This window comes from Pleurodeles waltl, chromosome 9 (assembly GCF_031143425.1).
Source record: "Pleurodeles waltl isolate 20211129_DDA chromosome 9, aPleWal1.hap1.20221129, whole genome shotgun sequence".
In the NCBI taxonomy this organism is placed as follows: Eukaryota; Metazoa; Chordata; class Amphibia; order Caudata; family Salamandridae; genus Pleurodeles; species Pleurodeles waltl.
The window spans coordinates 1,132,394,316-1,132,466,404 of record NC_090448.1 but is presented as its reverse complement, the minus strand read 5'-3'; positions in this window follow the sequence as shown (position 1 = coordinate 1,132,466,404).

Here is a 72,089-nt window from a genome sequence, read left to right as displayed (position 1 = left end):
TCCCAGCCCAGGAAGACCCATTCAAAATGCAGATGTATGCAAGTGAGGCTGAGTACCCTGTGTTTGGGGTGTGTCTGAGTGAATGCATAAGGAGCTGTAAACTAAACCTAGCCAGACATGAATTGTAAGGCACAGAAAGATTTAAGTGCAGAGAAATGCTCACTTTCTAAAAGTGGCATTTCTAAAATAGTAATATTAAATCCAACTTCACCAGTCAGCAGGATTTTGTATTACTATTCTGCCCATACTAAATATGACCTTCCTACTCCTTTCAGATCAGCAGCTACCACTTCAACAATGTATGAGGGCAGCCCCACTGTTAGCCTATGAAGGGAGTAGGCCTCACAATAGTGTAAAAACTAATTTAGGAGTTTTACACAACCAGGACATATAAACTACACAGGTACATGTCCTGCCTTTTACCCACACAGCACCCTGCTCTACGGGTTACCTAGGGCACACATTAGGGGTGACTTATATGTAGAAAAAGGGGAGTTTTAGGCTTGGCAAGTACTTTTAAATGGCAAGTCGAAGTGGCAGTGAAACTGCACACACAGGCCTTGCATTGGCAGGCCTGAGACAAGGTTAAGGGGCTACTTAAGTGGGTGGCGCAATCAGTGCTGCAGGCCCACTAGTAGCATTTAATCTACAGGCCCTAGGCACATATAGTGCACTCTACTAGGGTCTTCCAAGTAAATCAAATAGCCAGTCATGGATAAACCAATCAAAGGTACAATTTACACAGCGACCACATGTACTTTAGCACTGGTTAGCAGTGGTACAGTGCCCAGAGTTCAAAAGCCAACAACAACAGGTCAGAAAAAATAGGAGGAAGGAGGCAAAAAGTTTGGGGATGACCCTGTCAAAAAGCCAGGTCCAACATGACCCCCCACCAGCCTAAAGCCAGGGGAGAACAATCACTATCCTGATGTACTTCCCTGTTTGAGGCGATAGAACAAGGACCCAGGCCCAAAACAGCAGGGTGTGCTCCAGTTCTTCGCCTTCCTTACTCCAATTGGATCCCTCTGTCCATACTCTCAGGGCCCACTAAGCCAACCCATGGGGAACCTTTCTCCTTACCTTCGGATACCATCTGTGCAGCACCTAACCTTACTTTGCTCACAGACGTATCCCAGGAGCAGGATAGTACCACCAGGACCAACACAGTGGTGTTGCCCACTCTAACCCCGGGGTGTGACTCTTGTCCACTCCCTAGGGATAACTCTGTCCACCTGGACAGCAAGCCACAGTGGCCACTGACAGATGTCAGGGATGAGAGCCGGGCCCCAGGCCTCTCAAAGCTCTCCAACCACTGTGGCCGTGGAGAGTGGGGGGCGGTAGCCCCAGGGGCTGGGTACCTTTTAACCACTCTCCCTTCCACCAGGTCAGGGATGACAGCCTGAACCTGGTCCTCCCCTCTGAGGCTCTGTACCCTCCCTCCTGGAGCGGTACCCCCAGAGTCCAACATGGTCAGGGTGCTTATAGAAGCAGCCCTGCACCATCCTCTCACCAGTGCCACTGGTCCTCCAACCTGGGGTCTGTACCTTCAGGTTGGACTAGGGTCCGGGGTGATGCTTCTCTCCCCCTGCCCTCCCTTCTGGGGTCCAGCACCCTCCAACTAGGAGTGGCCTCCTCAGAAGACAACATGGTAGGGGCACTGTTATCAGTAGCCCCTCCCTCCAGGTCAGGGGACACACCCTGATCCTGGTCTTCCAGCCCAGAGTCTGTACCCTCAGACTGGACCACTGCCTGGCAAACCAGGACTTTCTGGGGGGCACACCTACCCCTCCCCAGGTCAGAGTTTAACCCCTGAACCTGGTCATCCAACCCAGAGTCACCACCCTGAGGTTTAACAACTGCCTGGCACGCCAGGACTTCCTGGAGGGCACTCTCACCCCCCACAAGGGACACACCGTCCCCAAGGTCTACACAAGAGTCTGGCTGACGCAGGTCTCCTGACCTCTGCCCATCTGGCAGAGTCTGGATCTCCCCCAAACCAGAAACGGTTTCACCTGGGTCATTCCTGGGGGGCTCTGCTCTCAGAGCTGATCCCTGACTCTCCAGGACCTCCACTGGGGTCCGCAAACCCCTCTCAACCCTCTGTCTGGACTTCTGCACCCCCTCACTAGGAGTGGTACTGCCAGACACTAGAACTGGTGGGATGCTGGCTACAGTCACCCCCCCAAGTTCTTCTGACACTGCGGGCCTCCCTCAACAGGTGGGCCTACCGTACAGGCTAGGCTTCCCTCCTGGCATTCCCTCATGGAACCCTCTAGGACCTGGGACCTACCTGGGACACTACAATCCTCTCCCACCTCACTTGGTTGGGAAACACCTAGACCACTCCCTTCAGGAGCACCCCCAAATGCCTCTTCAGACACTCTGGTATTCACCCAGAAGTCTGCCTCCATTGTAAGCTCCCAGGGGTCAGAGAACTCACACTCCACCTGGTGTTGGCGTAGCTCTGGAAAATAAGGACCAGACATATGCTCTCCAGCAATTACATCACTCTGCCCTTCACATGTATTCACCACAGTACCCTTCACCCAACCATCCAGTGACTCAGCCTTGAGAAAGCACTCTACATCACCCTCCTGAGACTGGTGAGACAGTATCTGACTGTCCCTGACACTCAACCCATACTCTTCTGGGATGTCTCCACACTCTACATCCAGGACGTCCACCAGGGGGGAACCCTTTTCCCTGTCACTCTCTTCTAGAGCCAGTAAAGTCTCCCTCCCCCCAGTAGGAATATGACTCCCTGTGCTAGTTCCCCAATCCTTCTCAGGGACCCTGTGCATAACGGGAACTACCTCATACTCTTGAACCGTCTGGGGTGTGTCAACTCCCTTCTTCAAGTTGGGCACCACATCTCTGGGCTTGTGCACTTCTTCAGCAGCACTGGATGCAAGATTTTTGCTGCCACCATCTGAACTGGACTCAGCCCTTCCGGCTTCCAGTTTCAGCTCTTCACAGCTCAGCTCCTGAGACGCAATCCTTTCTTTTTCCAGGGCTAAGGCTCTTGCTGCCTCAGCCCTTTCAATAAAGACATCTAGCTCCTCTCTCCACCGCTCTGCCTCTAGGAGCCATTCATCTCTCACTGATTCTCTTTCCTCATCTGAGTAGTCCTCCTCCTCATCTGAGCACCTCCTCATCTGAGGAGTCCTCAGTCATTTGGTTTTTTTCTGCCTGTTCCTCTGCCCATCTTTCTTCCCCCCAGGCTATGTAGATATCTAGCAGTTCCATCTTAGCGGATCTCCTTGACATAGGAAGTCCCCATTTTGTGCAAAGCTCCCTTAGCTCAGCCTTGGTGAGGGATTCAGTAGGCACAACGTATGAAACACAGGAGGTACCCATTCCAATTCTGAGAAGGTATCACAGGCAAAACCGAAATCCAAAGTCAAAAATATCAATAATATATCCAGGAGGACATCAGAGAACCAAAAGCAAAATGATGAAAAATCAAGTTGACCTTCAACTGTGGGTAGGTAGTGAAATACTTAGCTACTGTATGTCACTGCACAAATACAAGTCCTATCCTCACCACTGATCACCAATGTTAGAAATTGTTTTTTTGGTTGGCAGTCAGGTTACCCTCTGTCCAAGCAAGAACCCTCACTCTAGTCAGGGTAAGTCACACACAATCCAAATTATCCTGTGCCCACCCTCTGGTAGCTTGGCACAAGCAGCCAGGCTTAACTTAGAAGACAATGTGTAAAGCATTTGTGCAATAAATCATACAATAACAGAATATGGCACCACAAAAATACACCACACAGTGTTTAGAAAAATAAATATAATTTATCTGGGTATTTGCAGGTCAAAACGATCAAAGATGCAATATGAGTTTGTAAAGATATCACTAAAAAGTGATATAAAGTGTCTTAAGTCTTTAAAAAGCAAACAAAGTCTCTTTCAAGCACAAAGTACCTGGTTTGGAGTGGCAAATCTCCCCAGAGGGCCGCAGAAGAGGAGATGCGTGGAAAAATGGTGTGTGCGTCGGTTACGCCCTTTCACACACGGATCTTGCATCGTTATTTTTCACGCGGGGAGACGTGCGTCATTTTCCGGCACGCGGACCGTCTCCTTCTATGGATCGCGGGATTACCAGATGTCCCAGGTTCTGTGTGTGGATTCCTCGGCTTGTTATCCAGCTGCACGTTGTTCTGGGAGGCTGTGCGTGGAATTTTCTTTCTCACAGCAGGTGTCGCGCCGATTTCCTCTCTGGAAGTCGGGCAGCGTTGTCCATGCAAGGCCGTGCGTCGAAGTTCCCGTCGCACCTCAGGCGTCTCGTCGAGCGGCGTCTTTCTGGATCGGCGTGCAGTGAATTTCTCACCGCAGAGCAAGCTGTGCGTCTAAATTTTAGGCGCAGAAGGAGTCCAGTTGAAGAAGAGAAGTCTTTTTGGTCCTGAGACTTCAGGGAACAGGAGGCAAGCTCTATCCAAATCCTTGGAGAGCACTTTTGCAGCCAGACAAGAGTTCAGAAAGCCAGCAGGCCAAGAGCAAGGCAGCAGTCCTTTGTAGAAAGCAGTCAGGTGAGTCCTTTAGACAGCCAGGCAGGTCTTCTTGGCAGGATGCAGATTCTGGTTCAGGTTTCTTCTCCAGCAAGTGTCTGAGGTGGTAGGGCAGAGGCCCTGTTTTACACTAAAATGTGCCTTTGAAGTGGAGGTGACTTCAAAGAGTGGCTAAGAAGTGCATCAGGTCCCCTTTCAGTTCAATCCTGTCTGCCAGGGTCCCAGTAGGGGGTGTGGCAGTCCTTTGTGTGAGGGCAGGCCCTCCACCCTCCCAGCCCAGGAAGACCCATTCAAAATGCAGATGTATGAAAGTGAGGCTGAGTACCCTGTGTTTGGGGTGTGTCTGAGTGAATGCACAAGGAGCTGTCAACTAAACCTTGCCAGACATGGATTGTAAGGCACGGAAAGATTTAAGTGCAGAGAAATGCTCACTTTCTAAAAGTGGCATTTCTAAAATAGTAATATTAAATCCAACTTCACCAGTCAGCAGGATTTTGTATTACTATTCTGGCCATACTAAATATGACCTTCCTACTTCTTTCAGATCAGCAGCTACCACTTCAACAATGTATGAAGGCAGCCCCACTGTTAGCCTAAGAAGGGAGTAGGCCTCACAATAGTGTAAAAACTAATATAGGAGTTTTACACTACCAGGACATATAAACTACACAGGTACATGTCCTGCCTTTTACCCACACAGCACTCTGCTCTAGAGGTTACCTAAGGCACACATTAGGGGTGACTTATATGTAGAAAAAGGAGAGTCTTAGGCTTGGCAAGTACTTTTAAATGCCAAGTCGAAGTGGCAGTGAAACTGCACACACAGGCCTTGCATTGGCAGGCCTGAGACAAGGTTAAGGGGCTACTTAAGTGGGAGGCACAATCAGTGCTGCAGGGCCCACTAGTAGCATTTAATCTACAGGCCCTAGGCACATATATTGCACTCTACTAGGGTCTTCCAAGTAAATCAAATAGCCAATCATAGATAAACCAATCAACAGTACAATTTACACAGAGAGCATATGCACTTTAGCACTGGTTAGCAGTGGTAAAGTGCCCAGAGTTCAAAAGCCAACCACAACAGGTCAAAAACAATAGGAGGAAGGAGGCAAAAAGTTTGGCGATGACCCTGTCAAAAAGCCAGATCCAACAGAGAGCAAACAACCCCCGAAATGTGACAGACATAAAAGCAAGATGTTGCAGGGTATAAAAGAGGTAAGCACTATCTCCCAGGAACTCACAACCAAAATCTGTAAAGAAATACTACCTAAAGTCTCCGAACACATAACAGGACAACTACCTTCTATTTCCACTCTAAAACATTTAATTGCATGAACTAAAAAAGCCACCAGTGATACTGCATCTTCCGATAGAATGTACCAAGATGTACATATAACTGAACATTCAACAATTACACAATAATGAGGAGCCTTTATCTTTACACGGCAACCTAATAATGAAACATTTATCCTAATAGTCTCTACAGCAGATAGATTAGTAAAACTAATGTCAAACGTGGATGATGGATGGGACCTTTAAAGTGTGCCCCAAACTATTCACTCAGATACACACCAGACATGGTGAATATCAAACACAAATATCCTTTTTGTATATGTCCTACCATCAAATAAGCAAAGCAACACTCACTACGACATCTTAAACTATATAAACATAAATCAAATAACTACTACCTCCAAAAACATAATCATAGACTTTGAGCAAGCCATGATTCAAACAGTTCTAAAAATTTACTCCCACACAGCCATACAATGCTGTTACTATAATTTCATTCAACGTATATGAAGACACCTCCAAAGATCTGTAGTGTACAGAATATTCTACAAACAGCCAATTTGCCTTTGAAATTAGAAAATTGATAGCACTGGCTTATGTCCCTGTTACAGAGGTAGCCAAATACTACAGTTTGCTAATAGAAAGTCCACTCCACCAAAAAAATGAAGAGAAAACTTACAGCTTGAGTACATTCTTGGGGGTCAGTGTTACTCTGTCAAAAATATGACAGATATCCCACCCGCCATATTGCGATCCCATTATATCCTATGTAGATTGTAATACGGCAGACAGAATATCCATTACATTTGTGATGGAGTATTTCATCCGCCAAGATCGTAATCAGTCCCATAGTCCCTTAATGGACTAATTCAAAGGCACTTTTCATTGGAAGAATCTATTTCTCCGAACACAGACGCCAGCCCAAATTCCAAATACCATAGTGGAATGTCTATGACAAGTCAAACTTATTTAATGACAATGTTAATGAAGACTGATATAATAAAATGATATATATATTTTTTCTTTAAACGCAACCGTCACCCACCAAGCAAACTCAATCCATCACATAAAATAATTACAACATATAAACCAAACAATTTCACATAACAATCGCATAATATTTATACAAACACCATAATTTCATATTTCCCACCCAAAGGAACATTAATAAATACAACTTACTGTTTTGTTGCTGCAGATTTTTATCTGTATCCACATAATAAAAAATAGAAATCCATCAAAAATGGGAAAACCTTTGTCCAAAAAGCCCCCCCCAAAAAATCGAAAATAAAACAAATCTAATAGGAATCCCTCAAACCAATCCAGACTATCTAGGTACCATAAAAAACCTGAAAAGGAGTTTGAAAAAACAAAAAACTTCAGGAAATGTAAAAAAAAAGCATTGGTTTATTATAGACACAATCATATGAAATACATTTTCAAAAAAACATTCACTAAACAAGTTTGTTGTCGGTCCCCTTTAGCACCTAAATTGTGCACCCTAATTTTAGCACTAGGACCGTAGCTTGTGCCTTTTTAAATGCATACATGTTTATTAATGTTATTATTTTTTAGCACAGCTTGTTGATCAGGTGCCTTATTCTGAGAAGGCATATTTGTTCATGTTGCACAATTTTATCAAGCCATTTTTATCTGTGCTCTGTTCAAGGCTGTCATTTACTGTACACTGTATTGTTACTAGAATTGCCACTCAACAAGTTACAGAGTCAACCCTCAGTTCTAGAAACATTATTACAACAGACCTGTACCCAGAACACAGCATGATGTTTTATATAAACACAATGTAGGCCTATGGAGGGTAGAGGGCATTCAAGCCATAGCCGTCTGAGGACATACACCATTTCATTGACAGCTTCACTGATCCTGGCCCTGTCTTTCCAGCCAGCCTGGAGGATTGCCAGTAGACAACAGGCAGACCTTTGCCTGTCTTTCAGGTATGGGGTATGGGTGCTTCACATAGCCTGAGATAGGCAAAAAGGTTAACACCACTATGCTGTCAGGGTTTAGACATTAGGGTGTGGGTAGGAATCACTAGATTTCATGATTAGACAGGAATGGTGGGGCTGTTTTTATACTTCACTCTAATAGTCACCTCGATATTTATGCCATGAAATTTTTGCATCACAATATTTTTTCCGATATTTTGTCCAAATACCCAGAGCCCACACTGTTTCCCCTGTAAAACTGAATTAAATAATGTAACAAATTTACCCTCAAGCTCAAGAAAGAAGATCTTATGGATTTTTACAAGGAGCCTACCCGTTTTCACAACCAACTAGGCATACCATAATTTCTTTGTCGATTTCAGTTCAAGAAGATCTGATTCTTGAACCCTTGACTTCCTAGGAACTTTAATCTTTTGAAGAAATTCTCTAATCCAGCTGGGATTATCGTCATTGTCTGATTGTTAGAGACTAATATAATGCTCAAACAAAATCTTCTGTGTGAGGCTCAAATCAGAAACTGACAGTTTAGACAATAGATCCTTAATATATTTCACAAAGGGGATTTTCACAAGTCTGTCAGTCTAAGGACCGCCAGACTCGCAGTGACGGTTGGACCGCTACACTCTAGGCTGTCCTACTGCCATATTACGAGCCTGGTGGTCAGACCGCCGTCACCGCTGAGAACATGGTCCCCGATGGGCTGACGGCAGTCGGGGTTGTGATCAGCCACGGCGGCGCTGAACTCAGCCCCCCACATGCAGATCACAACACCACTTACCACAAGCCTTTCCTTGGCGAGGACCCTGCCATGGAAGGTTTGGTGGTAAGCCAGTGTTGGGGGCCACAAGAGGGCCCCTGCCCAGCACTGTCAGGATGTTTGCTGACGGTGCTCATTCCAAGGGGGCTTAAGGGAGCCGAGGCCAGCACTGTAGCAATATTCCCACCAGTCAGCCCGGGAATGTTGCAGTACAATGTTTCTGCCAGTCAGCCTGGCGGGAACACTGTAATATGAGGGGGAGGGCGCCACCAGCATAACAGCTTATGTTTTTCTCCCTTAGCAACTCCTCAGTTTATAGCAGCCTTTAGGATTTTGTTTTGCCTCTTCCAAAACCTGCACCAATGATATTGTACACTCAACAGTCTCCTGAAGTAATGAAATCAAATTCTTTCTACTTTTTAAAATGTTTGCTTCTCCTCTCATTGTACCCTTTAAGGCCTACCAAATGATAAAGAGAAAGGCAGAATCTAAATTAACTTGGACACGTTCAATCAAAAAAAGACATGCTCATGTGACCCAGACGAGCTCCAAAAGGAACAATATAATAAAGTACCACCCTGTTCTAAAAAGGGGGCTTCAATCCCATCAAAGTCAATAGCAATCACTGCCTGACTTGAGAAACTAGTTGTTATAATTTGTGAACTCCTATCTCCTAAGGATTGAGAAATCAAAAAATCTACTCTAGATGTGGTGCAATGCTTAGCCTTATTGAAATGTCTAAGGATAACTGAGGCCAAAGTCTCAGGGGGATAGCAATAAATAATGCTATCTTAGGCATGGCTTGCTTCTTGTTCTTTCTTGATGCGTCTAACTCCAGTCTCTAATGAAAAATGAACACCACCTCCAATATTAATAGGCTCCAGGAATAGACAGCTAAGGAGTACAACTGCTAGAGGTTCTCTACCTGATCGGGTATAGGACCATAGTAGTTCACAACTTTACATACACTATTTCCAACCATCACACTATCTCAAAGTCATCTCCCTAGAGGATCTATAACAGAATTATTGATTTTATCTTGAAACTACACCTAAAAAAAACAGCCACTCTTCTACAGGTGACATTTGCAAAGGTGAGCAGAGAATGTGAAATCCAGTTAGGCAATGACATTCTGGGAGTGTTGGATTTAAGATGAATCCCTATCAAAATAATATGTCTGGATAAAAGGTAACTAACCACCTCAAAACAGCACAGAATGTATACCTATTATTTGCCCCATTGATGTTACAGGACATAACTCTAACTACACTCATGATAACTCTCTCTATCAACTAAGATGGATACGACTGTTAGAAACAATAAGTTGCTGTGTAGAAAATACTACCAGATTTCCGTATGTTCTTTCCTTGTGCAATCTCCAAACAACTCTCCACAAACCCCAATTTTCGTAACCCTCCTCAAACTGCTTCCGTCAAGGTGGTACCCACCCTCTCCCCATGGAAGTAGGCGACTCACCCTCCAATAAAGATAGTCAAAGAAATGCACCAAAATGTTCACACGTTATTGCAGGGGGCATCATAGCATCTTAAAGAAAAAGAGAAAGAAAAAAAGGGAAACCTCCCAGAAACAGAAGCACATGCACTGTGTATACTCCATGCATGGCTTAGGGCAAAAAGAAATCTTGAGCCCCCAGGTAATTTAGGCACTACAAATGCAATATAGCAATAGGCACATGCTCTGTAAAATAAAAAAATATGAACTGTCCACTAGTATAGTAAAATGGGGTATTGGTTGGGGGGTGAAACCCTAGTCATGCAGCAACCACAATCCTTGTCAGGGTGAAGTCACAATTGGATCCCAAAGTAACTTGTATTCAAACCTCTGGTAGCTTGGCACAGAGCAGTCAGGCTTAATGTATAAGCTATGTGTAAAGTATTTATACAGCACTTTAAACAGTGATAAGTAAAACCACAACACAAGAAAAATCCTAGATCAATTCAGAAAGATAGAGTAGAATGGAATAAATAAATTGACACCAAAACCATAAAAATCCAATCAGTTGAACCAGAGACATCATTTTTAAGGATTTAAATTAAAATCATGCCCAATGCCCAAAGCGCCACTTGTGGCTATCTGGTTGTGCAAGGCCGAGAGAAGGTCACAAGTTCAGGTCGACTGTGATGGAGAGCGTGTCGGACACAGGCACTAGGTTAGTCCAGCTGAAAGAGTTATTTTCTGAGTCCAGAGCTAAAAGTTCCGTTCATGGTGGAAAGAGCTGCGAGGAGCAAGGAGAGTGTCAAGGGGTGTCACTGACAGTCTTTCCTGTATAGCAAAGATTCTGTCTGAGTTTTGGATGGTCGGGGCTGGAGCTTCGGTGCGGTGGTCACCACAGCAGTTGATGCTGTCGCGCAAAGAGTTGGTTCATTGGAAGTTTGCGTTGGTGATGGCTGTTAACAGCAAGGTTTTGCCTCCGGCAGCCTGTTCACAGTTGCAAAGAGCCTAAACACCTCAGAGGGCCACCCCAAGGGTCCTGGGCCTGAGGTGCACCATTTCATGTAGGGGTCCAGAAAGTACTCCAGCAGATGCCAGTAGGGCTCATGCTGACTCAGTTGCAGTCCATTTGCAAGCCCGGGCAGTAGGTCTGCTGGCCAGTTGCAGGGAGCTTCTGGAGTGTCTTAAGTCCCTATAGCTCAGAATATAAGGTCAACTGGCTGACCCATGGAGTCACATCACCCTGGGATGAAAAGTGCAGGTCCAATCTTCCATTTCAGCAGGCAGGGTAGCAGAGTAGTAGAGTTTCGGGGTGGCATAATGTCACTCCTTCTAGCAGCAAAGCAGCACAGCAATGCTTCTTCTGTAGTTTCCACAGGCTCAGGAGTGTAATGCAGAGTTGGTGTTTGAAGTCTAATATGTATACTTGGTGCCTTCTTCAATTTCTAGCAGATTCCCTCTTAAGTACCCAGGCTTCCTGCTTCCCCTGTCCTGGCTCCAGACTAACTACAGAGAGTATGCAATCCTTTGTGTGAAGGAAGGATATAACCTATTCAGGTGTTAAGTTGGGCTGTTCCTAGTTCTGCCCTCCTATCCTGCTAATGATGGCCCATCCAAGCTCACCTAAGCTGTCTATTGTATCCTACTGTCTAGATGGAGTACACAAAGTTAAAATTGTATTTAATAAGTAGGACATGTGTACTTACGTTTTACATGTCCAGGTAGTGACAACTCCAAAGACCATTTTTCAATATTGTCAGACCTATCTCTCCATTTGATCACATTAGTGTACCTAATTATACTTATAAGTGGTAGCTTTGGATTTTGAGCACATGGACATATGCTGTTTACACTCAAATTATTTGTCTTTTAAAACCCTCTTTAATAATGAATCATATTTAAAGTTACAGTTCTGAAAATGCCACTTTTAGAAAGTTGGCATTCTTTGTCCGAACAATTTCCTTTTGTGCCTTCTCCCAGTGTTCTGGGTAACATGGCTGTGAATGGCTCTGCTGTTAGGGTTTGAGTATTGCTTCTAGGCAGTAACACGAAGGGGCTTAGGTGTAGACAGGGTGAGTCATCCTGTCAAAATGACTGGGAGATGCAATACCCTGGCCCAAAGTATTTACACTTCAAGGGTCTTTGCCTTCTACCCACACACAGGGATCTGATACTGGGTCTGCCAGTCTTTTGTCACCCCCAGACAGTTTGAGCTTGGAGCCTTCACAGTGGAAGGGGAAGGACTTTCCAACATCAAATGTTGGGGTAGGACAGGGAGTCTCACCACACAAAGGCTGGTACCAAAGCAAAAACATGGACTTCCAGAGCCACTCACCAGCAGCTTGAAGGACTGCCTTGATTCTGAGAAGGTAGACTTGCCTTCATCCCAGGCTAGCCAGAGTGACTCCTGTGGTGAGCTGGCTGACCTCCTGTGTGAGCTACAGGGACTCCCCAAGCCTCAGAGACATACTTGCAACTGCCCAGCTGATCTGCTGAACTGGGCCTGCCCCGAACTGCAACGGAACCTGCCTGAGCCCAGCTGGTGGCCTCCGTTTGGAGTGAGTCCTCACCCCAAGAACGTGTTCCACTGGGTCCGGAACCTTGGCTGGTATCAGAGTGTACTCCTCCCTACCTACCTGTTGGTTTCATCAAACCCGCAGCAGTGTAATGCTTCACGATGCAGCTTGACGCAGGACCTCACATTGCAGCTCCTTAATGGCACAGATCAGTGGCCTCATTGGAACCTACACAGAGTGACACAGCTTGACTTAGAACCTCTCAACACAGCCCCACCCAGTTTCTCATCAAAATCAACGCATTGTGACACAACTTGAAGCTAAACCTCGCTTCGCAGCCCTCGCAGCTCCTGATCAGGACCAATGCTGAGCAATGCAACTCGATGCACGATTTCATGTCACAGTACCACTCAGATCCTGATTGGAACTAACGCCAAGCGACACAAAGCCTTGCATGACATGAGGTACAACTCTCAGGTGAACTAACCTGGTCCCTCTATCAGGCCCTGCTCAATCCCTGTTGGCCTGAACTGGTGACTATGTCCTGATCCGGTGTGATCAGATAAATACAGTTGGTGCTCTGTGCTTTTGTGACTATTTTTACTAAAATCTTTAAAAGACAATATCTTGGCTTCTACTGATTGCTGTTATAGCTTCATTTTATTTATTCAAAGGCACTTTACTTCTAAGTTGGTTTGGGATTTTCTTCTGTTGTGTTTTTAATGTATTACTGTTTATGTGCTGCATAAATACTTTACACATTGCTTCTAAATTAATCCTGACTGTTTTTGAGTCAAGCCAGCAGAGTATTAAAGTTAATTTGGTGACTTTTCTGCTGACAAGGACTGTGGCTTCCACCCCTCTCAAACAATAACCCGATTTCTTGCAGTATTCATTGCATTTCTAGCATCTAACTTTGAACATTCTTCTGGACAAAAACAGCACACTCACCCAGAGTCATGCTGTGCTTATCCTTTAAAAGTGAAATAGCATTGAAATGTGACTTTGCATAATCCTGCAGTAGTTTTAATTTAAATCCACAAGAACTCAATATTAGAATGGTGCTAATGGCCAAACAAAGCAGTGAAAGACCTACAGTGGGAGCTTAAACCTCAACCCCTTCATTTAACCTCTGCAGAGTGAATAGCGATTTTGTTAAACAACTGCAGGATGCTGTGTTCTGCTCTCGAACTATTCACCATGGATTAACATTCTTGGAATGAGAAAACCCACATTTCTTGGAAAACATTTCACAATGGCATGATGACCATGTCCAATATCTTTTCAGAATTCAAGCTATGAAAAAGTATTCTAAGTGACGTGAATACAATGCACTTGCAAGGACTTTCATAATAAAGCAGCAAGGTCACAATTATGAATGCAGAACGAATCAAAAATATAGAAAGCTATCGATCACAATACACACTGTCAGACTCCAAAGGCTTTGTTGCTTCTGGGGACGTGGTTTTGACTTTGACATGTATATTTTCTGTTTTGCCAGAAGGATTATCCTATCTCCATTGTAATTATGTTTTGTTTTCTAACAATATAAGTTCTAAACTCTTGTGGTGGACTACCTAGATTGCGCTGGCGCTGATACCATTTTTAATTCCATTGCTTCTTGAGATGCAAAATTTACGACCAATGCAAAGACATTTACATCCATGAGTGATATTAAATGTCCTGGAAATGCTGGTGCAAGATTCCATTGATATTAAGAGTGGAAACTGAGATAAGGAATAAAGAATGAGCTTTTTTTGAGGGTATTGATACTCCACAACATGCTTCTATCTAACGAAATAGGGGCCAGATGTAGCAAAGGGTTTTACCCATTCTGTGTCTATGGGAAAATTCGTTGGTACATATGGCCCTAGATCATTAGGTCATTGCGGGTGGTTGAACTTATATGATTAGTTGTGAAGTTGGGAGCAGGAGAAATATCAAGAAAAATGGAGCAGGTCCCCAGACCCCGACCCTGTCATTCCTTGAATCACCTGGACCAGTCCTCCCTCCAATCAAGGCTGTTGCCCACCGGCTCCTGCACCTGAGTCTCCCGCCTCTGCTCCATCCTCACCAGCTTCACTCTCCCTCTCTAGCTCTTTTGCTCTTTACTCTCACTCTTTCCTTTTTTCACTATGTGCTGTCACTTTCACACTTTGCACATTGTGTACTCTTTGTCTGTTTTCTCTTTCTCTGCTTTATCTCTCTTACATTTTTCTTGTTTTGTAATGCATGCTAGAATTTGCACTCTTTGCCCACTTCTGTACTTTTACTCTTTTCCCTTGCTCTACTTTCACTTCTTTTGCCCATCCTTGCTTCTTTTACCTTGCGCATTTTGCCCTCTTGCACTATCTCTTGCTGACTGTTTTCCTGCCTTCTACTTCCTACCCATCCTCCCTCCTCCCCTGCTCCTTACATGCTTCTTCTTGTGCTCCCACTCCTTTCCTACACTCCTGCTAAGCCCTGCCTACATCCCCCTACACTCATCCTCCCAGGACCTACTGATTAGCAACCGCAATGCATCAAAGCCAATTCCGTCCATACCTGGACTGTGCCCAGTGCCCCGAGTCCTGGTCCTTCCACCACTATTGCACTACGCGCGCGTTCCTCCAGTAACACAACACAGAGAGAGCTTTCACTCACACCCACTGCCACTTCACGTACAGCAGTGCACTCATCATGCTTCACCACCCACACCGAGAAAAACCATATGCAGAACTCCTGCAACTCCCATCTACAAACATGTACCCCATAACAAACTATTGTGCATACTCTTAAACAGTCCTCACTCAGCAAACACACCAATTAATTTCGAGACATCCTGGACATCAGTGCCCCAAACATCCTCTTCCTTATGGAAACATGACTGACGACCAAGTCTGCACCTGACATTGCCACTGCTATCCCAGCAGGATAGAAAGTGACAAGGCAAGCCAGGAGAAGGAATTGTGACAGCATTAAAACAATCCTTCAACTGCACTACAACCACGGAGAACACAACCCTTTACATGGAGCACCTACATTTCAAACTATGACCCTCATCAGTTTACTCCCTAAGAGGAATCTTCAAACACTTGTTTACCAAACACTGGGACCATAAGCCAATTTCACTGATATCGCTGACTTCATCGACCCCTTCACCATCAACTCACACAACTTCATCCTACTAGGAGATTTCAACTTTCACCTGGAAGGCAGAAATGACACTCCTTGAGATCCCAGGGAAACTGGGACACAACACTTCATCGGACCCACACACATTGATGGACACACCTTCCACAACATTGAAATCACCACAACCAAGCCTCTCACCTGGGCCACCACATCATCATCCAGTTCAAAATCAAGTTCCCCACTAAACAAAACCTGCCACCACAAACCTAAGCAGACAAGGCTGAAGCAGCATTTTGGAATCCAATTGGCTTGACAGCCTGTGACCGAATCAGCCAAAGTCTACTGATGATCTCAACAGCAACATCAAACATCTTGGTGAATGGATCACAATATGAGTAGACTCCCTGGGACCTCGTAAACACAAAACACAGAGAAGAACATTAAAGCAGGCCAGCTGGTACACTGAGGACCTTCGCACAACAAAACAACACTGCAAGCAATTGGAAGGAAAATGAAGAACTAACCACTGTGAAAATGACTAGGAGACATATAGAGCAGCCCTGAGATGCTATCACCAGCAAATCGAAGATAAATGCCATAGCAGAGCACATAGACAACAGCTCCAAAAGCAGCAAATAAATCTTTGGAATCATCAAATAGTTGACTTGACCAGCTTTCAGGACGAACAGCATTGCAATCATTGCTGAAGATGTCTGAGAGGTTGTCACATAGATCTTGTGAAGTCGCGGTCAGCCATGCTGTGCTGACTTCCCTTTCCATCAGGCTTTTCATGGCTGAGTCCCTTCCATGAAAACGGTGGCAGAAAGGAAGTGCTGGGGGCCACATGGGGCCCCCTGCACTGCCCATGACATGGTCATGGTCATGGGCAGTGCATGGATCCCCCTGTGGCTATGGCAGACAGTGCACATTCTGGGGGTGCTGTCTGCCATGGAATTGGCCTTCATTTCATAAGGGCGCCAAGGCCAATGCCGTCACACTGTTTCCACAAGGCTGACTGGCAGAAACATTGTAATACAACAGTTTACGCCGGTCAGCCCAGTGGAAACACCGCCATACAGCAATGGTGAGGTACTAGGCTTGACAGCTGACTCACCACCACTGTATTGGACTTGTGACGGTTCAACCACCCAACTTGCAATAAGATCCTAAGTTTAGACCTGAAATCTAAATTTAGACCTGAATTCTAACTTTAGGCTTGACGTCTAACTCTAGACCTGACATCTGAGGGCCCGATTCACAAGGGTAAACTTAGACCAGAATCTAGGTTTAGACCTAAAGTCTAAGTTTAGACCAAAATCTACATCTATGTTTACACAAGAAGTCTAACTTGAGACCGGAAGTCTAACTTTAGACCTGAAGCTTAACTTTGGACCTAAAGTCTAAGGACCTCATTATGAGGCTCTCACTTCAGGCTGTCAGGCTGTCTGACCACCAAATTAGAACTCTGGCAGGTGGGACCACCTGAAGACTGCCGTATCCATCAGGAACATTGTTCCTAACTGGCTGTTGGTGGTCTGAGTTGTAGTCAGCCATGCAGCGCTGCACTTAATGCCGCTGTGCTGATTACAACTCAACTTTCTGCCAGTCTTTTCATAGTGGGGACCCCACCATGAAAACACTCGCCGAGAGCCAGTGCGGGGGCAACAGGGGGGCCCACGCACTGTCCATGCCCATGGCATGGGCAGTGCAGCCCCCGACCAGCACCTATGGAATGTGCACTGTCTGCTTTGCAGACATGGTGTATTCGAGGGTGCTGGGGTGCTATGATATTGGCCTCAGCTCCCTTAGGGGACTGTTGCCACCGGGCTGACCCGCAGGAACATCGTAATACAATGTTCCAGTCAGTCAACCCGGCGGGAACATTGCAATATGACTGGGAGGACACCACCGGCATGGTAGTGGGGTCCTCCATGCGGCATTGGATGTCCTGGGTGGGACCACCAATGTCATAATGAGGCCCTGAGTCTAGGCTTCAGGTCTAAAGTGAGACCTTAGGTCTAAACCTAGACTTCAGGTCTAAGTTTACCTTTGTGAATCAGGTCCAGTATGTATTTCTTTTGAGAAGAGTCATGTGGTGCCAGAAAGGGGAGAATGAATATGATCCAGGAAATACTGACTCAAAAAGGGTACTCAAACTAATTAAGATTACTGGTAAGTAATCAGTACTTTCCCAAACACCTGTTAAAAAACTGGTTTTTCTGAATCCTTTTCTACACTTTAAACACTCTTATATACTTACCATTCAAAAGTATGGTTAAAAGAGCATGGAAATGTAGATAGTAGATGCAACATTGCAAACATTTGTCAATAAACATACAAAGTTGTAGCTTTGTGGGTGGTTTGCCTACTTTGCCCGATTTCCTGATTGCTAGTTAGAAGTAAATGTGAGAAATAATTTGCTACTTCTTGATATTTCTTTCTTTGACCTAAAATTAGCTTTATCATTGAGCAACCACCCAGATCACTAGACTATAAATCAACATATGATATCATAGGATGACATAAATTTTAGTCCAAGCATTTTGAAGGGGAACAGTTCATGGTTATGCTTCTTTAATGCTTGGAAAGTTCAATCAATAAGGTATTCACAAACAGAATGGACACAATCGTTTTACCTCCTTAATAAAGGGATTGCCTTTTAGATTCTCTTGTACAGCCTTACATTTGCAGTCCATTAGAATCTTTTGGTTTCTCAATAAAAATTAAGTACAGATATTTTTTCCATTGTGGTTCATTTAACAAAAACATTTGACAAGCAAGTTCAGCTCCGGAGTTTAGTCCATGGCTTTCCCATGTTTTGTAAAAGCATGCAACATTTGCAAAACTAGCTTTTGCAGCTTCATGAAGTAATTTACTCTGTAAATTATACCAGCTTCACTTCATGAACCTACATTAACCTACATGCAACTGTTTCTGTAGCTCAAATAATTTTTTGACAGCGGAAGATACTTTACAATTAGGAGTCTATCCTTATGGCAAGCTAGATACCAATTTCTTCATTTTTATATTTTCTCCTCGCAAATCTAATTCTACCAGTTGAGCATGTCTAGGCACCAATGAAGATGGCTGCCTTCAGCTGAGTTTCTATGGTGGTCCTGAGAACTCTTCTTCTCCAGCATAACATAGGTAACCAACTGTACCAAGAGTTGGCATCACATACTCATCACCATGTAGCTACATTCCCTCCTGTGAAGACACATTATCTCCCTCATGGTGGCCACCATCTTAGCAACGTGCTGCCAACATGCTGATAACATGCTTACTATCAGCACTCTAAGTGAAACAGTTAATTTTTCTTGACCTTTGAAAGCTTGAATATTCTGCAATACTTTTTGTTTTTATTTATTTTTATGAATACTCCTTTCTCAAAGTATGCTGCAAAGAATCCTTCTTTTACGATTAGTGCCATTTTTTAACACGACAGATTGGAAATTCCTGAAACCTGCTATGTTGAACTTCAATTATGACAGCTTTCCCTTTAGCGCTTGTTGTTTAACTACCTGTATTGCTACCATATTTTGCCATATTGCCCAGTGGATGAGGACCAACTGCCTAAAACTGAAAAGTGACAATACTAAAATTGTGTTTTTTGAGAAGAGCACTTCACCACAGATGTCCAGTTGGTGGTCAACAGAGCTAGGACTGACACCCACCCTAGCCACCCAGGCTAAAAACCATGAATCTTTATTGACACCAAACTCGACATGACTGACCAAATCATGATTTCATACCATGAGGATCCTGAGGAAAACTTTCTAATGGCTCTCAACCAGCACGCAAAAAATCGTCACATAGCGAGGTCACATGCAAGCTGGACCGCAGAACCGCCATCAATGCTGGGATCAACAAAAAGTTCACGAAGGCTGCAGACCATTCAGAACTCTGCAGCCAGAACCACTCTCAGCCTCCTGCACAGCACTCACATTACACCACAGCTCAAGGAGCTCCACTGGCTCACCCTCACTTACACTTTCAAGGCACTACATAACACTGGCCAAGCATGCCTCAACATCTACATCTGCTTTCACATTCCTACCAGGCACGCTGGTTCTGATTCCTACTCCACAAATCCCACACATATGGGAAACCAGATCTGGTGTTTGAGCCTTTTCCCACAACCCTCATAAAGTGTAGAACTACCTGCCACTACACATAAGAGCCTCCTCCTCACTTTTTGAGTTCCACAAGAGGCTGAAGACTTGGCTTTTCAAGAAGTCCCACTAGGCCCTAGGTTTTGGGTAGACTCACACATGATGAGTGCCAGGATACCATCCTGGTTGATAGTGTGCTGTACAAATCTGCATAGCATAACATAAGATGACACAAGTTGATATGAATTAACATATTATAAGAACATAACATAAATTGGATGCAAAAAATGTTCACAACATAGGAAGTTTTGGTTATTTCTTCAAAACTCTTGGCCCTGGTGCCTCATATGTCAATACTAGAAGATTAAAAATGAATACCTCCTTGCTGTTCTTTTGTTCTAACAAAAAACTCATAGGATATGCAGTTGTCAATTGAGTTTGAGATCATGGATGATCATATAAATCATAACCATGATTCTGTAATTTAAAGCATTCCTAGATCATCTTCATCTAGTAAGGGCACTCTTATATCTGCTAATCCCACCTCCAAAAGACTAAAAGCAGACCCTTCTTCTCCTATTAGTACTAATAAATCTGTATCTATGGAGTGAATACTTGAAGAGATCAGAGCCCTATGTCTATGTATAGAGGAAATCAATAAACATCTACAGATTATTTTTTATAAGTTTTCTCACGTAGTCAAAAGTGTATCTGAAGTAGAACAAAAAGTGAGTGACACACAGGATGGCATGCCACTGAGACATTTATACGAGAAGGGCAGCTCCCACACTTCATGTATATAACTATTTCCTAGCCTTTCATATCTGAGTACTGGAATGTGTTTCAAACAGGATGTGAATTAAAGTGTTGAAATAGGCAGATTGATGACCCCATGTATTAACCACTCAGCAGATGGTATTTCAGCCACAGTAAAAGGCAACTTTTCTAATTTCTCAATATTTAACAGGACATAAGTCGCTTCCTTTTTAGCCATTAGTTGTTGTTGTCGCATTAAATTAAATGTGGAAAATATGTCCCTCATGCTGACATGTTGCCAGGGAACGCAACCTGATTTCAGTGTTTGTAGTGTCCAACCTAACTGCATAATGGATCTTAATTGACTCTGTCCATGGTGTAAAGAGGACATGTCGCTCTGTACTATGTCTATTGCAGAATAAACAATTTTGTTTAAGGTGTATATGCAGTCAGACAGGGTATTAATCCCATTACCTACAACAGTTAATGCCTTCTGTAAATTTTCCTGATCTATATGCCTTAACCGGGCACAGCTTCTTGTTGAGAAATCTTCAAAATTTCATTATATACTGTGTATAAGAAGTGCTTTTTGCATTGTTTTCTGGGGCCTAATAGTCAGTATTATTAGACAGGAGACTGAGATTTTCCTTAACAGCATCTTGTAAGGAACTCCGCAACCACTGCTGGCATAGTTTCCCTACACCGTATGTTGTCACTATACCCGCGTGTTCAGATGACATATAGCGAGGGTCAGGCCTACTTGTTCTAAAACCCCCTGTGGAGTTTACCAAACGTTTATGACACCCATTGGTATCTATTAGCCACAATAACCACCCACCAGGACGTGAAAGTGAAGCATTAAACATGCCATTTTGGACCAATTCATCAAGCTGATCTTCAGTTGCATTAACATATTTTTGCCATTTGTAAAGTTTTGCGGGGCAGGAATACTGGGTGCATTCAAATCCCAAATTTTTGCTAAGTCTAAACAACTCGTCTGTTGTACAGTTTCATTTAAAAATATCATTTGAACAGGTATCAGGCCTGGTCTAAATAAAGCTTCCTTCCCCCTTCTTTGCCAATTTTTTGTTCCCCACACACTTTTTAGATTAATCGACTTTAACCAATATTCATAACCTTCTATAGCCAACCAGGAAACAAAGGAATCAGAATAGATGAATTTTGTATCAGTCAATAAAATATGTAAAATTTCCATCAATGGCAAGTTAAAATAATAGGACTCAGCATTTTTAACATTGTGCCCAGAGAAATATGCAAATTTTTCAGAATATGTTTTAGAACTCCCCTGTGGTGGAGTCGGACAATGTTCCCTTTCTGTGTAGTTAAAAATGGTCTTTGGGGTACTAGCTCTGTGAATGAAATGGCGTCCATAATAATTATAACAGAACATGTCTCCATAATTCTCTTTGGATTGATAAACATCCTCACTTTCAAAAACAGTAAAATACTGCACATCAGACATCATAGAATCAACTGTTTTCACATCCCAGTCATCAGACACAACTCCGGGTATTAATACATCATTCATAGATAATTTAAACACATATGGAATTTGAATGACTTCCGTCAGGCCATATATTTATCAAATGTGACTTTATCCCAAACTATCTCATCAGGTATTGATATAGTGGAAATGTTCACAAAAGACAAGTCTCTGTGGACTTTCTGAGAAGAAAAATGGGGTTTCACTGACCTCATCCACCAAGTCAACTGTTGATCTTTCAGGAAGGTAATGACCATGTATCAGTAGAAAGTAATGACAAAGCCAGTCCAAAGGAGGAAAGCAGATATGGTCATGGAAAACTACAGATAGTTCCATGGGGGAATAAAATAATTTTTTTAAGCCATCTTATCAGCTTACGTGTTTGTGGCAGTTCCGATGCAGGAGAGGTAGATGAGCCAGAGAAAATGTCATTGACATTGGCAAAGCATACAGATGCTGTTCATGCAAAGACTGGAGCCGTGTTCTGATGAGGAGATCTGACAGAAGTCTCCCACGATGGTTCGTAATAGACAATACCATCCGTTCGTGTAGAATTTGAGTCTAATTGATCAACATTTTGTGTGTTGCTTGTTGCAAAAGATGTTAGTCCAACCTATGAGAGGTCATTTTCCACCCCCCCCGAAGCTTGGAGAGATATCAGCGTTGCTGCTCAAAACTTGTAGAGGGACATTCTGACTAGTAGGGAGAGGGATTCCGGTACTACTGGTTTGTTACTCTTGGTCTGCTGTGCAGGATCAGCCACATGGTGTAACTTGACATTGTCGATGGAGACAAAGGGGGTCATTCCGACCGTGGCGGTCGGCGGTGAAGCGGCGGTAAGACCGCCAACAGGCTGGCGGTCTTTTTTCTTGAATTCTGACCATGTCGGTTACCGCCATGGCCAGCCGCTGCTTCACCGTTCCGACCGCCACGGCCGTCACATACCGCCGGCGGTATTCCAACCTGCCTGACCCCGGCTTACCGCCATGGATTTCATGCGGTTTGGGACCGCCATGAAATCCATGGCGGTAGGCACTATCAGTGCCAGGGAATCCCTTCCCTGGCACTGATAGGGGTCTCCCCCACACCCAACCCCCACCCGACTCCCTCCCCTACCCCCCCACCACCCCTGCCACCCCCAAAAGGGTGCAGGACCCCCGTCCCCCACCCCGATCCCCAACATATACACACACATACACACATACACGCACACATTCATGCACATACACACACCCCCCCGCATTCAAATCAAATCAAATCATTAGCATTTGTAAAGCGCGCTACTCACCCGTGCGGGTCTCAAGGCGCTAGGGGGGAAAGGGGGGGTTATCGCTGCTCGAACAGCCAAGTCTTTAGGAGTCTCCGGAAAGCGGAGTGGTCCTGGGTGGTCCTGAGGCTGGTGGGGAGGGAGTTCCAGGTCTTGGCCGCCAGGAAGGAGAAAGATCTCCCACCCGCCGTGGAGCGGCGGGTGCGAGGGACGGCAGCAAGTGCGAGGCCAGCGGAGCGGAGGGGGCGGGTGGGGACGTAGAAGCTGAGGCGTCTGTTGAGGTATTCCGGTCCCTTGTTGTGGAGGGCTTTGTGTGCGTGGGTGAGAAGACGGAAGGTGATCCTTTTGCTGACTGGGAGCCAATGCAGGTGTCTCAGGTGTGCGGAGATGTGGCTGTTGCGGGGTACGTCGAGGATGAGGCGGGCCGAGGCGTTTTGGATGCGTTGCAGGCGGTTTTGGAGTTTGGCGGTGGTCCCAGCGTAGAGGGTGTTGCCGTAGTCCAGGCGACTCGTGACAAGGGCGTGGGTCACGGTTTTTCTGGTGTCGGCGGGGATCCAGCGGAAGATCTTGCGGAGCATGCGGAGAGTGAGGAAGCAGGCGGAGGACACGGCGTTGACTTGCTTGGTCATGGTGAGAAGAGGGTCCAAGATGAAGCCGAGGTTGCGGGCGTGGTCTGCGGGGGTCGGTGCGGTGCCGAGGGCCGTGGGCCACCAGGAGTCGTCCCAGGCGGACGGGGTGTTGCCGAGGATGAGGACTTCCGTTTTTTCAGAGTTCAGCTTTAGGCGGCTGAGCCTCATCCAATCTGCGACGTCCTTCATACCCTCTTGTAGGTTGGTCTTGGCGCTGGCGGGGTCCTTGGTGAGGGAGAGTACAAGTTGGGTGTCGTCGGCGTAGGAGGTGATGATGATGTCGTGCTTGCGTACGATGTCGGCGAGGGGGCTCATGTAGACATTGAAGAGTGTCGGGCTGAGCGATGAGCCTTGAGGTACGCCGCAGATGATCTTGGTGGGTTCTGAGCGAAACGGAGGGAGGTAAACTCTTTGGGAGCGGTTAGCGAGGAAGGAGGCGATCCAGTCCAGGGCCTGGCCTTGGATCCCGGTGGAGCGTAGGCGGGTGATTAGGGTGCGGTGACAGACGGTGTCAAAGGCAGCCGAGAGGTCGAGGAGAATGAGGGCGACTGTTTCACCGTTGTCCATCAGGGTTCTGATGTCGTCTGTGACTGAGATGAGGGCGGTTTCCGTGCTGTGGTTGGTTCGGAATCCGGTTTGTGAAGGGTCGAGCAGGTTGTTGTCTTCCAGGAAGGTGGTCAGCTGTTTGTTGACGGTCTTTTCTATTACCTTGGCTGGGAAAGGTAGAAGAGAGATGGGGCGGAAGTTTTTCAGGTCGCTTGGGTCAGCCGTAGGTTTCTTTAGTAGGGCGTTGACTTCAGCGTGCTTCCAGCATTCGGGGAAGGTAGCAGAAGAAAAAGAAGAGTTGATGACGGTCTGGAGGTGCGGGGCGATGATGTCGTCGGCTTTGTTAAAGATGAAGTGCGGGCAGGGGTCCGAAGGGGCGCCGGAGTGGATAGAGTTCATGATGGATTTGGTTTCTTCCGTGTTGATGTGGGTCCAGTTGTTGAGGGTGATGTCCGGGGAAGCGGGTTCAGTGGTGTATGGTTGGGTCTGGTGTCCGAAGCTGTCGTGGAGGTCGCTGATCTTGCGATGGAAGAAAGTGGCGAGGGATTCGCACAAATCCTGTGAGGGCGTGACGGCGTTGGCGCTGGCGCTGGGGTTGGAGAACTCTTTGACGATGCTGAAGAGTTCTCTGCTGTTGTGGCTGTTTTTGTCTAGTCTGTCGGTGAAAAAGTTCCTTTTGGCAGTGCGGATCAGGTGGTGGTGTTCGCGTGTAGCGTTCTTGAGGGCGGTCATGTTGTCAGCGGTGTGGTCCTTGCGCCAGGCCTTCTCAAGGGCACGACAAGTTTTCTTTGATTCTTTGAGGGTGTCAGAGAACCAGAGAGGTTTTTTGGTGTTGGTCTGTCGATGCGTGCGTTTGAGGGGAGCAAGGTTGTCAGCGCAGTTGGAGATCCAGTTTGTGAGGTTGAGAGCTGCGTCGTTGGGGTCGGTGGTGAGGGTGGGTTGGTTGGCGGCGAGAGCGGAGAAGAGTTGCTCTTCAGGGATCTTGTTCCACTGTCGACGAGGGATGGGTTGAGTGCGGAGGTGGGAGGTCTCGCGTCGGAATGTGAAGTGGACGCAGCTGTGGTCGGTCCAGTGCAGGGCAGAGGTGTGGCTGAAGAAGACGTGTTTGCTGGCGGAGAAGATAGGGTCGAGCGTGTGTCCGGCGATGTGGGTGGCGGTGTTCACCAGTTGTTTGAGGCCGAGGTTGGCGAGGTTGTCGAGCAGGGTGGTGGTGTTGGGGTCGTTGTTTTGTTCCAGATGGAAGTTGAGGTCGCCTAGGAGGATGTAGTCCGGTGAGGCGAGGGCGTGCGGGGAGATGAAGTCGGCGATGGCGTCGCTGAAAGAGGCGCGAGGTCCGGGAGGACGGTAGACGAGGGGGAGGACGGTAGACGAGGGTACGATAGACGAGGTATTCATGCACGCATTCATGCACATACACACACCCCCCGCATTCATGCATGCATTCATGCACATACACACCCCCCCGCATTCATGCACGCATTCATGCACATACACACACACACCCCCGCATTCATGCACGCATTCTCACGCCCCCTCAACATACACACACGCACACCCCCATGCACGCACACAACACACAACACACACCACCCCCTTCCCTAACGGACGATCACCTTACCTGTTCCTGGTGATCCTCCGGGAGGGAACGGGACCCATGGGGGCAGCTCCGCCGACGCCGCCACGCCAACAGAACACCGCCACAGCGAATCACAGATCATGATTCGATGGGCGGTGTTCTGTTGGCGTGGCAGTGGAGGTGGAGCTACCTCCACTTCCCCGCCTGCCGCCAGTATGGTTGTTGGCGGCGCTTGGTCCGGAAACGGGCGGAGCGCTGCCAAAAGTCAGAATGGCCCGTGCGGAAGACCGCCAGCACTGGCGGTCTTCCGTACGGCGGTCTTGAGAAAAGACCGCCGAGGTGGGAATGACCGCCAAAGTGATTTTCTTTAGAACCAGGCAGCAGTGGTAGAATGACAGTTCTGGTACCGTGTATTTCCAAGACTGGAACCGGTGCATGATATGAAGGACCGAAATTCCTTTTTCACAGCAACCTTTTCATGTACTAGATCCCCAACCTTTGGAATCCAGCCGTAGATGTTATTGGTACATCCTTAATTCCTAAGGAGGCAGCACTGGCAGAAGTGTTGTTGTCACTGAACTGTTGTAATTCCTGCAAGACAGTAATGCGTTCATTTATGTCAAAAGGTTTTTCTGCCACCTCCACGCCAGAACCATCAAAATCTGGAACATACATTTGAGTTCCAAACACGCACTCATTGAAATACGACCCCCAGGGACCTTCTAGGCAGATCATTAAGTGCTCTCTGGACTCCATACAGGTGATTAAGCCAACTACGACCCGTAACTAATACTCTGGATGTTAAGGATTGCTTTAAATCTCGGTTTCTTCGCTCCATGACACTATTTCCCTTGGGATGAAATGGAGACGAGTAATTGAGTTAGACCCCTAACGAAGCCATGGCGTCCCTGAATGCCCTTGAGGCAAATGCAGGGCCCTGGTCCAAGTGGAAAGCCACAACTGCATATGTGCTGATAAAGACTTGCAAATCTTTAATAACAGTCCGAGCATCAGCCGAGCATTGTGGCCACACCCATAGAAATCTAGAGCAGTAGTTAACGGTGACTAAAATGTATTTGTATGTGCTGTCAGGTGTCAGGGGACTGCAATGGTCCAAGTACACACATTGTAATGGTTTGTTTGAAATTAGGAGGGGTGTCTGCGGTGAGTGTTTGACGGTGGACCCCTTAATTTGTTGGCAGATATCACAACAAAGGACATACTGCTTGGTCTGTTTGTATAGACCTGGCCACCAATAACTAGCCTGCAACAATGAAATTGTAACTGCCACACCACCATGGGCAGAAGCCACTCCCTCATGTGCTGCTTTTACTAACTCAGGTCTTAGGTCTTTATTGGGAATTACTCGAACTCCCACGCCTGATATTTTTATTTCTGGGTCAAACCTGCCTCCCATCCGGTAGGAATATTTAGCAGAATATGTTTTAGATAAAGGCATGCCATCAACTGAAGCTTTCATGGCTGCCCATATTTCATCCTCCACTTTCGTCCGAGAACGAGTTACTGCAGCAACAGAAGCCGTGGCTACTGCTGATTTGGCTGCTTCTTCAGCCAGTGTACTCCCACGCGCTGGTTCCAAGTGTAGGCACAACATGGACATTTGGTAGCATTTCCTTCAGATCCCCTATTTTCCTCCACAGAAGTCTTTGTTTGACTGTGTTACCTTTGGAATCTCTGAATCCATTCTGGCACCCTTAATGCACATATTAATTGAAGGACTGGACACAATAGTACGAATTGCAGACAATCAGCGTTAGCTGGTCAGGATCCGTATGTTTCAGTGCATCACCAGAGGCTTCAGCTCTGCTAGTTGTGCAGTGGAATCCCCTACTGTTTGTGTAAGGGTATGTTGTTTATAGAATTTACTACCTTCCACGTAGCTGCTCAAGACTGCCTAAGCAGCGAAGCATTAAGGCTTTGTGCCTATAGCAGGTTGTGCTGAGCCATTGGTGTACATCACTCTTTTATATTGATCAATAGCAATGTAGTTGCCGGAACTGGGTATTTTAGTTCATATTGCAAGCATTCTTGAGATTGTAACTTTGGGTCAAAAATATAGTCAAAATCAGTGGCTGTCAGAGACGTTGCCCATTGAATCCAACTTGGATATAGTGCTTTAGCGTTTGGAACGCTGGTTTTGGTACCAGCCTCGGGGGCTGGAATTGGAGATACGACAATAATGTGTTTCCCCTGGGCCAGTGGTCTCTCTTTATTGACAGCCATCTGAACAGCAGTGAGAATTTTCTCAGTGGGAGCAAAACGTTGTTCTGCTGTAGAGTACAAATGTGATTGGTATGCAGTCGGGACTGTATCACCTTCATTAAATGTTACATAGGTGAAACGGATGGCACCAGCAATTACTCTAATGACCGGATGTTTTTTTATTGTCCCTTGTGTGTTAGTGTTGTGCTGCAAGCATGTCTTGTTGCAATGCTCTGAGAATGCGTGTGTGTTTGACTGTCCAGAATTTACTGGAAAAGTCAGGAAGTAGAAAGTCATATAGGGGTTTAATGCATGATGCATAATCTGGAATGTAAATTCTGCCAAAATTTAGAAAACCCAATAATGATTGGATTTTTTTAATGGTATTTAGAGGTAGTAACTGTGCGCATTTTTCTTAGAATTGTGGTGTGAAGATCTTTCCTTCAGTTGACAATTCGCATCCCAGAAGCAGGAGACTAAGGAAGGCTATTTTTGTTGTTTTGAAGTTGAATTTATAGTCAAATTTGACAAATCCTACAACAATTCTGGCTACCCATCTTAGATGTTGCAGTAGTTCATCGTCCGTAAGATAGCTATCAACTACATAGGACAATGCTTCAGGGTCAATGTCGTGCAATATTGAAGTGACACAAGCAGCGAACAGTCCTGGGCTGTTCTTGTACCCCTGTGGTAAATGACAGAATTTTTTATGGGAGACTAGGGCACTGAAACCTGTTAAGTCTTAGTTGCTATATTTTGCAGAAGAAGCCAATGGAAATAGCCAATGTTGTTTTGTATTTTTTGCACACTATATTGTTCATAAGTACTGTACCATGTGAATTTTGTATAGCATAAGTGTGTGTATGACTGTTTAAGTGTCTGCAGTCAAAGACTATTCTGAATGAATGGTCCGGTTTAACTATGGGTGAATAAAAGATTATTTATTGGTGAGACGCAGGGTTTGATTATGCCTTGGTACCCTAGTTGTGTGAGGATTCCCCCTCAGGGGTGCTTTAGCATCATATTTTCTTGGATATTGGGGTTGAGGTTGGGGTTGGGATTTCATTGGAATTATATGTTAGGGTCAATCTTTATCCCACCGTACTTGATTGCGGTATAACCCGGGTACCTGCACCAATCCCAATCAATGGTGTAGCATTCTACGAGCTCTTTGGGAACAAGAGGCGAGAAAGATGTTTTAATAAGCTCTTCCCCATATGGGCAAGTACGGAAAAAATTCAGGTGGCCAATCCTTCTCTGCCAGTAAAATATCATAAGTGTTGACGATGCGGTCCCAAATAATTGCGTCGATTGTGCGTTCAATGTCTCCCTCTAACTGTATTGTTACTTTATACACCCTGCCGGGCGTGGAGACGCATATGTCCACAGTTTCAACTTGTAAGAAGTAATCAATTGCTTTTACCTCCAGATGCTATTGAAGATTTCGGCGAACTATTGTGACCTCTGCTGAGCTGTCTAGAAGAGCTAGTGCCCAAGTCTTTTTCTTCAACAGAGCCCTCTTCCTGAATGGCATGACAAATCGCAACTGCTGCTACTTTTTTATTTTTAAATTGGGGTTTTTGTTGGGTAAGTTTCTCTTCTTTTTTTACAAAAACGTCTGATGAGCGTTGTGATTCCTGTCTCAGTTTCATTTACTCAGTTCTCCGCTCTGACCACCCACCTCATTTGTTTTTCCGGTGAGTCCTGACAGGAACGAAATTGTCGTGAACCAGTATATTGATGTCTGTCAGCCATTTTTATATTATCTCTATTTCTGAGATTATATTTATTCTGAGGGGGTCTCCGAATGCAGAGATTCTCCTCTTTCTTTTTTAGGTGTTTGTTGTTTTTTATCCCAGCATTTTTTAGAACCCTCAGCTGCTTGCTTGGTAGAATCTTTGTAAGATTTACCCAGTGATTGTAGTTTTAATGGTATGTCCCCCAGACTATATCGACCAATACTAGAGTAGGCCTCTGCAATAATCTGCGGTAACTCGCGTTCTTGATCCTGTGCAGGAACGTCCCGGAGCCCCATATGCACTGCTAGTGCTATTGCATCCCCAAGCCCAGGGCCGGGGCATCCCCCTAATCATCCTGAATTTGTTTTAACACTTCCAGAAGGTTGGCAAGTGTCGGTGTACCATGTGCAGTTGTATAGAGTGTGGCAAATACCCTGCCCCAAGTATTGCAGTTATCTACTGTGGGAACCATCACAAATGGCAAGCACATAGTTAATATTCTATGCTTATCCTGAAGTCCTGTATGGGAAAATACTGCTTCCACTGCATTTATTTTTTGAGCTAACCAAAACTGAATCTCTTCCCGTTTGGCGGGTGTTGGAAAATGTATTATTGGTAAGGGTAGGTAAGTACCTACACCTAGCAATAGGCCACTAACCTCCACTTCGGTCCAGCTCAACCCTTGGTAGCTTGGCAATGAGCGACAAGGCTTAACATGGGACACTACTGTGTAAAGCATTTAAAAATCACAAAACAGTATACAAGTAAAACACAAAAAATAATAAAGATCTAACACCAATTTATAAACATAGATAACATTTCTATCTTTAAAATGACACCAAAACAAATAAAATCCGATAAGGGGAACCGGAGATATGAATTTAAAAATAACTACTGTTTTCTTGCGTATAGAAACGAATAGCGCCAACCTGGTCATCTGGTCGCACCTCGACTGGGGCAAAGTCAAACTTTCAGGCCGACTGCGATGGAGCCCTGCTTGGCTATAGCAAACGGGAGGCCTTGGTCAAAAGTTTACCTTCGGACTTAGGCCCATATTTATACTTTTTAGCGCCAGGTTTGTGCCGCTTTTTGACGCAAAAATGGCGCAAACTTACAAAATGTATTTTGTAAGTTTGCGCCATTTTTGCATCAAAAAGCAGAACAAACGTGGTGCTAAAAAAGTATAAATATGGGCCTTAGTCGTTTTCTTGAAGATTTTCTTCAGCTGGATGAAGTCGCCAGTCCGATCCGAACTCCTGGAGCTCTTTTTCGGATATGTGTTGCAGAAGCCCTCAGTGAAGATTTTAGGACTTAGATGATTTTTCAAGATAAAAATTCTTTGAGCAGGCCAAACCGGAATCTTGATCTGACGTCCCTGCAGCCCTCTTCGGATACACTGCCTGGGAGGTCCCGGTCAACTTTCTACGTTCAGACTTAGTCACTTTTTCGAAGATTTTCTTTACCAGGATGAACCTGCAAGTTAGGCCGGGTCACGGTTGAGGCAAGCCAGCTCGAGTTGCTGCGGCGGGTCAGTCCCTTTATGGAGGTTTTTCAAAAAAGGTCTCCAAACTTCTGAATCTTCTTCCAGAAGGTCTTTTAAGGTTCTTTTGAAGTCAACAGCTCACCCAAAGGTTCCAGAAGCTCGGAGTTGCTCCTTGAGGGTGCATACTACAACTCCCAGAATGCACCTGGTGAAAACTCCAAATTGGCCACTGGACAGTGGTCAGCTGGTCAGGTTCTTCATGAGTTGGTAGAGGGGACTCTGGTTAGCAATTTTTCACCTGCAGCTAACAGGGAGTCCCTCCTTGAACCAGTTAAACCCAGGCAAAGTCCTTCTTGTGGTGATGCCCAAGTGTGCAGCTGGTGCAGTCCTTCAGAGTGCAGTGTCCAGGTGCAGGTCAGGGATCCTGCAGGGCAGTCCTTCTTCTTCTGTTGTTTTTCCTTGTAGGGATCTGGTAGGGATCTGAGGTGTGGATGCAGCTCTGCCATATGTTTCCTTGCTCCTGGGTGAAAAACAGGGGGGTCCTTTTTCTCCAATCACATGCAGGGTTCTTCCCCCAGTGATGACCACTTCCTAGGAAGTGTGGCAAAAATCAATCCCAGAAAGCAACATTCTTCAAACATCCATCATGGCTGGAACAGATTTTTGGAGGTTACATCTGGCTGAGCCCACCCACTGGTGTGGCTAAAAACCTTAAACACACCCCTCTCCTGCCCTCATCTAATCTAATCAATAGGGCACCTAATTGTCTGGGGTTGCAGGATGTGAGGGAGGTGCTGGGCTACTTCAAATGTCCTTCCCTGCCTTTGAAGACTAGTTTGGCAGCCCTCCACCCTTCCTGCTTCTCCATCTGCTGAGGAGAGTTCTCCTCCACCAGGCGCATCTCTTTGTGTTTAGCCCAGGCCACTTCACACCTCATCAAGGCAGCCAGAGCAGACTGCCAGAGGATGGCCAATCAGAGAAGGGCACTACAGGGCTGAAGTTGGCAACTTTTTAGGATCTGTTTAAAACTCTTTACCGGAACAAGTTATATTAAACCCAACAATTGTAAATTGTTGGATTTATTATAACAATTAATTAGATTCCAAACCTGAAGTATCTTACACTTATAGGGACTTTGTTAATTAAAATAAAGTCTCCCCATTTTAGACTATGGAGGCCATTCACTGCAGTGACGGAAAACAAATTTCGCTGTTTTACCTCACCAGGGCTTCTAAAACTATTTTTCTAAGGTCCCTGCTTATAGTTCCATGGCGCCTAAACCTAGGGGCACATAGGGCACAACGGGCACACCTTAGGGATGACTTATAAGTAAAAAAATAAGGTAGTTTAAAAATTTGGAAGTACTTTTAATTCCAAAGTCGAATTTGCATGTAACTTTAATTTAAGAGCAGCCAGCAAGGCAGGCCTGCCTTTAAAATGACCCTGGGCACCTCAGCAGTACACCTATGGGTGCACTACCTATGCTGGGGGCCCTAAACCTACATTCCCTACCACATACTAGGGACTTATAGGTAGGTTGATATAGCCAACTATAACTAGCCTAATTTGCATACTTATTTTATACAGAGCACAGGCCCTGGGACTGGTTAGCACTACCCAGGGCACCATCAGAGTTAGGAAAACACCTGCAAAAAGTGAACAATTGGGGCAAAAAGTTAGGGGGCCTCTGCAATCAGCCCTTTTTTTTTCACAGCAGGTACCTTACCCATGATCGAATGCACAGTTGCAGGATTAATGCCTGGTGTTGCTTCATGTGGTTGCACCAGGGCAGCATGTGCTGTACTAATGGTCTGTATATTGCTGTAAGCTCAGTATATAAGCAGCAAACCTCAGCTACCCCCAAGGTTGCTACTTCAGGGTGCAGTGTATAAGTGTCCAATAAAGGCCAGGTAGGACCATAATTACTTAGAGGACCTAACCTAACATGTAGTATTGTGTGTGGTAGGGCGCCATCAAGCCAATTATTATGGTCTTGATTAGATAGAGGTATTTTCAAATATGCATAAGCTCAATATTGTGCAGGTATGTTACCTGGTATGTGGTGATGAAATGTATTTGTGTTCCCATCAACTGCTGGAAATGTGACCCAAGAATAGAATATTTCTGTTCTGTATGCTGCATGAATTTCAACAACATATGCAACTGCCCCCCCGGCTGTGAGGCCATGTGCCAATAGATGTACAGTAAGGGGTGCTCACATGTTTACTGCAATTACTACCCCTTTGCAGGTTCGCCATGTTAGGTGGTAAATTTTGTTCAGAGATAAGCACAACAAATGGCGATTATCCTTTTAGGGTTCAAGCTTGAAGAACCTACAGCATTAGTTAGGTACTACCTACTTAGTTGAGGACGAAAATCCTCAATATATAGTACTGAGGTGTTTTTTAGCACGTAGTAAGACAGAGATAATCAGGAGGATCCAAAATTAGCGCCTGACCAAACATTGGCTTCGTCATATCGCTTAGGTTCTCATTATCCTAATGAGACTACTGGATTTGGGCTGCAGAATCACTTGTACTATGGGGGACTGAGTCGATCCCGCACCAAGTGACACCTGTTGGCCTAATCCGGGTTTGGCCCGTCTAACTAGCAGTGCCTCATCTAAAGAGCAGGGATGATTAGGGGAACCGGGCGCATGACATATATAAATCCTCAGGGGAATCGTGGTCACTCAGATCTCATCCGTTTCTCTCAGCTACATTAGTCTCAGATATGCAAAAACAATCAGAGGCAGAGTATAGTTCAATTACGTTTTCTTGAAGAAACTGCATCTTAGATAGTAAGGCATGAATTGCAATAACTAGGATCATGAACCACAATAAGAATACAATTGTGATAAGGAGAGTAAAGCACAAGAATAACCCTACCATACTGTCACTTTGGTTTATAAATATAGTTCCTAACTAAGCTGAGTTAGAGCACAGCATGTTAAGCTCTAGTTCTGCCTTTCAGGTTCCCCCTTGGGAAGACCTCATCCCTCATAACTGAGTAGGCGGCCTGTAGTCTAAATATACACCTTCCCCATATGGGCCATGTTAAAAATGGGGTCTTTGGTTGACAGTCAGGTTACCCCCTGTTCAAGCAAGTACCCTCACTCTAGTCAGGGTAAAAGAGAATCACCCTCAGCTAACCCCTGCTTACCCTCTTGGTAGCTTGGCAGAGCGGTAGGCTTAACTTCAGAGTGCTAGGTGAAAAGTATTTGTACCAACACACACAGTAACTCAATGAGAACACTACAAAATGACACAAAACGAGTTTAGAAACATAGGAAATATTTATCTAAACAAAAAAAGACCAAAATGACAAAAATCCACAATACACAAGTCAAGTTATCAATTAAAAATCAAAAAGAGTCTTTAAGTAGTATCGAACACACACTAATACTGTTAGCGTGAAAATGTACCTTGGGTGCGTCAAAAATAACCCCGCACGGGCGAGTGTGCGTCAAAAGGGGGTTGTGATGCGCCGATTCTACTCACGAGCGGGACCTTGCATCGTTTCTCCTTTCATCGGGTTGGGGAGTGTCGTTCCTTCTCTCCGCAGGAGAGCGATGCGTCGATCCGATCAGCACTCTTGGGTCCGGGAAGGCCTTACGTTGTTTTTACACGCCCAGCGGTACTTGCGTCAGAAATCCAGCTGCATGATAATCCGAAAACCACGCAGCACGTGTTGCAATCTCCCAGCCTCCATCCGCGATGCTGCGCGTTGTTTCTCCTGCTCCGTGAATCAATTCTTCGCTCGTATTTGCGGCGAGCAGTGATTTTCAGCCGCGGAGCTGGCGGCGCGTTGTTTCTTCAGCCACAGATCGTAGTTGCGTCAATCTTTTTCCCGTACGACGCTCTGTGTGTGGATTTCTTCCTTTGAGGCTGCCAGCTTCTCCTTTCAGGGTCCCAGGAACTGGATGGGCACCACGGGGCAGAGTAGGAGTCTCTCCAGAGACTCCAGGTGCTGGCAGAGAGAAGTCTTTGCTGTCCCTGAGACTTCAAACAACAGGAGCAAGCTCTAAATCAAGCCCTTGGAGATCTTCACAAGAAGGAAGGCACACAAAATCCAGTCTTTGCCCTCTTACTTTGGCAGAAGCAGCAACTTCAGGATAGGTCCATAAAAGCACAGTCACAGGCAGGGCAGGTCTTCTTCCTCAGCTCTTCAGCTCTTCTCCAGGCAGATGTTCCTCTTGTTTCCAGAAGTGTTTCTAAAGTCTGTGGTTTTGGGTGCCCTTCTTATTCCCAATTTCTCCTTTGAAGTAGGCCTACTTCAAAGTAAAGTCTCTTTTGAATGTGAAATCCTGCCTTGCCCAGGCCAAGCCCCAGACACTCACCAGGGGGTTGGAGACTGCATTGTGTGAGGGCAGGCACAGCCCTTTCAGGTGTGAGTGACCACTCCTCCCCTCCCTCTTAGCCCTGGTGGCTCATCAGGATATGCAGGCCACACCCCAGCTCCCTTTGTGTCACTGTCTAGTTTGAGGTGGAACCAGCCCAACTGTCAAACTGACCCAGACAGGGAATCCACAAACAGGCAGACACAAACACAGAAATGGAATAAGCAAGGAAATGCTCACTTTCTAAAAGGGGGATTTTCAAACACACAATCTCAAAATCAACTTTACTAAAAGATGTATTTTTAAATTGTGAGCTCAGAGACCCTAAACCCCACATGTCCATCCACTCCCAAAGGGAATCTACACTTTAATCAGATTTAAAGGTAGCCCCTATGTTAACCTATGAGAGGGACAGGCATTGCAACAGTGAAAAACGAATTTAGCATTATTTCACTGTTAGGACATGTAAAACACATTACTATTTGTCCTACCTTAACCATACACTGCGCCCTGCCCTTGGGGCTACCTAGGGCCTACCTTAGGGGCGCCTGACATGTAAGAGAAGGGAAGGTTTAGGCCTGGCAAATGGGTACACTTGCCACATCTAATTTACAGTTAAAACTGCACACACAGCCACTGCAATGGCAGGTCTGAGACATGATACAGAGCTACTTATGTGGGTGGCACAACCAGTGCTGCAGGCCCACTAGTAGCATTTGATTTACAGGCCCTGGCACCTCCAGTGCACTTAACTAGGAACTTACTTGTAAATCAAATATGCCAGTCATGGATTAGCCAATTACATACACATTTTGTAAAGGAGCACTTGCACTTTAGCACTGGTTAGCAGTGGTAAAGTGCCCAGAGTAACAAAAACAGTAAAATCAGAGTCCAGCACACATCACCAACCTGGAAAACAGAGGCAAAAAGTTAAGGGAGACCACGCCAAGGATGAAAAGTCTAACAGGCCAGGAAACAGGTAGTCTACCCAAGCAATTGAAGCGAAGCAATCAGTAATCAGCATACAGTCGTGGTCATCTGGCCGGAATTTCCCTCTAACATACATGGGTCAAAGTAGTGTTTTTATAATAAAGCAGCTGATATTCCAATAAAAGATTCCCACATAAGAGTGTGTATGTTTCTGTGAACATTGGAGACAAAGCGTACTACTTTTGCCGGAAACCTATCTTACTGTAGCCTTGAGAAAAGCACAGAGTGAGAGAAATGTCTTGTTTGAGAACGCAGTGCTGACCTAGGCAAAGAACAACTAGACTAGAGAATACAACAAGACTGCAAATGTGGCTATTGTTAAAATAATAAAATTAAGCTGAATAAAATATATCTAGGTTAAAGTGCACAGCAGCAGGCCTATTTTTCTAAAAATAACATGTGTAAAATTATAGCTAAAATGGCTACACAATAGTAGATATTTGAAGATGGCCACTAGGCCACCAGGGATGAGGTGCAGGCAGGAACCTGCGGGTGGAGGTGGGCCTTGAGCAGAGAGTCAAGCAGGCTCTCAGTTTACCCAAGACAGACGCAGCATCAGCAGCAACAGGTGGAGCTGCACAGAGGAGGGCAAGTGATGCTGACCAAGAGGTCGGAGGAGTCACCTACATCTTCTGTGAAATCTAGAAAAGCTATACTTTTGTTTCTTTAATATTGTTATCTTCTTAAAGGTATTCTCCAAGTCAAAGGCACAAAGAATTATTGCGTGTTTTCAGAAGATTTTTCAAAAGTACTACTGACTAAAGTATTAAATTTTTAGACATGCAAACTGCTCTCCGATCTCTCAATGCATGCATGGAACACCTATAAATATCAAGCACTGACCTATGAAGACTAAAGCAATTATTGGATAGCTGTAAAGGAGACTCTACGGAAACATCTCGTTTCTCACATTTGTAAGTTATTGTTCCCTAATTATGTTTCATTCATTTGTGTTTTATATCTTTCAAGTATGACATTTGTATCTTGTTGTCTTTCCCTGGACCTTCTGAAGGGAAGATGTGCGATCTTCATTTGTGGTTCTGTTATCCCAGATCATTTTTTGTCCCCAATGGTGTGTTGTTTACTTCATTTATTTTAACGTTTTACTCTTTTATCCCTGTTCTTCCTTGCTTCTCCCTACATTTTTCTCCCTTTGTGGTTGTAAAAACAATTTAAATTCATATCATACCATCACATGTTATGTCTTCTTTTCTCTTCCTTGTTATAAAGGCAGAGAATCGTCAATTATTTCAATAAGCTTATAGTTAGTTGTGTCCTGTCATAAGAAACTCATTTAAACAAAAAGAGTCTAAAAAAACTTCAAAGAAATTGGGTTGGGAAAGACTTTCTTATGCCTGTTCATGAGAACAAAATGTGTTATTTCACTGTGTTCTTAAAAAAGAATGGTTTCGTTTCTCAGGAACACCATTACAAAGGAAGATGTTTGTTTGTTAAATTGATTGCTGGTAACATTCCTGTTACAATTGTTAATGTTTATGCACTAACCAAAACCAACAACATATTATGGAATTATTTACTTCTAAATTAATGGAATATGCTGATGGAAACCTAATTTTTGGCGGTGATTGTAATCAGATGTTTGATCTTTTCCTGGATAGAAATCTAAGATGAAATATATTCCTAATTCTTTGCAAATGCAATTCTTAAAAGCTATTACCAAACATTCCCTTTTTGATGCTCCGATAATTATTATGCCAGACAAACGAGAATATTCCCTTTATTTTTCAGTTTATGGTCCCAAACTAGGATAAATTATTATTTTTTCTTGGGTAAAACATTACCAAAACATTTAATTCATGCTTATATTGGTCCTATCTTAATATCAGATCAGGCCCCAGTTTTCATTGAATTAGAATTTGCCCTGCTCCCTTATATTCCTCGGTGAAGGAGATTTAATAACTCCATTTCATTCGATAAATCCTTTACTCATTAATTTCATACTTTTGCCAAATATTTTCCTATTCTTAATACTACACTTGTTATTGTGGTTCATGTAATCGTGACTCCTAAAAGCAGGAGCCATAAAATGTATCATATAAAAAAGAAAAGAAGACTGCAGAAATATATTTAAAATACATACTTGTCACCCTCAAGCATCTTTAACATTTTATTACACCTCCAACAACTCAAACAGTTTAGAAGATCTAGTTAAAGCTAATTCCAATTTCATAAATATTCTACTGAGAGTGCTTCTTCCTTTCTACATAAATCCAGAAGTAGATATTATGGAGGACAACACACTACTGGGGAATTATTAGCTAATTATGTGAAAATTAAGAAAGGTCATAAATTATTGAAAGCATCTACACAACAAATAATACCTTAACTTCTGATGATGTAGAAATTTCCAAATCATTTGTTGGTAGTTATAAATCCCTTTACACTCCAGGAAATATCCAGCATCCAATGACATTTCCGATTATTTTGCTTCTCTCAATAAATAATTAGTACCAAAATTGATTTTAAATTTATAGATATTTCCTTGAATGAGATTGCCAGAACCATTAACTTTATTTAAAAAAAAGGTAAAGCCCCTGGACTGAATGGCTTTACACCTGAATTTAACCTACACTTCTGCAGTTCTTTTAGCATCTACACTTTTTTCACAAATTCTATCTCAAGGGACTTCTCAAGATGCCATAATTTGTTTAATCCCTGAAGATGATCATGATTAAGGGTGGGTGGAACTCACAGAGTTTCACTCCATGGAATTCCGCAGAGTTACAGAAAAACCCTGTGAGATTCTGCAGATCTCCACCAATCGGAGAAAAATGTGCAGCTTGTGCTGCAGTTTATCACCAGTAGAGTGAGCAGTTCTGGAAATCTGACTGAATGGCTCTATGTGTTGAGCAAGAGCGTGCGGCCATTGAAGTTGATTTTGCTGCTGGTCAGGTAGAAGATCTAGTCAAGTGCCAGCAAATCTACTCGAACAGCAGCCCTCTGACTGTGACCACTAGCAAACGCTGGTGACTGCTCGGGCTAGAAAATCATACTAGGGGACACCAAATCTCACTTGTGCTTGCCAGCTTGCATATTTTGAGGCATGAAACATGTCAACTGAGAACCCACATCAAAGTAATTACATTTGATCACGTAAAGTTCAGTAGACCATATTCAGGCACATTTGAGGAGAAACCAGAATCATTGTGTCTTGGAGTTTCTCCAGTTTTTTTTTATTTTATTTTTTAACATAGATCCTTGCCTTTATTAAAACAAACAACTGAAAATCTATAGTCAAGTTTATCCCACACTTTTCAAACTTCTCACCCGCTGATTTAGATGCACCACTTTTCACAGTCAACTCAACTCTCCTGTAAAGTTCACCTTTGTGGGGCCTGGTGGACATGGTAGCTCCAGCTAAACAAAGAGCAGACCTGATGATGAAGCATCCCACCTTTTGGTAGGTTCAGGCACTTGCTTCTGCGAACAGATGCTCGCAGTGACCCAACCCCTTTCCCTAAATTTTAATAGATCACCTGGACAGTGTACTTTGGAACAATATACTCTATTATAAATTGTTCAATTATCTTAAACATTAGTTCCATGATACCCCTAAACGTTCCAATTTCCTTTATGAAAAATACGAGAGTCTGTTCGATTGTTATGGATTAATGAAAACATCAGATATTCTAGATTTCAGACTAAAATTGTCTAAATATGAAGGAGGGATTAACTTTTCCTATTATAACATATGCCATCCACTTTTATTTACAAACAATCATCTTTCTGGTTCTTAGAATCTGATACCCATGTCTTCCCATGATAGATGGGAATAGGGAAAGTATTTATAACTCCATTCTCCTTTAAGGACCTTTACAATTGAAAAAAAAAATCATCTCATTTTTCTTTATCTATTTAAATCTGTAACTTACTAAGCCTGTGTTTTTTAATTCAATTATATAGTTTAATAATAAACTAATTTAAATCAAGCAAAAATCTAGATACTGGCCTACTAGGAGATACAAAGGTCTTAAATGGGTTCATCAATGTATTCCAGATGAGAACGATAATACCATTTTCTGATGCTTAGGAACTGTATAATATTCCTACTTCTTAAAGGAGTAAACACATCCAACTATCACATGCATTAATAGATGCACTAGATAACCTTTGTGATGTAGACATTTGTTGTAAATAAATTAAGGTAATCCAAACACTGATGAAGATCCTTAGTGGTATCTTTTATTCAACCTGCCAATCATGAGTTCTCGCCAGCTTAACTGCAACTAACACAAGTATAAACTGCTCTATTACATCATAAGTACAACAACATTCAAATCCCAGGAGAAAATCACCTTTTACATACCATTTCTTCTAATACAAAACCTTCCATTATATACAAAGCATTAAAGATCTCTCTGTGCACAGACAGATCAAAATCTCACACTGAATTGCTTTGGGAGCACATCCTAAATATCTCATGCCCCCATTATTATGAAAAACAATTTGGTGAAAATTATACAAAGCATTGCATACTGCTAATGTTACACATACCTTATTTTTCATATACAATAGACTGCTTACATCTAAACGATTGTATACAGTGACTCAGGCTATTAATACTTGCTGGTCATTTAACACATCTGATGGAGATTTAAAACACATGCTTTTATTGCAAAAACATTTCTGAGTTTGGATTAGATTTTGGTCATAGATTATTTGTATTTTTCATACTAATATGCCTTTAAATGTTAATGAATGATTTTAAGAAGTTTATCAGATAATTGGAATTGTTGTTCATTCAGTGTTCCAACAATTGATGTCCTGATAGCTGTTACATTTCAGCACATTACATAATATTCAAAAAATATTTCTAATGTCACTTTTCTAGCAGGTGGTAATGGCATGTTATAATCATAGGTTAAGCAGAGAATGTTTAGCATCTATGACTCTTTCCATCAAGTGAGAATTATTATGGGCTTCTTTAGCTTCCTTTTAATCTAGTATTGCAACTACTTCCATATTACTTTCACGGTATACTGTGGAAGCACCCAAGTCTCCATGACGTAACCCTCATTATAGTTACTCTTTATTAATATTTATCATTTAATTCTTAAATACAATAGATTGTGTATTTGTAAATTATACCAATCTGCAATATTATGACTTAATCATTCATGAGATAAGGGTTTTAAATCATCATTTGCCCCTTTAACTGACCACATTCTCTTAAATGTATTTCCACATTATTTTTCCCCTGAGAATATGTTATACTTCATCATTATTTGTCATCATGTGTTACACTACCAATAAAATATTTTTTTAAAATAAATAAATACAATTGTGAGCCGTTTCACCCAACTGTAATCTGCTCAATCTCTTTGTTGAGTGTTACTTCCCATTTGTCCTGTCTGGCTGGTCTCATTCTCAGAGTTATGGTTTCAGGTCGATTGAATTAACCTGGACTGGAGAGTAGTCCTGCAAGTAAAGTGCTCATCTCCCAGTCACCGATATAGAAATAGGACTGCTTGTGCCTGCAGAGTGATGGTGACCCTTGAACCTTTAAAAGCACTAGGAATTGTTGCTTGCAAGTCATGTCCCTGGCATTGGCTCTTGTTTGGGAAGAGAAGGAGGTCTACGGGTCCATAAAGAATGCTGTCAAAATATGGCACACTTTAGTAGCCACAACACATTAACAATCGCAATTATGCTTCAGCATTTTTTTCATACCTGCCAAATCTTCAGATTTCTTATATGTGACATTTCTGTGGTTTCAGTCTGCCTAAGTGTGACAATATATGGTTAAATGTGTGACATTTTGAGCGACACTGGTGCACAAGTAAATGAGTGCCATGGACAGTATTAGAGTGCCTCTCGTTAAGTTTCTGTTACTGTGTCCGGACATATCACAGAGCGATTAATGTGGGCCTAAAACAAGCCAGATATGTTAGGACTGCTAATGCGTGCCAGCAGAATCCACTTATTGAGTAATGGTGATTTTACTGTGACTAGTTAGAATCGAAAATGTTTCAGCTCTAGAAGTATTACACTGTGAAATCAACAATTCTAGGCCCGTGGGTGGTGCTGTATGAGCTTCGGAGTTATCACTCCTTCGCACCACTTTCCTCTTCTCTTTCGCACTCCATTGGCCACTTACGCTTTTTTTCTTCTCACATTTTTCTGGAATCCTCCATCAGCATTAAGTCACACATCGTCTACTTCTTCAATACTCTCTTAACTTTCTGCCTGCCCTTCCTTGCACCACACCTGCATCATGCTTTATCTCTCGCTCTCTCTCACACACACCCTCACTTCCCTGTAAATGCAACATTTTCGATTGATTAGTAAGGTGCTGCCAGTATTTTATAAACTGTGTACCTGGATCACATTCCCTCACATACAATGGTAATCACAATGAGCATATATGTGACAGATGCTCTGTGTGCTCTGCGGAGAGGCTAAGGGTTGGATGAGCTTGCAGTCAAAACTACTTTTTGCTCCACCAGCATGCGCTGTCAGAAATGTACACTGCCTTCAGCATCAGCACCAGAGTTCTTAACCTTGTGTCCCAGCAAAACACCCACACATAAGCTTTGTAGCAAGTTGTTTGGCGCTAGTCCCATACATTGGAAATCAGCAGCATGAGCCCATGCTGAGTCTGAAAGCTGTAACCATGGCAATCCCATCTTCCCGATTTGGGCCCAGCATTGCACTCTTCACCCACTGCTTTCAGCAAAGGAAGGTGCTGCAATAGTACCACTGTAATACTGCGCATCTTGGTGAACTCGGACCACTCCCCAAACAGAGTTTGTCACCTGAAGCGATAATAATTCACAAAAGTGTCATATTTAAGATTCTCGTCCTAGTATTTATAGTCTTCAGTTCCACCTGTCCTAAATATCTCACTGTCCGAGTCTCCGTCACAGGGCTCAAGAGGATGGTAAGATCCTCTAACGACAGTCTCCCAAAAATCCGAAATTTCAGAGTCGAAGCCCCTGTTGGGAAGCCCTTCGATTTATAGACAGTGAAGTCAGCTTTAAAAACAGCCTGAGGACCTGGCTTTCTCTTGCTCCTGACACCCTTTGTTACTCCATAATCTAGTTGGAGCCCCAGTCCCTTCTCTCGTTGTACCAGGCACACGATAGAGCCAGGATGATCTGTTGTGAGTGACAGTGCGCTCTATAAGTGCTGCATTCATTCATTCACTTAACCAATATGCACATTTGCATTTTAGTCAGGTGATGCAGACAATAGGACTAAAATGATGCATGGCTCTTACCAGGGCTTTATGTACTTTTTTTTATTTTAATAAATTGATATTTCACCAGGAAATAGTGTACCATGGTGCAAAGCTAGGCAACCCACCATCTCACCCACCCCACAGTGAAGCCATGCAAGCATTGACAGGCATATTCCATGAGTTCAAAGTCAAATCAAGAGAACGTATGCTGCTCCCTCCTCCTGGTGGTTCAGCTGTCCATCCCTTCTGGGTGTAATATGCTTGGTGGAAGCGCTTGAGCTGCACAAGGCATAAGCCTGCCTTGATGGCCGTCTCACGCAGGTGTCTGCAAGCTTCACTTCGCTTCAGTCAACTTCATCCATCTTCCCACGCTCTTCCTCCCATTGTTCCCTAACGTGAGTTAAGTGCTCATGGCAATGGGCTGTGACTGTCCTATACATCACTAAGATGGCATGTCTGCATTAGGGCTGCCAATACTGAAAAAACTCCCGTGAAGTTTCTTCCTCCACCTCCTGGAGTGGATCCTTGTATTTGGCAAATGGCATGTCAGACCTGTGGATATCTATGTCTCTAGATATCTGACTGTTAATATTCCTTCTGAAATTTATCAAAGGGCATTGTTCTTCCCCGCAGACATCACCTAGCTTGGATATCTTGATAAGCTCCCAGTGCCTACCATCTTCAAGTAGCCTCAGGTTTGCCAAGATTGTGGAGTCCCACAAAAGCATTTCCAAGGTGATACTGCCATCACAACCTGTTTTCTTGAAGGACCTTTTCCATATCTTAATCACCTTTGCCACTGGTGTAGGTTCCCTTTGTGCACTATGGAGCTCCACTATCTAACCTGTGTTCCCCATAGCCCTTCTGTCACCTAATATTGGCAGTTCTTGCTGTGGCAAGAATGACCAGCCATTCACGGTCACCAGCTGTACTCCCAAATAATATAACTATAGGTTCCGTAATTGTATTTTGTAAGTTTGCGCCGCTTTTGCATCAAAAAGCTGCACAAATGCGTGCGTATCTAAATCCCCCACCTCTTGAAGCCATTCCTGCTTATTCTCTGTAGCATGGGAGACCAGTATTTCCCTGGCGACTACTTTATCATTTACACTTGGTGTTACTACAGTCCCGCATTTTGAATGAAACACTGTTCCCTAGACTCTGCAATGAGTCTTCTTCTTCTTGAGACGGAGCTTGTCTGGAAATTTCATAGCATACAACAGCCCTCTTTTGCATTGTTCCTTCTTCATGTCATCAAAGGAGCACAGGTGCACCAGCATCTCTTGTGTGAAGTTGTGTGGCGTATGGAAAAACCACGATGGTGTGGTTCTCTTATTGGAGAGGGTCAAGTACTCATGCCACGCCCACGATGGTGTCTTGGTCCCTATAATTAAGGATCCTTGCTATTAGCGAATAAAATCCCGCACCTGGCTTTGGTGGGGCCACATGTGTTCATGTGCTCTCCCTACCACAAAATGGACAGAACGGTTGCTGGTCTTTGCCATTAGCAGAATTAAGGGCCATATGTACGAACACATTTTCCCATTGACACAGAATGGGAAAAACCCCTTGGTACATCTGGCCCTAAGTTCTCTATGAAGTGCGCCAAGTCTCCTCCACCTTTCGAGGAAACCCCACTAGGCGAAAGCTATTCCGCTGTGATCTTCCTTAGCCCTTGATAAATCTGGACCTGGGTACTTTTAGATAGAGCGAACGAGAGGAAAGAGAAAGAAGGACAGGCACAGCTGAGAGAGGAGTGAGCGAGGCTGATTTGAACATTTGTGCCAGGGCTGCTTTTTGGTCCCCAGTACTGCTTGTTGAGAGGAGAAAGGATACATTTTCCTAATAGCAGTCTCGATCACAGCTCCCTCCCAGAAACCCTCTGGAGGGCATCAGGTGTTGCACATATCCTAATTGCTAAATGTTGTTTTGTAAAAGGAAACAAAACTGAGCAAATCGTTGATGGCTGAGTTTTGTCTCTGACTCGCGATTTCTCCTTCCCGATCCCGCGGGCATCCTACTGTCAGCTATTGAATTAATTCCTTACCCGCCAACATGCTCTGAACGGAGTAAACTGCAACAGGCAAAAACAATAAAAGTTAACAATTCCCTGCATGTCTGCATTGCTTTTCTGACTCATTTTACATCCCAAAAGGTTGTTCCGGACCTTACCTCTCACTGCCAAGTAAATAAAAAGATATCTTTTTTCTCAGCTACTTTATTAAAGACTTTAAGTGACAGCGATTAAGGGAGAAGCCAGTGTACAGAGGAGAAGCACTGATAGAATTCAAGTAGTTAGAAAAAAACAGCACAAAAATGTAATTTGTCAGAATGCTAAAAGCATGCTTCTCCTGAACTGAAAATCTTAGGGGAGTTCTAAAGTAAAATGACACTAGCCGTAATTCGATTTTCAAGCAAACAGCGTTTCTTAATTCTTCTGTTTCTCTCGCGAAGTTTGATAGCTTAAGTGGGGGTATTATTTATGAATAAAGTAAAATGTTTTCCAAAGATACATCAAATGAAGGGCTAAGGGAAGAATAATGTGTACTTTTTGGTAGGCCAAAGCCAGAAGTGACACATCAAACTTTGGAGAACTCCTTGGGAAGTACTGGTGATTGGCAGATTAAGCTTGGACTGTAGTTTTGAGCCATGAAATCGGAGAAGTAAGAAGATTTATAGTTCCTCACATTTAGGAACTCATGAGTTCGGCAGACGGTTTTTCCCGTCTGCCAAACTTCCAACGGGGAGGTTGCCGCCATTGTGACCCCTCCCTGCTGGGCCCATTACGAGTTTCCCAGTAAGTCAGCGGGCGGAAACCTCCGTTTCCGCCCACTGACCTAGCGGAAAACAGCCTACAGCATTGTCTCCAGCTTGTAATCGATTTTACACGCTCCATAGAGCTTGTAATACGGCAGATGGGATATCCCTCACGTTTGTGATGGAGTATCCCTTCCGCCAAGGTCGTAATCAGGCCCTTAGTCTTCTGACCTTATTAATAATAATGATTACACCTAATAAAATAGGCACATTTATTTTAAAGTTCTATGAAGTGGAATTACTTTATATTAGGTTTCCCCAATGGATGGAAACGTTTGGCCCTGGCCTTTCCAAAACTTATACCCTTAATCAATTATTAACTAGCTGTTTCCAGATAATAGCATTTTTATGTATATATATATATATATATATGTGTGTTATTTATAGAGCATGAACCTAGCTGAAAGGCAGCGTAGGGCTGAACAGAGTAAAAGCCAAAGACACGGCATGTGATAGGAGGGGTAGCTGATTTGCAAACTATTATTGCATCATGATGTCTATTCTTTAAAGAGCTGAGTAGTAAGCTGTTTCCTAAATTAGAGCTGGGTTTGGGCTCTCCGGATGCATATGGGGAATATAGTTCCAGGTCCATGGTGCATAGGGGTGCATGGAGGGATGTTTGCCTTGTTTTTTTTCCTGTCACTTCTTCATCCTCTGTCTGAAAGTTGTCCTTGTTGCAGATGTGCAGTGATCTGTCTGTGATGGCAGGCATTTCACCCAAGTAGTTAGGGTGTCAGTCATGATGGTTTTGTAGATGATGCAGCTGGTTTTGAGGGTGATGTAGGCTAGCAACTTTCATATGAGTGGGGTGATGTGGTCATATTACTTAAGGCCCTATTGAGGTGTGCTGCACTATTTAGGATGCTCTTGAAGGGGGCCAGTGTGGGCTAAAACTTCAAGATGGTTTCTAGTATACCCAGTGCAAGCAAAGGTGTGTGGCACCGCAGATTTATGAGCAAGAGAAATATAAAAGCAAACAAAGCACTCGAATAAGATGGACTTCTATTAAAGACATCTCTCAAGTCATTGTAAAATACCAGGGACTAACGGAATACAATGATACCTAGGCTAAAAGTTGTACTTACTCTTGTGAGTAACTTACTCATATATATTTACTCATATTTTTGAGCTGTGCACAGAATCCAGGTAAAGTTACTCAAGGTGTAGACTTACACATCGCCACCCCATGAAAAAGGGGGTGGAGCCAAATTACTAAATTACTTTAAATTAACATGTTACTAATACCAAAAAGAAACTGAAGGAAGTCCAACATCACCAAGGCCAAACACTGAAACTGTAATACGGTCCCATATAAAATAAGGGAGAAAGAACATTTCATTAGGGCCTTTGCTGAAGTGACAGAGACATGAGTGACCATCAACATCAAACAGTCTTTGGTGCATTTACAGAGTTTAATTTTAATGGATCATCCTAACCCGATTGGGGTCAAGCTGAATGGTAGAAATGCCTACAAGGTTTGCAACACATGACCACTATCCTGCCAGCTTTTATTCCTGTTTTAAGGAGTGTTGCTCACTCACGTTTGAACTATGTGAAACATGGAATGTAGAATTAAATTACATCTCCCACTGATTACACCAGTGAGTGGTTCTCAACCTTTTGACTTCTGTGGACCCCCACTTTATCTTTACTGGAACCTAGGGAACCCCACTGAATCATTATTGGAATCCAGGGAACCCCCAGTGATTCATTACTGGAAGCTGGGGACCCCGGCCTAAACATTGTCGACGATTTGAACCCCAAAAATATTCACAAAAAAATACACAAACTAGCATTTCTCAAACACATACACAAAGGGTAACATATTTTATTTAATTTGCGACTAAATAGAAATACAAAAATAAACATTTTAATTTTAGTAGGAAGGTTGGAGTGTTTCTAAATTAAATTCAACCCAAACATCATCCATACTATATTCTGTTTGATGCGCCTGCACTGCTCCCACGAATCAATCTGAAGATACTCATTTAATTTTTATCATCCAATTTCAAATTCCTTTATATTTACAGTACATTTTAAAAATGTCAGTTGTACATTTAGCCACTTTATTTTATAAACACTAAAATAATCTTTTCATTTTATTTAATTTTCTGAGCAGTCGTGACCACCTGAGAAGGCTTTGAGGACCCCCAGGGGTCCCCGGACCACAGGTTGGGGACCACTAATGCTATTATTTGGAAAAATTAGGCAACATGCAATTGACCATTTAATTACATTGGAATTGACAGGTGATTTTCTGATGAATCTCTGATGTTGGTCAATTTATCTTAGACGACCTACTACTGAGGGAATATAAAATCATCTCTTGTGACTGTCCGACAAACTAGGCAGGTTAGTAGCCCTAATCTACCACAAAGATCTTCAACTAAGCAGGTTTCAATGACCTCAGTTAATGGACTTGGAGAACATTTGCCTTAGCGTTAGTAATATCAACAAACTTTCATTAAGCTGCATTCTTGCTTGTCATCACCCAAACATGCAGCACACAAATAATTTTAAATGGCTAAAAGAATTAATTATCTATCTGAAATCACTACTCTAAGACATTTTGGCACTAGGGATCTCAACCTTTTGGTTGAGGACCAAGACAGCACTTCCAGTGCCAAGGATTTTGAAGTGTTTAATTCATTAGCTGCCTGGTACGTCAACTCTTAAGGCTGACCATATGCTGCACCTGATTTTAACCAACTCTGATAGAAAAATTGAAGGACTCAGATTATATCTCGTCTAGACTGATCATGCTCACATTACCTTGTCAATTAAGGATATTTAAAAAGAGGTGACTGCTGCAACCACTGAAATCACCCGAAGATAATTACTCCAGTTACTTAAAAAAATTACTGCTCACTGTTACTTTTTTGCACCTTTTCCGGGAAAGGACACTAGGCAACTCGTACTCAAGCATGCATAACACAAAAAAACTGAGGAATCTGGAGAAACTGTAGCACAACAGCTATCTGTTAGAAATGGGGTCTTTGGTTGGCAGTCAGGTTACCCTCTGTCCAAGCAAGGACCCTCACTCTAGTCAGGGTAAGTCACACACAATCCAAATTATCCTGTGCCCACCCTCTGGTAGCTTGGCACTGAGCAGTCAGACTTCAAAGAGTGGCTTAGAAGTGCACCAGGTCCCCTTCCAGTTCAATCCTGTCTGCCAGGGTCCCAGTAGGGGGTGTGGCCGTCCTTTGTGTGAGAGCAGGCCCTCCACCCTCCCAGCCCAGGAAGACCCATTCAAAATGCAGATGTATGCAAGTGAGGCTGAGTACCCTGTGTTTGGGGTGTGTCTGAGTGAATGCACAAGGAGCTGTCAACTGAACCCAGCCAGACGTGGATTGTACGGCACAGAAACATTTAAGTGCAGAGAAATGCTCACTTTTTAAAAGTGGCATTTCTAAAATAGTAATATTAAATCCAACTTCACCAGTCAGCAATGATTTTGTATTACCATTCTGGCCATACTAAATATGACCTTCCTACTCCTTTCAGATCAGCAGCTACCACTTCAACAATGTATGAGGGCAGCCCCAATGCTAGCCTATGAAGGGAGCAGGCCTCACTGTAGTGTAAAAACGAATTTAGGAGTTTTACACTACCAGGACATGTAAACTACACAGGTACATGTCCTGCCTTTTACCCACACAGCACCCTGCTCTATGGGTTACCTAGGGCACACCTTAGGGGTGACTTCTATGTAGAAAAAGGAGAGTTTTAGGCTTGGCAAGTACTCTTAAATGCCAAGTCGAAGTGACAGTGAAATTGCACACACAGGCCTTGCAATGGCAGGCCTGAGACAAGGTTAAGGGGCTACTGAAGTGGGTGGCACAACCAGTGCTGCAGGCCCACTAGTAGCATTTAATCTACAGGACCTGGGCACACATAGTGCACATTACTAGGGAGTTATAAGTAAATCAAATAGTCCAATTTGGTGTGATCCAAGGTTACCATGTTTAAAGGGAGAGAGCAGATGCACTTTAGCACTGGTTAACAGTGGTAAAGTGCGCAGAGTCTAAAAACCAGCAAAAACAGAGTCCAACAAATGGAGGGAGGCAGGCAATAATTTAGGGGTGACCACCCTAAGGCTATCAGGTCTAACACTATCCTAGTCATGATACACAAGAATATCCTTAACACATAAAGGTAATGTATACTAAAAGAAATCCAACAGGCTTTTTAAAACACTTATACAACTCCTCTCTCTATTAAACGAAAGTGTTCTTCCAAACCAAGACATGGCAACTCTACTATCTGATTTTGTTCAGTAAAAAGTTGTGATCAGGATAAATCTTGAATACCACACCTCTGCCAGCAACCCTTTTGCCAAACCTATGCACCTCTAAAAACAGCCTCCAAGGTCTCTTCTTTTCTCCTATTTGAAAGATAGAACACCTTGAGCTTCTGACCAATACCAAGTTGTCTGTGTCTCTCCTCAACATCTGCCCAGCATGAGTTAAAAAAAAAAAATTAACATATCATCATTCCTGCGATCACCTGGATTCAACTGTTTTCACTTAGTTCTGCAGGGGTGCTTCCCTGTCTTAAAAAAAGCTGTAAGAAAACCCATTAAGAAGAAACATCCTTAACACTACAGATTCGTCTAACTTACACTACATCTTTCCCCTCCCTTACTTAACTATAATCATTAAGAATGCTGTACCTATCCAGCTTCAAGCTTTTGAAGAAAGACTGTCTGGCACACTATTGAGGATAGAAATATTGTGTGCCCAAAACATTGTGGCAAAATATTGAGAACTAGAATATCGAGAAGGTAAATGCAAATAGATAGGCATAGATTTATTATTCTCAATTCCAAATCTACGCACCAACAGATACACATATCCACAAAGTAAAGGAGTTAAGCACATTAAATGTTTGCTTACCTATTAGTACTTAATTTCACAATATTCTAGTCCATGATATCTTGACCACAGTATTTTAGTCATACAATATTTTGGTTCAGCTATTTTGGTTAATCACCTGTAGGAAACAGAATCACATATTTGGCAAGTCCCAAACCATTGTTAGACAGACCTAGGAGCAGAATATATTATCACCTCCACTGTTGGGGACCTTACAATGATTGCTGACGGAGGAAATGAGGGAGCAATAGTATCCCTTGACCTGTCAGCAAAATTCAACACAGTAGATAGCACCATCCTGCTTCGACAACTAGCCATATTGAGGATGCAGTGCTTCAATGGACAAATTCCTATTCACCAGAAGGAACTCAATTAGATCACTTAGATGCATTCTTAGCAAAGCCTTGGGGCTTCCCTCAAGGATTGTCCCTTTCACCCCTTCTTGTCAGTCTTTATATGTTTACCATTGGCAATCGCTTTTAGGAATATCAACATCTTTACCTACATATATGCTGACAACGCTCAGCTCATTGTCAGTCTTAATGATGATCCCCTTAACTCTAACACAAGTCTCCCATCCATCTTACTACCAATATCTAATTGATTGACAAATAATTTTCTCAAACCAAACTCAGTGAAGATTGAAATATTGCTAATTTCTAATAAGCATAATCCCTGAAAGACTTCCTTGTGGCCTTCATCTTTGAGCAGCTGCCCCCTTCTGTCTTTTTGGTCTGAGACATTGCCATGATCCTAGATGCTGACTTAAGCTTTGTAAACCAAGTCATAGTTATATCCAAATCCTGCTCTTTCCATTATCAAGTTTCTTAGAAGAATCTTACATTTTCGTTTGTTTAGCTATTGAACTGTAGCAGCCAGTGCCTTCTTCAACAGCCTAGGCCTTCTTATAACTGTCACCTTCAAAAGCTCCAAATCTCACTATTCACCTATGACCCTTAAAAAAACGTATTTTGTATCTGAACACCAACTTGATTAATGATAAACAAATTGTTGTCAAATCAGCCTGTATGATGTGTAAAGTATATCAAGATTGTAGAATCATTTTCCTTACAAAAACCGATGAAGTATATTGTATTCTTCACTCATCAACTAAAGCCACCTTTTTTATTACTTGTACTAAATATACCAAGTGTTTTGGGTCTAAGATGCAAGACTGTGGTACCAAATGCTAACTGCGCTGTTTCTAAATAGTCATAAAAATTATAAATATATAGCAGGGGTGCTTGTGGTTGTCTTCATATGAAAGTTCATGAAAGTAATAGAGGTGGGCACAACTTGTGAAGTTTCACTCCACAGAATTATGTGTAGTTACATAAAAACTCTGAAAGATTCTATGAATTTCTGTGAGCAGCCACAATTCAAGCACGTTAAGCTGCTCGCAGGCAAATAGCAGGAATGCACCATATATTGGTAAATATGGTGCATACCTTCCCTTTTCAAACAGTGTATTGCAGCAAGTTGTCTTGCTTTGTTGTGTTGCGTGAGAGGTTGACGAATCTGGCCCTTAATGTCCAAAAAGGCAAGGTGCTCAAATAACTGTTCTTGTAATGCTTGTTGCACTAAGGCTCTTAATTTATTCCTTGGATTGTGAAATAGTCATGGATTTCACTAGGGGTAAACCACAACCTCCTCATCTAAAATTGAACACACATGACTAACTCTTAACTTCCATTCATTATTCTCTAAAAAAGTCTCTGAATAATTGGAAAGTGGGAAAAGGCATGCTAAAAATAAAACACAACACGTCGGGTAGCCTAAAGTCCAACCAGCTTTTAGTGCAAAATAGCAGGAAGCAGAGCAAAAAAAATCAAATAACAACTGCCATTTTGACTGAGAAGAACTCTTGCTAGAAAAGGAACAGTTGGAACTAAGAGCTAAAAAATGTAAAATTGGCCTGGTAAATAGACAGTTTCTCTCAATACAAATCAATGTAATGTGACAATGTGACAGAAACTTGTTGCTCTTAGAAAAAACTTATCTAAAGTAAAGGTGTCAGGATCTTCTGCTCAAGGAAGCACAGGATTGCCTCAAATGGAAGCTATGATTCATTAGCCCAATATTACCTCAAATCGTCTTATAAAATCATGGTTCTCTTGCTAGGTTTGAAAGCAAGTTTACGCTACTGGGAAATGGTCAATATACAACATGGAGCATTATGGATTCTGAACCTGATATTAAAGGTTTACAACTAATACAGTGCCATTGGAAGCTTCAATCAAATAGAAAACAACATTCATATTTGATAAACAGGCAATACATTTATGATTACATACGTAGTTATCAGCATTTCCCTTCAGAAGTGTATATGAGCATAATATAAACATATTTTAAGTATGTTTTCATGGGCATAAAGAAGCTTCTGTGGCCACCTCACTAAAATTCCATCCACTCTCCATGTGTCCTTCTCTGGAAATCTTGAAAAGAATCTCTGTACTTGCCTTTTGCTATTGGAGCGTAAACATTTGTAATGCTTTAGTGACCCAGACATCAGCATTAGGTGATATTTGTATTCACATTTTAAAAGCTTAACGTAGAGAAAAGCTGCATTGACACATATTTGAAAAGTGCTCACATTTTATTTTGTGGCGGACATTGTGCCTACCAGAATTGGAAATGTGCTAACAAGATTAAAATTATGTAGAAGTACATTTTTTTACATTAGAGTAACTGCTAGTAGTGAAACAAATTTGATTTATAATGTTTAAATGTGATGTGATTTATGAGTATAAAGATATGTGCGCAGAAAAGTAAATGCACTTCTCTATCATACTTAATGTGATGCTTTAACAAAGATTGCAATTATTAATGAAATGTGTTTGCATATTCTGATGATATATTATTAATGATGAATTTGCAAGTTTGCATATTATGTGTGGTTTAATAATAACAATATTAATGCATTATGTTTCTTGTGTTAGCATAATAAGGCCTGCAGACTTTGTATTTGCAGTCATGCAAAAGTGATTAATCATTTCCATTGTTCAACTTACAGGACTTGTTTCTCAATTACCTTAATTCTGGAACTTTTAGACCTGTGGACTGAAAGCTATACCAGCTGATACTGTTAAACTGGACCTTTCTCATGAGAACTCTTGAAATTGTCTTACTCCATGAGAATAATGCGCAATGTATCAAATGATGTGCAAATTGTATCAAACTACTGGATTCACACAGAAAGAAGAGAGGACTTTGTACCAAACCTGAGAATTTTCCGTCATGTTGCAAATTCGATTTGTGCTCAAATTCTAATTGTACAGTGCCCCTTTTGCATGATATGGTCTCATCAAACTGACCAATTAAACTGCTTTGAGAATTTCTAATTAGGGAAGGACTTTTTAAGTTTTAGTGAGTCCCATTTAGAGTCTTGTTCTGTTTCCTGCTCCTTGGATGTTTCCTGAGTGTTACCCTGTGCAGCCCTTGTTCAGCACTTTATCCTAATGATGCTTCCTAACGGACTTTACTGATGATCTACATGCTTTGCTGATGAAACTGAATTGAATGCTAACCCTAGGGGAGGTATATTCTGATGCAAATGTTAATTTCCCCTGACCTGCACTTCTTTGATAGAAGTTAGTATGCTGGTACCTGCTTATTGTTTTTTTCTAGTTAGTTTAACTTAGCCCAAGATGGATGATTTTCAAAATTATTTTTGTCTTCCTATTTAGGTTTTGCCTGCACAGCACTTGCACTGTGCTTCAGAAATCTATTCCATTTAATATATCTTAAAAGGGACTTATATCCCACCTTCACTTCTTATTTGTCCTGTGCTTGTCACTTTAATTTTCCTTCTTTTTTTATTGGTTGTAGCATTGTATTTCCGACAACGTATCCCGTGGCCCAATTACTCATTCTCATTTGCCGCATGCTATGATCGGACTCTTTTTAACTTATATTTGTGTACTTTTGCTGACACATTTGAAGAATTATTTTTGTGCCAGCAATCACGGCTACATTTCTTTCTCAAACACTTTCAATATTTCAGTTGGCCTTTATTTAACTTTCCCTGGCTGCACGCACTTGTTCCCGTGCTGGTTTGTCTGGGTTGCTACTTTTTGCTCTCCCACCCACTACCTTCCTGTGTTGCCGACAAGTCCCCAACGTCCCGCTACCCCTGCTGCCATCCTTGCTGGTTTTTGATACATTGTTATGTTGCTCTCCAGCTAAACCCAGGCATACCTTTGGGTAAAAAGGAAAGTGCTGCTTACTCAGGCATACTTTGGGATAAGGAAAGCGCTGTATTGCCTGTAATATAAAAGCAGCTGCTGCAGGACGGTGTTTTCAGGTTTGACCGTACATCACAAATGATGGACTTTCATTGTCACGGTGATGAAACTGGCAATGCGTTCTTCACCAAGGGGGCATTTGGGTGACAGCTGGAGCCCTTGCATATTCCATGTGTTTTCACAGCACAGATGGAAATGCCAAAATTGTTAACATATTCTGCAGTTCATGCAGCAGCCCACCTTTGTTTTTTAAAGCATTTAATGAGCATGAGTTATGCTTGAGAATGCCACAGGCTGCCTCTGCACATCCTTATATGGCACATATTATATACACGCCTTGTTTAATGTAAGTGTCACTATCTCTGGCGCGGATGAGTTGTTATGTTGCTCTCCAGCACAAAACGAGGCATATCTTGGGATAAAAAGGAAAGCACCACTTGCTCAGGCATATTTTGGGATAAAAAGGAAAGTGCTGTATTGCCTCTAATATTAGAGCACAGGCTTGCTGGGCGGTGTTTTCAGTTTTGACCAAACTTTACAAATGATGGGCTTTCATTATCATGGTGATAAAACTGTTAATGAGTTCTTCTCCGAGGGGTCACTTGGGTAACAGCTGGAGCCCTTGCATATTCCATGTGTTTTACAGCACTCTAAGTTGGAAATGCCAAAATCTCTAACATAGTCTGCAGTTCATGCAGCTGCCCACCTTTGTTTTAATGCATTTAGTGAGCATGAGATATGCTTGAGAGGGCCACAAGCTGCTTCTGCACACCCTTACATGGCACATATTATATATACCTTGATTAATATAAATGTCACTATCTGTGGCACCAGTCTCACCAAAACAGAAGCAGTCCTTTTATAATGGAGTTTGCCTTCCATGGAATCTTATGCCAGGCCCCTCTGATGTTTATTGAGTTGGGTGATATTGAACATCAGCTCCAAAATGCCCCCGAGGCACGAAGTCTCTGAATCCAGCGCCGGAGTCCATTTTATCGTGGATAGAGCGCACTTTTTTTCCCACCCTTTGGCAACCTCAGCTTCCTGAGAATTGTCATGACCCAATGTGCAGTTCGGAATGTTTGCTTTGATGCTGCAGATGAGAAGGCAACAGACTGGTATGTGCTTACTACTCAAGAGTCCAGCAGTTAGAATGTGAGGGAAGAGAGAACACTGAAAAAGTAATGGCAGCAAAAACAGACTAAATGCTCCTGAAGGCCGAAACAGGGATTACCACAAGACCTGCTGCTTTTTAAACGGCATGCCTGGTATGGAGATTAAAAGTCACATGGGATCTTTCTTCACATTACTGTTCACATCCTCTGCTGACTGAGTCTTTTCCTGAGGACCACGCCTACAGTGTGATAAGTTTGGAGGGTGCATGTTACACTCAACTAACACAAGACAACATACAGAGCTCCCATCTCTGTCGATCTCTGTACATCATTCTGTCCCCTCTATTGAAGCCCCCAAAACCTCTCGGATGTCTTGTGCTTTCTCCTCTGGTGTGATTGTCTCCTCCTGAGAAGCTTGCTTAGAAACTATTCAGTTCTTCGTGTGTGTGTGTGTGTTATGTAACACAAAACAACGGATGCTGTCTGTCGGGTGTGTAGCTGTCACTAGTGCACCAGGTGCACAAGCTCCAGGACACAGGCCTGAGGGGTGCACTGCACCCCAACTATGGGTTGTGCACTACTAAACTCATGGAGGCACTGAGGCCTAATTTCCATGCATTCAGTTTGGAATGCAACGCCACTAGTCTGTGTCCCTCGTACATTAGGTTCAACCTTATACAAAATATAGGGTTCCCTTATTTTTCTGGTTATAACCTCCATTCAGGGTCTTTTGTTTTTATTTAATAAATTTTTTCATGCTTTCATGTAGCACAAACTCGACCCAAAGCTATTTGAGTACTTAACAAGCGCACCACTTGCATTACACAGGGGCACTTTAATTTTGTTTTTTTTTGTTTTTATCTGGAGATTAAGTTATTTGCCCAGAATCACATTATGTTGAGCAGACGGCGAGACTCGAACTGCGTTGCTGTACAGCACGCTAAATGGTACACTACGCACCTTATTTAAGCAGGATGGGCCCGGACCCCTTCTGCCGTCCAGCTTCAGCAGCTCAGTGATTTCTCACAGGCTGACCTGGGCCAAAAGAGCACGGCTCCGTACACCTGTGCAAACACCAAGCCGGCATGCTTCAATGTGTACTGGGGCTTGCACAGCTTCCGCACCTGCATATATATTGACATTTCCTGCACTGTCATTCTTGAGGACATCTTTTGCACTGGCATACATACACACATTTCTTGTACAGATCTTTATTTTTGCATCTCCTGTGCTTGTCTGCATGCAACAGCTTATTATTAATGATATAAGTGAAACCTATTGCATTTACCAATAGTAGTAGGGTACAAGTTATTTCCAAATCGTGATCCCTAAATCTTTGTAATTTGATTTGACTAATGTATTCACAGTCTTATTTAAAGCATATTTCTACCTCTCTAGTGATCTCATTATTAACATGTATTATTCTTCTTGAATGTCTAATGTTGTTGACGTTCAGTAGATTAAACTTGTTTAGTAGATTTGGTCAACCTATGGTTTTGATTTACCTCTGCAATTTGATTTTGCACACTGTTTTTGTGACTTTGGGTTTGTGGTTATAAAATGAAGCTTTTAATCTTTTATTGATTGGAGTTTCCTACCATGGCCACTACCGTCATGGTGGTTTAATTTGTTATTGGGTTTCAAATGGTTGTGGATGGTTAACCACACTCTTCACTGGGTCCAAAGATCCCTCGACCTCAGAGAAGCGTTTTCAAATCCTGTGAAGGATGAGAAAAATGTGTTAACATTGCTCCTGGTTACAAAATGATTGTGATGAGAACTCAAACCTCTTTGAAATATGTTAACATGTTGAAGGAAGGAGGATGTATACTGCTCTTCCCCTTATTGTACACTGTTCCCAGAGAAAGAAAATGACTGTCTGTCCAGAGACCAACTCTCTTGGAAATCTGGGCAAAAGCCCTCTGCTCGTACCTTCTGGGTGATTCACATTAAGACACAGCCACTATGTTGCCCAAACGAACCAAAACATGTTTCCATACAATCAAATTCTGGAACCTTGTTATTGCTTTCTTCATTGTAGTTAACGCTTTCCAGTTGCAGGACCAATGTCCAAGAATCAACAGCAAATTAACCCAGAACTGTAAAATCCATCGATGTTGCTTCGCAAAGTAAAGAACTTGCATTTGTTGTAATTATAAAAGGATCTCAAGGATGAGGCGGAATACATTTTGTCAAGTTTTCTCAACTCAACCACCGTGCTGGATTCTCTTTTACACCAGAGGTGACTGGAATCAGTTTGTTGACATCCTGAGAACTCAGAAACTAATGAGAGTTCAGGTGGAGAACTACTCAATATAAATACAGATGGGCCCATTGAAAACGGAAAATGAAAAATGTCATCAACTGAAAATGCAAAATGGCATCAACCTACTGTAGTCGTAACCAAAGTCTTACCAGAACATCGAGTCTTTCAAGGATTACCGGAGCCTGTTAATCCAGAGAGAAAACCATTCCTTTAAGCGTATTGAATCTTGCACCAGTAAAAATCAATTCCTTCACCTGAACAAGCTGACTTACCAAGAATCTGAGGAAAACCCACAGGAAGAAGGACAAAGGTGGAAGCTCTGAAGAGGATTGGGTGAGGAAAGTAAGGACCTGGCCTAGCAGTTTGGGCTGGGCCGTTCCAATGGGGAACAGGGTCAAGACTGATTTGCATATGGTTGGGTCCAAAGTGGGGTGCCATGGTGATCAAAAGAATTTACAAACTAAACCCAGATCTGTAACTTGGGTGAATGTTTGAGTGGTTCCGCTTCCCATCCATCATTTGTGTTTGTTTTCTTTTGTTGCCCTAAGTGCTCCGGGTATGCCCAGACGTGGGTCCCAGGCTTACTATGCCACTGGATTCAAGCTAGCCTGGCTGATGAAGGGTGATATCCTGAAACTGGTCCCAGGATGATTGTTTCTGGTCCAGGGAGGACCTGGCCTGGAAGTTTGGGCTGAACTGTTCCCATGGGAACAGGGTCAAGGCTGATTTGCATATGGGTGGGTCCAAACTGGGGTGGCATTGTGAAAAAAAATAATTGATGGAATAAACCCAGATCTGTGACTGGGGGTGAATATTTGATTGCTTCTACATTCAGTCCATCATGTGTGTTTGTTTGCTTTTGATCTGGGAAAGCAACTCGTCTAGGTAGGGTATACGGCCTTCTGCTCCCTGCATGCCATCAGCCTACTCCTGCTGACTATCTCTACAGAGTCATTGTGCCGAGTGAACATGATAGATCAGTCTCAGCGTTGTCCCAGCAGAAGATGGATGAATACATAGCAACATCATAAAACAAAATAAAATGATGGACGGAGTGTTGAAACTTTTCAAACACTCACCCCCAGTCACAGAGCTGGGTTTAATCCATCGTTATTTTGCTCGACACATCACCTCAGTTTAGACCCAGCCATATGCAAATCAGTCTTGACTCTGTTCCCCATGGGAACAGTCCAGCCCAAGCTGCCAGGCCAAGTCTTCCCTGGACAGGAAACAAGCATCCTGGGACCAGTTTTAGGGTAACACCCTTCATCAGCCAGGCTAGCTTGAATCCAGTAGCGCAGTGAGCAAGGGACCCACGTCTGGGCATACCCCTGCCACTTAGGGCACACAAAGCAACATCACAAAACAAAATAAAATGATGGACGTAGTGTTGAAACTTTTCAAACACTCACCCCTAGTCATAGATCTGGGTTTATTCCATGGTTATTTTGCTCGCCACATCACACCAGTTTAAACCCAGCCATATGCAAATCAGTTTTGACCCTGTTCCCAATTGGAACAGTCCAGCCTGAGCTGCCAGACCAAGTCTTCCCTGGACAGGAAACAAGCATCCTGGGACCGGTTTCAGGGTATCACCCTTCATTCGCCAGGCTAGCTTGAATGTGTGTTGCGATGAATTAATACATCACGGAAACCCATGTGGGCTCACCTTTGGTGACTGTGGACACTGGGGGAGAAGTGGTAGCCATGCCAGAAGATCACCAGACCTCTGCCGCTATCATCCTACAGGCCATTAGTGGCTTTAAGTCTACGCTGGAGGTGAAAATTGGGGACGTCAGAACAAGACCTTTGTAATGATTCAAGTGGATCACGTGGGTGGAAGGGAGAGTATCCGAACTTGATGACACAGATCGGGAACATCAAAACACAGTCATTCACTTTTCCGCCGATTCTGGCGCTCTGCATTTACCAGTGAAAGATACAGGAGGTCAATCCCTCTGAAACAACTGGTTTCCCAGAGGGGATGGAGGAATCAGACTCGGGCCACTTCCTACTGACCTGGCTGGAAGCCTTTAGACTGTGCAATACAGGTCCCTTTGTGCTCTGCTTGAGCAAGCTGCCACCAGGGCCTGGTTTAGGCCCATAATAGCCAATTTCTGAACTATCAATACCTGAATCTTGTCCTCTCTACGAGCAGACTGAAGGTTGGAGTTCAATATGACTCTCTTAATGTTATGCATTTCCCAGACTATACGAGAAAAGTCTAGAAGCAATGGTAGTCTTCAGACTTAGTGAAGCAAAAACTGCATATCATGGGGATACAATACATGCTACTCTTTCCTGCTAAACTTCGGGTAATTTTCCAATCTAGATTGTTCTTCTCTGAAACCCCTGAGCTTGCCTGTTAGTGAGTGGAAGAAAGACCCTCGCTAAGATGTCGGGCGAGAGCCTTGGAGACTGATTCCTCAGAGGTGGCACAAAACCACATTATTCATTGGTGCAGTGAATCCCACCATCAGGGAAGGTGGAAGGCTCATCGATTCAGCCTTCCCGCCATACTGGAACTAGACCTGAATGCAGGCAACTAAGGGCCAGAATGGGTTCTCCTTGGATGCTCCTCCCAAGTGAGCCCAGGACAACAAGTCATTAGTTTCCTTTAAACTTTCATTGATGATCAGCCACAACAGATGGCCGCACCTCGGGCAGCTCAGGTATGTCTCAAGGGTTACTCTATTGTTTTTTTTTGTTAGGGTGTTGCTGCATTAGTTGTTTCAAATGTTAATGTATCCCCGGCAGAGTATAATATATTGCCCATTCTGAGTCATGGGCACCAGCCCTGGTTGACTACAACAGTACTTCAGTACTTAAAGTATTGGGTGGGGATTGGTACAGTTCTGTGTTTGCATTTCTTCACTTATATACACTATTTACTCCATGCGATCTAGCCCAAACTTTGTTTGATCCTGCACTTGTCAAATGGACTCCTGGTAATTATTACACATGATATATGTACTCCACTTAGCTGCTTAACATGGAATGTGAATAGCCTTCTCAACAAGCTCAATCAAGGCGCTGTCTCCTGTGGCACCAAACAACAGGAAACTGATGTGCTGCTCCTCCAGGAAATGCACTTTAATGGAAACCACTGCCATTAGTTACAAAAACACAGGTTTGGCATTGCTTACCACATAGGATTCCAGAGGGAGTCCTGGGTGTAGCAGTCCTGATACACACCTGACATCCTTTCAGAGTGGATTGGATCCATCTTGATGACTGAAGGTGGATTCTTTGTGTGACAGGTTTGCTCTGGGTCACCAAAATTGTCTTCTGCTTGGTATATGATACCACTATTTTTATATTCAAGGAGTCTGTCTAACCAAGCACCTTTGCCATTGCCTATTAATTGTGGCCATCCATGCTCTGTGATTTCCTGGGGGCTCAGTGTCTGGTTGCTAACTCAACAACCCTTACAGGAGTTTCTAGGAGGTAAATCCACACAATTCTTCCATGAAAACGCTGAATATGTAGCTCCACTGGGCTCCTTTGGGATGCAAACTGGTTGGTAAGAAGGTGGGACAATGATATTGAAGTTGTTCCATAAAAAACAAGATCAAATGCAGGAGACTGCTGACTTGGATCAGGAGACACAGGTGTCAGAGTGTGCATAGGCTAGGGCAATATCAGAGGAGATGCACTATACATTGGCACTGGTCACAGTGCTCCTTCAGCAGGTTCAGATGGATGAGACCAGGATAATCTGGCAGGTGCCTCAGAGTTGACTCTATGAACATGGAAACAAGACAGGTAAATTATTGTACTGGTTAAAACAACATAAGGATAGAAAGCTTTTTAAGTCATTGCTTGTGGATGAGTTTAGAGATATGTATATTACCCCAGAGGATATCCATTTGCCACCTATTATGTCTCACAATATGCTGAGGGGCAATGTATATAGCTCTGCTGTCTGACTGCGCTGCTTGAGCGCTGCTCAGTGACAGTAGCTGGAGAAACCAGTTACTGCAACCTAGATTGCGGTAGTCATTGCTTCGTTTTCGGGGTAAAATTCTGGATCCCAATGGACTCCCAGTGGTGTTTTTCATTGTGAGGTCAATATCCTCTCCAAGCTGCTTTTGGATCTTTATGTAGAGGCACTGGGCAAAGGCCACCTCTCAGGTGGCCTGAAGCAGAACTATCTCATCACCATCCTCAAACCAGACCACCTCCCACATTGCTGCTCATCCTACAGGCCTATTTCAGTGACCAAGTGTGAACTAAAATACTGCCAGGGTTCTCACTGTACGGCTCACTGCTGTTATCTTTCATTTAAAAATCCAAGCTGGTTTATGCCACATAGATCATTGCAACACAACATCCATTGGTTACACAATGCATTGGCAGCCGCTGATTGGCTGCAGCAGCCTACCGTGGTGCTGATTGACTTTAAAAAGGCCCTCAATGGTATGTCATCGACAAACATGTTCTCACTAATAACTTGGATTCCTGGATACTTTTGCACTGATGAAAGAGCCTCTATCACATCTTCTCGGGCTCAACATCATCAAAGAGGTCTTTAAGTGTTCCCAGACTTGTGAAGAGCTGGTGTCCTTATATGTGGATGACCTGCTGGAGTATCTCGATCATCCCTGTGTCTCAGGCCTATAACCATGTGTACTCTGGGGAGACGTTGCCCACGAGTGCAAAGAAAACTGTATTAAGTGAACACTTGTTCTATTCTTATAAATGTGATACAATCTTAATAAACACATTATTAAAAAAGGGAAGTTGAACCCACTTGAGACAGCCAACCAAAGGAGAGAGTTTGGTTCTCTAGACATAAATAAAATGGGAGATACTAACTCCAATGTTATGTTATGTCATGTCATGTTATTTTATGGTATGTGTCAAGTGCAATATCACCCACAAGGGAATCCTAGCTCTGAGAAGGTGAGTGTGCCTAGCCCTGCCTATGGTAGGTTGTTTAAATAAAAAGGTAGCTCTGGTAGAATTCAAGAAAAGAGAAGGAGGCTTTAATGTGGAGTGGGAGCTTGTTCCGCGCTTTAGGAGAAATGTGAGAGAGCTAGTCCTCCTGATCCTGTTCTGTGTAAGCGTGGCATATATGCCAGTAGAAGTCCTGTGGAGTGGAGGTTTCTGGGTGTTAGGTGAAAGGAGCTTCAACTGTTCAGGTGGGTGGGGTCTAAACTGTTTAGTGCCTCAAATGTGTGGTGAGGAGTTTGAATTGGCCAAATGTGTGTATCGGGAGCCAGTATAATTCAGGGAGGGTGTTTTCATAGTCCAAATTGCTGGTGGCATGAGTTTTTCTAGTGTTGCTTGGAATCCATTTGAAGATATTCCGAAGCATCTTCAAGGTGTGGAATCTGGATGTAGTGACAGCGTTGACTGGTGCTGTCATGGCCAATTTGCTGTTAATGATCATTCCAAGGTTACTGGCATGGATTCGGGGTATGGTTGTCATTCAGAGTTGGACTGCCCATCAGTTGGAATCTTGATGTCTATTAAAAAGGGAAAAGCTATCCTTGATGTCAACTAGAAAGTGTAAAAACAGGAGTGATTTGCGTCTTTGATTAAGTGTAGGGCATTTTTAATAAAACTGGGGTGCTAGTAAAGGTGCGTGGTTAGCCACCATAAGCACACACACAATCTATGACAGGGTAAACCACTTATCATTAAATTAACCTGAGCTCAACTGCCTGGTTACTCAGGTACAAGGCAAAAAGGTTTAACTTAGAGGCCTTTATGAAGTACAAAACAGCAAAAAATCATACACAATACAGGAAAAGTTCAAAACCAATTTAGTAAAATAAAGTACATTTTAATATATAAAATGACAACAAAGTGACAAAAACCCAATAAGGGGAACCAGTGATATGATGTTTTAATATTTTAAAGAAAAAAGCACCCAAAAGCATTCTGCACCAACCATGGTCAACTGGCCGCAGTAGACGGGGACTAAATCGGAATTTGAGCAGCAGTGGCTAGAGGGTGCCACCCACCACATTTTTCATGTTATGTGGATGGTATTTGCAAAAAGCAATTACCGTCCACATGAGTTGTTTTTTTGATTAAATAAGCCAATGCCATGTGGTGTATGATTGCCTGCTAATTGCTGTGATGCCAGTCAGACAGCCAGGCACTTTCGAGTGGGACACATGCTCTAGTGAGCCTTTGTGCCCCTCTGCATTTACCTTTTTTTAAAAAATATCTATGCAGGTTAAGGGCTGACCTAGCGCCAGCCCTGGCCTGTAGCATTCGAGGGTCTAAAGAGACCTCTCATTTATGACGCCAGCACTGTCATATTTACAAGCAGTGTCGGGGGTTTGTTGCATAATCCCTGTATTCCATGGACCGCCTGTCAGTTACTTTCACAGGCTGCGAGCTACACCTTTTTCCAGTTCAACACCTGTGACGTTATGGGAAAGGGTGTTGATTGCAGCCGATGAAGGATTGCAAACGCGACTCGAGATCACAGAGTCCTGATACTCTGAGACCTTGAGCCACATGCATGCTGCAAACGGATACACTGCACATGTTTTAGGGCAGAGTATCTGTTTATGGCTTGTATTTACATTGAAGGCTGAGAAGGCCCCCTTGGCTCTCTCAAGCCTTCCATTCTGGACTTGAGAAGCAGCAGCACACCCTGTTGAGGGGCTGTGTGTGTTCCAAAGTAGGATTTGCGAGGTATGTGAGGCTGGGAGGATGGAGGCCTTCCATCATGCCTGCCAGCCTGTGGTTCACTTTTACTGTTGATGAAGCGTCCCGCCCTAGGTAATTTACTTACTCTGGGACTCGGTTTAGGCCAATAAACCTTTTGACCCTGATTGGAGACGAGATAACTAATCAGCATATCAATCGATAGGTCAATAGTCTCATCAATATTTACAACCGCAAATTAATCAAATTAGTTAATGACATTAACAGGAATCAAAACTCACCATGACCTTTCAGCCATGAATAACCACCCAAAATTTAGTAAGGTTCATGAGATTTATTCCCTATTGATTACAATCTACTAGCAAGTTTATTAGTCTCAACACCAGGAAACACATCAATAATGTCACGATGTGGCAACTTGAGTAAGATTTAAGCAAAGCAAAGATGATAAACATTAAGACAAACATGGTGTCACCATGGTGTCACCATGGATCTATTTAGCAGAGTATCATTAGTGCATCTATTCAACACGGCAAAGATTCAGTCATTTTGTCTATTTGCACCCAATATTAGTGAACTCCTTGACTAAACTGGAATTAGCATCAGCATGTTGGGCTTCATGCAAAACAATTTAGTAACACAAATTTGGAAAACATCTAACTATGGTCAAAAGCAGTTGGTACCTAGAAAGGAAAGGCAAACAGACAATTACAATTTCATTATCAGATAGTTACCCTCCGTAATGGGCCAGCATACAGAGTCAGTCTTCGTCCTCAGGACAGTAGTCGATCTGCCATCAGCCAGGATAGAACAGCAAAGTCTCAGCTAGCGGGGCAGAAAGTTCTTCCCTCTTAAGGAGGAGAGGAAATAGATATTGGGCAAGACAAGGTGAGGACGGTTTTGAAGAATCAAAGCAGCAAAGGTGAAGACCGAATACCAGAGTAACAGCAGGGGTGTCCCTCTAATGGCTGATGTCTCCTTGTGACACGACGTTAAATTGAATTTGCCAGACAAGTCTCTAATTTCCCATTGGTCAGTATTTGGTGCACCACTATCTCTGTCCAATAGTTGAGTGGTCACCTTACTAGAATTTTTACCTAAGACAGTTCTCATACAGTTCATTGGCTCCTGTGATTCACGTCTTCATCGGGTGAGATGGCAGGTAAGAAAAGTTACAAGCACGGCTTCAGCCAGTAGCTCCATTGTCTTTACCAGTTCAGGTGACTTTGTACCTGTTGCGAATTACACTGTTGCATTCAACAAGAATGTCTCCTTGAGCAAGTCTGGTCTCATGAGAAAGAATTTACTATGGTTACACACACATATCCAGCTTCTGGAAAAGTACAGCTACTTGTCCTTAGGGAGACAGCACATTGCACGTTAGAAAAACACACTAAATATGAGACCAGGCAGCTAGGCCCAGACTCATGCTAACTAAGGCCTAATGATTTATTCAACAAAACCTTAACATATAACTCTTAATGCTAAAACAGAATCATACATTAGTACATTAATAATTCATTATTAGTCAATTTCATTAATCATTGTATATATTGGTGGCCACTCCCCATGGGCACATTTCAAACGTATACATTGGAAAACATATTAATGCGTTTTCTATGCAGCTTCATTACACATTATTTTGCAAGCAGTTCATGTTAATTTTTGATTATAGAAGCTACACTCCAACAATCCCTCCTCTGATGACTCTTGTCATCACACAAATCCTTCCTTTAACGACTTTGTCACTTTTTGATCTCTTTCATCTCAATTTCTTCCTTTTGTTTTGCCTTTTCATATTTTGCTCTGAACATTTTCTCCCTTTTCTTTTCTTCCCTCCTCGCTTTATGTTTTGCCAATTTTGCTTTAATCCTTTTGCTAATTTTGCATGATAACCATAGTCCAAATAAACAGGCCAGAATAATCACTATTCCCTGTATTAATTTTCCCAATATCCAATGCCAAATACTACTAAACCAACTTCCCACATTAGCAAGTCCCTTTCCAACCTATTCCCAAACTCCTGGTTCCCTCGGTTCCTTCTATCTTCAGTGTGATCTAGAAAGCTTTTCTCCATGGGTGTAAGCAAGCATGTCAAATTATTGCGGTGTGCATATTATGTACTGATCGCTACTCTAGGTTCAAAGAACCCTTTAATCAATTTTATGGCATAATATTTAGCTACACTATTCAGATCTTCGATGATAGGCACATAAGAGAATACAAGGTCATAGTTAGAGTAAAAATATTGCACTTCTTCTTGGTTATAGAAACTATTCGTTGCAGACTACAACTAATCCCATAGGCCAGTGGCAAGCTGTGATATGTAACTCCCTCTTGGACTGAAAGAGGAATTTGTGTACACACATAACAAGCCTTTGCATCCATAGTGTCAACATACTCACTCAACAAGCGATAGAAAACGTTAGTTGGCAGTTCCCCTTTTGCATTAGTTTCGTTATGCAGATACTATGTATCTTGCTCAAACTTCTCCCAAGGTGTTAGTGTAGCGGTCTCAGAAATTGTAGCATTGTCATCCACCAATTGCATCTCCACAAACAAAGCTAAAATTAATATCACGCACACAACACCCAAAGCAACACCCAAATATTTACAACGCCTCCTCCCCTCACTATCATCTCCCGTACTAGGCATGATCTGTAAAGAATCAGAAGTGAAGTACTACAAATGTAAACGACAATCAACAGAGGATGGCTAAAAGCTTTTTTTCTCTTTTTTTTCCTCTACAGCAAGGCTCCGCAAAGTCTCTCTTTAGCAAGTATTTACAGCTTCTTCATTCGCTCCCAGGGTCCTTTGTCAATCCGGTTAGCAGCTTGTCACAGTCTTTTTTCAGAAGTCACTTCAGGTTAATAGCGACACATCCAGTAATTTATCAGTCTCTGTTTTCAAGTTTCTTTAATTCAATTTCAGCTTAACACAGTCTCTTTATCCCGTGGCTGAACTCAGGTACCATAGTACTGACCTGGAACTTCTCGATCAAAGCAAAATGCTAGGAACTCTTGTTGCCACTCTGTTGAAGTTGCATAAGCCCATTCAGGACCTGCGTATCTTCTGTTTGCTATTCTCTTTCTTTTCAATTTGCGGTCCCCTTGTAATTCTCCTTCGCTCATGTCCTCTTTTCTTGTTGTATCTATCTCCTCCTCAATTGTCTCATCAATGACCACTTTCTCTTTTGTTACTCGCAAATCTGGCCATTTATCTCCTTTAAGTGTACCTTTATCGTTCGACCTTTCTGGTTGCTGTTCAATGCCCTCCTTTTGTGCTATGGTGTTTTGTCTTGCTGGACCTGCAAGTGGCTCAGGAGGAGTCTGGATACTCGGACCTCCTTCTGTCTCAACTCCTTCACCCTCTGGATCTGTCAAGGGTTCAACTTCAAACCCGTATCCGTCTGCTTCTGGGAGAACCTCTCTCTGGGTCGGTTCTCCTGGTGCCTCAGTTGAGATAGGCCCACCGTCACCCCTCTGGTTCTCGTTTACTGTTTGAGTAACCAGGCCGTCCTCAACGGGCTCTCCTCCAGTCTCAGTTCCCCTTTGATTACTCTCCGGCCCTGAGACTTCATTTTCTGTAGTTGTTATTTTCGTTAATTCAATTTCCTCATCAGTAGGACATGTCACCTTCTTTGTGTGACTGGCATGGATCCAATTTGGAATTCCCTCACACTTCACAGCAGTGGTAGTTGTTAGTATCACTTGATACGGCCCCTTCCAACGTGGCTCCAAACACGACTTCCTCACAAGTTTCTTGACAACAACCCAGTCACCAGCTTTCAGGTTGTGACCTGGATCATTTATCAGTAGCAATGTGGTTGCTTCCACCTGGTGAGAGAAAGAGCGGACCACGTCAGCCAGACCCTTGCAACACCATATCATCTGTGATATTCACAAGAGCATTTGCAGATACTGCGGGAAATCGCATAGCTCGGCCCATGAGAATTTCATGAGGAGACAGTCCTGTTTTCTTGTTGGGTGAGTTTCTCATTGACATCAACACCAAGGGCAATGCATCCGGCCATTTCAAATTTGTGGCTGCACACATTTTTGCCATTCTAGACTTCAGAGTACCATTCATTTGTTCCACTAGTCCTGATGTTTCAGGGCGGTAAGTGCAATGCAACTTCTGTTCAATGTTCAACGCGGCACACAAGAGCTTAACCGCCTCATTGTTGAAGTGACTTCCTCTATCTGATTCTAAAGAGATCGGAAACCCAAAACGTGGTATCAATTCCCTAAGCAGCAACTTCGCTACTGTGAGACTGTCATTCCTACGTGTAGGGTAAGCTTCAATCCAGTGACTAAAAATACACACAATCACCAACACGTGTCTCAGACCTCCACACACAGGCATCTCGATAAAATCCAATTGCATCCTGCTAAATGGACCTCCAGCTCTCCCATGGGACTCAAATTCACAACTGTCCCTTTCCCCGCATTCATCTGCTGACAGATGATGCACCGGTGACAGATCACTTCTGCGGCTTGTCTGAATTTTGGATTGAACCAATCAATTTTGAACAATCTGATCATGGCGTCTCTCCCAATATGTGCTTGCCCATGGTAAAACCTTCCAAACTGAGACAAAAGACTGTTTGGCAAAACCATTTTCACCTCATCTGAAACCCACAAATCATCTGGTCTTTGTACACACTGCATTTTGAGCCAAGAATGTTTCTCCTCCCTGCTGGCACGACCCTGTAGCAATTTTAATTCATCCATCGTGTCAACCACCCTCAATGCGTAACCTGCGCATGTCTAGTTTTCTGTTTCAGGTAACAATTCCCACTGATCCTTGAACGATATACAATTCAGTACGCAAAATCTCGCGACTTGATCTGCATATCCATTTCCCATTGACACAAAAACTTGCGATTTCACATGAGCAATGCATTTCACCACGGCAATTTCAAGAGGTAACTGAATCGCGTGCAACATTTCCTTAATTCTTTTGCCATTTTTCACTGGAGAACCAGAAGAGGTCATGAAACCCCTCTGGGACCACAGCTGGCCAAAATCATGGACAATCCCAAATCCATATCTGCTATCGGTATAGATAGTCACTTTCAATTTGTCAGCGGCATGGCATGCCCTAGTAAGAGCAATCAATTCAGCCACTTGAGCAGAGTATACTTTTCAAGCCAAGATGCTTCTAGAATACCAGTGATTGTACATACAGCATACGTACGTACGTACGTACGTACTCCTACTGAGTCTCTCAGACATGAGCCATCAACAAAGATAATGTAGTCATTTTCTTCCAATTGAATATCCTTAATGTCAGGTCTCGGTTTGGTGCAAAGTTCAGTTACCTCAAGACAATCATGTTCTACCTCTTCAGCAACATCAACATCAGTATTTTCATTGGGAAGCAGAGTTGCCGGGTTTAATACAGTACAAAGTTTTAGTGACACATTTGGTGACCCCAATATAATTGTCTCGTACTTGGTCAATCTAGCATTTGTCATGTGCTGGGTCTTAGTTCAGGTCAATAGTATTTCAACTGAATGTGGGACCATTACTGTTAAGGGATGTCCCATCACTATGCCTTCGCACTGAGAGAGGCTTTGACCAACTGCTGCAACTTCACGCAGACAACCCGGTAAGGCTGCTGCGACTGGGTCCAAAGTAGCTGAAAAATATGCTACTGGTTGGTTTGCACCTCCATGGACCGGGGTCAGGACAGACAAAGAGCAAGCATCACATTCATGACAAAACAGGACAAAAGGCTTTGTGTAATCAGGCATTCCTAAAGCTGGAGCCCTGCACATACACTACCTCCACTCAATGAATGCCCTTATCCCTTTCTCGGACATAGTTAGGGTATCTGGGCCATTCTTAACCTCCTTAGCTGTCAGTCTCACCAAGGGCTTGGAGATAATGGAGAAATTTGGGATCCACTGACGACAGTAGCCCACCATTCCCAGAAACATCCTGACATCTCTCCTGGATGTCGGGGTGTTCATCTGTAATATTGTAGTCACTCTTTCCTTAGATATCTTCCTCGACCCTTCCTCAATCAAATGGCCTAAATATTTCACCTCTTTCTGACAGTATTGCAGCTTCTTTAGGGACACCTTGTGTCCATTCTTTCCCAAGTGATTCAATAAGGCAATAGTATCATACTTGCAATCATCTCTTGTTTTGGAGGCAA